The sequence below is a fragment of the Adiantum capillus-veneris genome, chromosome 11 (genome assembly GCF_014529385.1).
Source record: "Adiantum capillus-veneris isolate H3 chromosome 11, ASM1452938v2, whole genome shotgun sequence".
NCBI classification, from domain to species: domain Eukaryota; kingdom Viridiplantae; phylum Streptophyta; class Polypodiopsida; order Polypodiales; family Pteridaceae; genus Adiantum; species Adiantum capillus-veneris.
Genome location: NC_140941.1, coordinates 117404975 through 117477063, shown reverse-complemented (window position 1 = coordinate 117477063; position 72089 = coordinate 117404975). Strand labels below are relative to the sequence as shown.

Below are 72089 nucleotides of genomic sequence, written 5' to 3'. Positions count from 1 at the left end.
TTGACAAGGATATGTGCTCTCATCTTACTATGCATTGTGCGTGAGTGTTGGACTCTACGACACTCCACCAATTGTAAGTTAATTGACTTTGACTCTTATGCTCATCTCATCTAGTATGAGCGACATGACTTAGATATGCTCAATTATTCCAGCTTGATCGTAAGCATAATAACTACGACTCTTAGCACAGAGTTTAATATGACTTGAATCTTTGGCTAATGCTTTGCTCATTTTATGGCTGAGCACCCTGGCGACTTGAATTTTCACATTCTTGTGCTTACTACAAACATTTCTTCAGGTAAAAGTAAGCTTGAATCCTCAAAAAAAGGATTAGTGAAGGACCAAGTTGGCATTGAAGGTTTCTTTTGCCATACTTGTTTTATCATCTTTGAATCTGCATTCTCATTGGTTGGGTTGTCCTTCTTTGACTGTGAAGACTCCATTATCTGTTTGATTCTCCAATTAGGCCTATAGTAAGAAGTCTTTGATGTTGTAGTCCTCTCTTGACTGTCGGCATCTAGCTTTTGAAGCACTTCATTGGAAGACTTAGGAATCCAAATCTCTTGATGGCCTTTGTTTCTCCATTGTTGACTTTGCTTCGTTCTAGGTCTTGTTGATTTCTTGAGATCTTCATGTAGGTCTGGTGTAGTTGCAGTTGGCTTGTTGTTGACTGGTAGCCAAAATTTTGTATACCCTATGTAAAATCCTTGTCTAAGAGAAAGATCATTTGATATCCATCTCTGTTCTGTATCCTCTTGAGAGTTGTGGTTGACTTTAGCATCTTTCGATGTTGTTATGTTGTATACCTGCTTCTTAGGTATCTTAGGATATTGTCGAGGTTGATACCTTGTGGGCCTTCTTTCTTGAGAGGGTCTTGAATTCACTTCATATGCTCTCACCTATGGTTTTGGCACCCATATCTGTCTGTTGCCTCCATAGTACTCCTGTTCTTTTAAGCTCCATTGTGATGCTATCCATCCCATGTGTTTGTCTTTCTGTGTTGATTTCCTGTCTTTAATCCAAACCAGATCATTGACTTTGACCAAACTGCTTGAAACACACACTTGCTTGACTTTCCTTTGCTTTCTTGAGTACTTTGGCTGATATACCTTTGCTTTTCTCGGTGTCTCTTTAGAGGTTTCAATTGGGACGTCAATTGACTTGAAGTTTTGAAAGCCTGACTTGCTAGAAGAGGTTGATCCATGAGGGTTGGTTGATGTAGAGGCATATGCTGTCACACCATCTTTGCTAATCGGTGGAGGGTCCACTTTAGCTTCACCTTTGTTTGCAAGATTTGTCTTTGATTCTTGTAGCTTCTGCAACTCTAAATCTAGCATTAACAGTACCTGTAAATGTGGTTGGCTACCTCTTGGAAAAGAGAGTATTAGCATTTTATCTTCTTTGTAGGCCTTGTGTTGATCTAACCACTGATGTCCAAGGATTACATCTGCAAGCATTTTCTTTGAAGGCTTCAACTGAAACTTTACCTGCTCTTCATGATTTTGGATGCTAAGGGTAGCAACCATTTCGTTTTTACTTGTGTGCAAACCTTGCATTGTTTTGCTATCATGTTTGCATGGAGTAATCTCTAGAATGCTTTGAATGTTGTCTGCAACCATATTACAATTTTCTTCTTTATCTACTAGAGCATTGCATCTGACACATTCTCCTTTTGTAATGTTGAGAACTACAGCTATTCTCATTGCTGGTTCTATTGAAGATCTTCGTCTTGCTCTTGGCACGATCTCATCTTGATCTAAATGTGTCTCTATGGAAGGTGGCTTGAGACTCTATCTTCCAATTTGACTTGCATCGACTGATTTGACTGGCAATGAGTGATTGATCTTTGGACTTCCTATTTCTTCCTGGTTGTTTGTAACCTTGTTCTTCTTTACTTCTAGCTTTGAGGGCATTCTCTACTCAATAGCTTCTGTGGTTGCTCTTTGCTTTGTTTGATCTGCCCTTGCTATTGCCTGATTTGCTTTAAGCTCTTCCGCAATTCTGATTGATGGAGATGAATCATCTTCAATAAGATCTGCTTTTATATAAGTCTCCATTTTAACTGTGCTTGAGGACCTTGTGCTGTCGTTCGTGGGTGACCATTGTTGGTCTTCATTCTTTGTTTTCTTTGATGACTCCTCCATGTTTGAATTTTGTATCTTTGACATCTTCTGAGCCATTGGCATTCCCATTATGATGTCGTCTGGCATATCTTTTGTTATGATCTTGTGGAATTGAGCTATGATTATGTGTGAACTTACTTCAATGGTGTTGGAGATGATTCCCCAGCATTCTACTCGTTTGTTTCCTGATATGTTCACAAATTCAGGAGCATCTTCCAACTGTGGGTGGCCACATATTTTCCAAGTGCAAAAAGACATCTGGTTCTTGTCTAACTAAAAATCTAGCTTTACTTCACTTGAGAGTTTTTCTTCATTTTCACCAACAATGTTGCACTTGATCGTCTTAGGATTTCTTTCTCTAGTGATTGATTCTATTGTGGTAGTGTCCTTTGGTTGAGATTCATCTACATTTTCTTTGCTTTGACCACCTGCTTCAATCGATGTTGACTCCATTGGCTATAATATTACACTTTTCTGCAATTGTTGAGCATTGTCTACTTGCATCGGAGTAACTCTTGATCTTAATAGATCCATTGTACTTTTTTCCAGCATCTGTCTTTTCGGAGGATATTTTCGTGGTGACCTTTGTATAGCTTTCTGAAGTTTAGTTTTTGTTGATTTCAACTTTTTTGTCACCTGTTCTGGCAGCTTGAGGCTTTGCATCATCTTCAGATAGTCTTTGACTTCAGTTGGCCATCCGTATGGGTTTGTACAAGATCGTGAACTTGTTGATATTCATTGCCATGTGCATCTTGATATGCATATGTGAGCTTGATCACATGCAATTGTTTGAACACTATGGGATTTGTCAATTTTTGACTTTGACTTGTGGAGATCAGCTGAAACTTCTGTCCTTGATGATCTTCATAAGCATTTGTCTGTGGATTCTGTTGGAATCTGGGTCAACTAGAAACTTCCAACAAGCATATGATCTTTCAATGGTTTTTGCTTTGAAGGGGTTTGTTGGCTAGAGGCTCTAGGGCTTCTAACTGGTGTAGCATTTCCTGGTACATAAGCTGAGCTTGATGGATTTACAGCACCCCCCTTCCTAGGGTGATCACTATAGCCTGCTCCATTGTAAGAGTTCAGAATTGTTTGGCTCTGATTTAGTCTCACCTTTTAAGACTGTGAAGGATCACTTTGGGTAGCAGTGTTGATGTTTGGCATTTGTAAACCTTCTACATAGTTTCCTATGTATCTCCTTGAAACATGACAAATTATTCCCCAAGTTAAGTTGGAGATAGCATTATCTTTGCCCTGATATTGCCTATCCCATGGGTCTCCGACGATATGAGCTTATGTGGTTTCAGGGCCCATCATAGATGCTAGACTCCCGTCTATATCTACGACTATTTTGATCAAAGTATATGCTCGTTTGATCACAACATCGAAGCTTGATTTTTGATGGAGGAGATTTTGGCTCTGAACATATTTCTAGGTTCACTCGGGTACTATGCTTCAGTTCTAGAGAGGATGGACTATAATAGATTTTTTCCTCTGAAATGAACCATCCTTTTTTATCTATCACTGGGCGCACTTCTATGAGCTGGTATGTGGGCCGTTCAAACACAGGTTGATCTTTTTTGTACAGTTTCCCTTTTTGGTCTACATAGTGTGCATATGAATTATGTGTACCGTACAATGCTAATAGCATTCTGTCTGATGTGTCCCTTACACTCGTGAATGATTGCACACTTGTGACAGTGGATGCAAAATCATTTGCAAACCTAACATTCTTCTCAACATTCGGTGGTCTCTGGACACCTTGACCAAATTCATGTACGAATTTGTTGTTCAAAGAATCAATTTTAAGCTTTTCAGGTGCCTGTGCATGTTTATGCTCATGTTGAACTTGCAATGCTTTTACTGGTGCTTCTAATGGTAATACAGAACCATCCGATTGCATTAAAAGTGACAAGTTAAATGCACTTACATCGAGATTCGCATTTCCAATTTGTTATGCGCCTTACTTGGCGGTTGATGTGTCCTTGTTGGCTGGATTTCTTGGACAATCTTCAGAAAAATGTCCACCTTTCTGTCCACAATCTGAGAAATATGCCATGACTGGTGGTATTTCAACTGGCTCTGTTATGTCAAGCTCTTGCAAAGGAGCTATTGTTTTTGTGCTTACCAAGTTGTCAGCATCTTCTTTCAAAACACTGAGCATCAAGCTGTAGATTGCTCCATCTTGACCTTTGTACCGTCTTTGGCTTGGTTCTCCAATTAGATTGGCTTCTATTGGTTGATCTCTTGGATCTGGCAACTCTAGCTCTTGATTATAGATCTGACCCACTGTAATCCATGTACAATGACCCTGATTGCATATGCACTAAATGTATGTTTTGCTGGCTTGTGCAGATTTCCAGATAAACACTTGGGTCACTTCTTTGCACTTCTATCTGCACTTCATCTTTGAGCTTGCAATACCTGGATCCAGTGAAGTTTATGAACATCTCGGAGTTTTTTGAATCTGGCTTTACTCTGATCAATAGGATCTTGGCTTCTGAGCTGCTTTTACTACATCAAGTATCTATGGCCTTCTGTATCTATGTACAAAAATTTATCCCCATTGTAGCCATAAAGCTGCAAAATTTGCTCTGTTGCACTTGTACTTGTGTTGCCAATGCTATTGGCTTGCTTTGTTGTACTTGAACTCTCTACTCGATTTGAGTCCATGTCAGCTGGACCTTCTGTTAAAACTGTCTCCTAGCAGATTTTGGTATCGATTAGCAGAATTTTTGCTGCTCGTACTTGCCTAATCTACAATCACATATAAGTGGTGCCTCTATTCGTTTAACTGGAAGCTAATTTACATGCTTGATTTTGACAACTTTAAAACTTTATGCCGCCCACGACTTCGAGTTAGTCAATTTCAGCTGTTCTTCTGCTGATTTGGTTCGAGTTAGTCAATTTCAGCTGTTCTTCTGCTGATTTGGTTCACTTTGCACGGTGTGATTTCCTCGGCTTTGATTTTTGCTTTTCTGGTTCTTTCTGATTTTTTCTGACTATTTATGACACTTTTTGGTCCTTCCAGCACTTTCTGCGACTTTCTTTTTATTTTTCTTAATTTTTTGTGAAATTTTGAATTTTCTTAACTTTTTGGTCTTTTAATGATTTTCTTTTATAAAAAGTTTTGAATTTTAAGAATTTTTTATATAAATTTTTAATTTTTCTATGAGTTTTCTAATTGATATGGAATTTTTGATGGTTTTATGAATTCTGTGATTTATTGTGAATTTTTGATGTTTTTTTTGAATTTTTTGATTTTATGATGATTTTCAAATCAATTTTGGATTTTTAATGAATTTATGACAACTTTTTTTATTGATTTCTTTTTTTTAAATTTTTAAACCTCTTTTTTGAGCTTTTTTGAGCTTTTTTAGAATTTTTTACTTTTTTAATTTTTTTAATTTTCTAGATTTCTTTTGATTTTTTATTTTAATTTTTGGGTTTTTATTCTTTTTAATGTTTTTCAAATTGTTTTTGTTCTTTTTTTAATGTTTCTTTAAAATGATTTTTAAAGTATTTTTGTGATGATTTTTGTTTTTTTTTTTTAAAGCTTACCGACCTGCAGCCTGCTGGTGTCGGGATGGCGTTGACCCCCGATTTTGTCTGCAACATGGATTGCGGGGCTAACGCGTGCAGGTGGTCTGGTGTGGCAGCCTTGAAGGCACTAAAAGGCAGGCCCGGGGTGGCGCTATGAGAGGAGGGAGGGATACGACATGAGATTCACGGGCCTGGCGTTTATGAGAGCAAGAGAGAGAGAGAGAGAGAGAGAGAGAGAGAGAGAGAGAGAGAGAGAGAGAGAGAGGTGGGGATCACACTGGGAGTGAGGGAGGGAAGAGAGAGAGTTACGACCGGCCTCACGACGTGCTTTGTGTGTGTGAGCGTGCGACAAGGTAGAGTGTACGCGCGGTGAGAGAGAGCGTGCGACAGCGGGCGCCCACGCTTTGCCAGTGGGCAGTACGGAGTCCCAAGGCTAGAAAAATACCTTTTTCCTAACGGAAGAAACAAGCACAAACTTGAAATTCTACCGGTTTTTAGGTCAAAATTTTGAACCTTTTGTCGGTAATTACACTAAAAGTTGTGAAATTTTCCCGGTTTTCTTCAAGTCAAACTCAAAATCTAAACGGGATTTTAGGATTTCGGTCAGTTAAAATACACTGGACCCCGGCTTTTTTCTAACATTGGTCACACGTTGGCAATGAGAGAGAGGGGAAGTGTGACGGGAAGAGAGAGAAAGTGAGAGAGTTAGAGAGTGAGGGTGAGAGGGTGTTCACGCAGAGCGGAAAGAAGAAGAAGAGAATTGTAGTGTCGGCGAAATTTATCGCAAGAGATCGTAAAGATCTAGTCGACAAAAAATTTCATGCGTCGCAAGGCACAGTTTCAAAGCTGAAAATCGTCTTTTTTTTAATAAATTTTTTAATCTCCAAACATCCAAAAATGCCAAAATAGGCCAAAAATTAGCCAAAACTCCAAAAAATTGCCAGAAAAGCCCAAAAAAATTCCAAGAAATTCTAGGAATCTTAGAAAATCATCAACATTCACAACCGAACATTTTTGATAGGCAAAAGCACACCAAAAATAGCAATTTTTATCGAAAGTGTAATTTGAGACACAATCGTCAACCCGGTCCCCGAAAATAGCAAAAACCTCAAAACTCGACCACGGAGGGCACAAATGCGAACAAAAATGATGCAGTAAATACACACACACAAAATAATCGTAAAGATCGCAAAATATCAAAAAAAATTGAATTAACCAAAAATTAATGCAAAAAATAGCAAATTAATGCCAAAATTTTACAAAAATTATCCGTAAAATACCCAAAAAATTCTACAAATTCTCGACACCTAAGGAAATAGTGCAGCCAAATAAAATTACAAAAATCTTATCGATTCAATGCCAAGGAATTTAATCAATAAAATCAAGACTATGCAATTAAATCGACAAAATTACCAACAAAATTAGATTAAAAATTGACGCAATTGGAGTGTGTAAATCCCTGTTTTGAGCTCAAAAACACATCAATTAACCATTACATACATCCAATATGCAATCAAAATTTGAATCAATCATGCAAATTAAACACTTTTTAAGCACACACGCCCATTAATAAAATTGGCAGTTTTTACCAATCTTTAGGTGCGCACACAAAAGGGTAAATTTTGTCGAATTTGCAACGTGACTTCACAACTCAAATCAATCATCACAATTGAAAAATCATTAAGCACACATTGATTGTTTAGTGCACAAACATGGGCAAAATAGTGCACACACTCCTAAAATTAGGCATACACGCACTCAATTAGAATGCACACACGCTTGATTTTAGTGCACACACACTTGCAATTGACCATCCAAGCATGCAACTAATTCAATTAGGCACCCAATTAGCAACGCACATTCACCAATTAGCAATTGAAACTTGTCAAATTTATACGTCACCAAATCTTTAAAAATTCGGGATTACGATGGCGTGAAAACGAAAAATCGAAAAATTTCAATCCATATTGCACCAACATTACATTGCATCATGGTGGGATCTCTACACAATTCTACACATCTTTAGATTCTAGGGAGGTTGAGAATACCACCTTGATTACCTTTCCATTGAAAATCAATTGAATGGTCGAATGCTCCAATCCTTCATAGCACATTGGTGAGTTAGCAAAAATTAGTCAAATTAGCAAGGGGTTAGTGTGAAATTAGAGTGTGTAAACACACAATTGGCAAGATATGATGATAAATTATGGAATTATGAACACATTGCTTCATGCACACACATCCAAAATCCACAAAAACATAAACACACAAGTGAAATTGGTGAGGGAACGCACTCGATTATGCCACAATTACACCAGCGTAGGCCATCGTCCCCGACAACGGTGCCAAATGTTGGGGGTTCCATCATTGCAATAGCTCCAATGACCAACAAAATTATCAATACAGAGGGATGAGCTACCCGGTTAGGGCATGGAAACACTCACACGGTTAGTGAGCTAGTCATGGCAACACAAATGGTTAACTCTATGAGGTGAGCTTCTCGGCCTATGGAGGAGCTAAGCCACAATGAAGGGCAATCTCCACATCCACTTCTCTTCACCCCTAATCAACCCAATCACACACACTATGATTGCAATACGCACACAACACTAATCCTATCATGCAACATACTAATCGCAAGCACACACACACACATAGATCTATCGAGCACCACACTCCATTCAAACCTACATGCACACACAAGAAAAAGAGGGCAATCACACAAGATTAGAGAGGATTAGTTAAGATCTAGTTAATCTAAGCATCATAGGCAATCATAAGAAGCATGAGAGAGGCATAGTGAAAGAGAATGAATCATTGATTAGTGTTAATCAAGTCTCATGAGCAAAGAGAAGCTCAAGGACTCCATAGCCACACACCTCAAGAGCTCTCACCAAAGAGTGCTCTCAACAAATGAGCTTGAGAACCCTAATTTCTTTTGCACACTGTCTTATATACCTAGGGTAAAAATATGCAATGTCCGGGCGCCCAAGGCCTTTAGGGCTTCACCACTTACTGAATCTGCAACTTAGGCACAATAACTGACCTATTCTTTACATGTTGGAACTCCCATTGAGCCCGTAACACATTAAAAATATTACAATGGCTCGAAATAAATCGGGAATTTACAATACGTGACCATTTTGGGAAAACATAAGAAATGTGTAACTCCAATCTTTACTGCTTCTTCACTTTGATCTTCAATGTACATTCGTACGTCTTTGGTCTTTAGCAGCTTCTGTTAACTGACGTTGATTCAGTTAACAGTTAAATTGTCTAATTATTGCATAGACCCTAGGGGAGGGGATCTCTCACAATAGAGGGTTTATTATTTGAATTTTAGAATGAGAAGGGGATAAGTTAATCATAAACATGAGACAATGCTCACATATGGTTTATAATTCAATAATGATGGAGATTATGGGAGTTCATCATGCTTGATCAAGGGCCTTCCAAATTTTGGAAGGCCCTACAAATGGGAGGACAATGTGATGGTGCTTTAAGAATAAAATTTTGTGTCCCTCCCATCTATGTGTACGATAGATTTTACAGAGCTATGAGGGCTTCTTGTGTGTTTAGTACATAAAATTGCCATACTCACAAAGAAGCACATACTTGGCATGCTAAATAGTGTCCACAACACCTTAATAATGATCAAATCCTATAAAGTACCCAAATACTAATTTTTGTGAATGAAGCGCATCATTGAAGATCTCAAATTATTTAAGAATTCATGAAAAAAATCCAGGCTACTCTATCACTCCAAATATTGGTAAGAATCTGGCAAGGCATCAAGGACAGTCTGCACAAGGGAGCTGTCTTAAAATACTTCACCTGCAGAAATAAGTTGCTCATTGATATCCTTGACTCCAGCAAGGAAAGTGTCCATATCATCTTCCTCATGCATAATCTTCGACTCCAGCTGCAGCAAAGCAATTTTAGCCTCATTGCGACTTGCGTAAAGACCAGCCAAAATCATCCCAAGCATGTTTTGCAGATTTTGCTGAACGAATGTGAGGAACAATGGTACGCTTCACAGACAACGCAATCAATGCATGAGCCTGCACATCCTTTACATCCGAACGAAATTGTTCTGACGTAAGCAAAACAACTCTAATTAGCAGCAATTCTTGCAGCAAGACCTGCAACATCCTCAACATCGCCTGCATCCTCAGAACCAGGATGTACATCAATGCCCTACACAATATTCCAGACGCCCTTTGACACAAGAACATGTTGCATCATGTAAGCCCACATAGGGCAATTGTCCCCATCCAATCTGTCCTCAACAGCAAACATCTTGAACACATCTGTGTTGTTGTGAGCCATGGTAAATGTTGCCCCTGATGTGAAAACTGCCCGAAAAGAGGAGAAATGGAGTGGGTACAGCACGTGCTATATAGCACAAACCATAGAAGACTGTAAGGCACCTGTTTTGTAGAAAACGGCACTGACAAATATTCTGCACAAAATGACAAAATAGCCTGTGCAGTACTGCTTGTAGTGGAAACGGAGGCTGAAATGAGCCCGAATCAGAAATTAACACTCGCCAAAACTCACTGAAATCGAAGAAAATGAGCAGGCGTGTGCTGGAGCTGCTGGCGACTAAGCCCGGGAGGACGCAACCTGCTATGATACCAATTGTTGGGATTAGGGTTGCAAGGAAACACACACAACTTGGAGAAGATGAAGGAAGCTCAAGGCACACAATAGAGAGTGTATTACTTAGTGTACAATGGAAAGATGGATAGCCCCAGAGTGATGGTAGTATATACAATGCACGGGGGGAAAAACCTCCTAAAGAGGGAAAAAATGCCCCGGTGGTCCTAGTGTATTCACACACATCACTACCACATGTATATGGTAACAGTTCATGGCATAATGATGGCCAAATCAAGAGGTTAAGGATTTGAATGAAAGCCTAGATAGAGAGCTCTTAACACACACTTTCAAACCAAAAGAGATTAACTCATTGCACAATAGATTAGAGTGTAGGCAAATGTAGCTTGATTATTCATCATGCTAACAAGCGTTTACATGGCCTCTTATATAGGCACTACAAGTAGATATACCAACTCTCCAAGAGGCAAGATACATTTTGACCCTTTGACTCTACAAATGACCTTTTATATAGTTTATAGGGTATCACATAGGTAAAGCTTACATGACTGACACATAGGATAGGGGGAATTCTTGCAGTGCAACAAATTGCACACCTCCAAAAGCAACATCATGATGTGACATTGATTTAATTGTAGCTTGATGAAAAGAGGTGGATCACATAGGGGGTGTGCTTAAGTGGTTTACCTGATTTTGGCAAATTCTAGCTTTACAAAATCTCTCAACCACCTCTTCTTGCACTTGTTGCTTTAGTAAGTCTTAATAAAATATTTCATGGGTGTACCATCAATTGTTGTTAAGCGAGTTACACCCCCAATGATGATATTGGCTAACAAGAAAATTCATAGTTTTTTAGTAGTAAAATTTTGTTTATTCCTTTGAAGCATATAAAGAAGAACTAACTTGCCTTTTTTTGAACTTGTAAGACCGGTGATTCCTATCAAATCACGCCTTTCTCCTACATTTCTCCACGTACATAGCATCTACAACTTTGAGTCATATTTCATCAAACTTGGCTAGCCTACTAGAGAAAGCATGAGTGATCCATTCCAATGGAACCATTAAGTAGTGTTTCATCCAGTTTCTCAAACTTGGTTAGCCTACTAGAGAAAGCATGAGCGATTGAGTCCAATGGAACCATTGCTCGAAAGGTTGAGAGAAGAAATTCTATTGGAAGTACATCATGAAGCCCATAAGTGTATGCTTGTTTCTTGATATTGGAAACAAAATCCACCTATTTATTTTTTCCTACATGCAACAGCCCAAGTGTAGATAGTCAAGCCACTACTCCATACACCACCATAGATTTTGATGTTGGTATCAAAATCTTGAGGTATAGGTGCATATGTGTGCATATACAGGTGCTTGTCAAGGTGTCTATAGCATGAGTATGGTGGGTGTGTGCTTGTCGGTGTGTGATTTTGTGGGCATGTATGTGTTTATAGGTGTTTGTGTGTATGAGAGAGAAAGAGAGGGAGCATGTATGTGTAAAGAAATATGTGTGTATAGTTTGTGTGTGGAGACAAAAGAGAGATATAGAGAGAGTTTAAGTGTGTGCATTATTAAGATGGTAGAGAGAGAGAGAGAGAGAGACAAAGAGAGAGAGAGAGAGAGAGAGATTCGGGCCTATGGTAAGATCGGGCAGCCCAAGGGCCAGGACGAACATGTGGTAAATCGCAGGGCCAAGGGGCTATATAGGGCCATGGTTGGGTGGTTATTTGCATGTGCTAGTCCCCTCGATCTCATATTGGTATCAGAGCTCAAGAAGCACAACATTCATGGAGGAGGGGGAAGGAGTGTGTAGATCATCGACATGGCCTCTCTCTCTCTCTCTCTCTCTCTCTCTCTCTCTCTCTCTCTCTCTCTCTCTCTCTCTCTCTCTCTCTCTCTCTCTCTCTCTCTCTCTCTCTCTCTCTCTCTCTCTCTCTCTCTCTCTCTCTCAACCCTAACAGAGCAATGCTTGAAGCCCTAACAGAGCCTTCGCTCACTCTCATTGGCCTCCTCCTCCTGGGCAAGGGGTAGCCCCAAGGGGAGGTCTCAAACAAGCCATAGTGCCGCCCCCCCTTCTCTCTCACTAGGCAGTTCCCAAACAACCGCACCTGAGCTCGCCACTGTCTGCTATAGTTGCAACCTGCTCAAAACCCTTCTCACTAGTGAATGCCTCAAGTGCACCAAGCCCTAGCCCTAACCCTCCACGCCCATCTGCTCGCTCCAGAACCGTTTTGACTTGCATTTTAGAATCTTGCCAATTTACCCTCTCAGATTTTGAAATCCATGAAGTTTGTTTGGCCCCCATTCCCGCCTCTCGTGAAGGACTCTGAACCTCCAACTCAATTCTTCAAAACAAGATGCAACAAGGGAGGTCATCCACACCAATCAAGCCGACATGCCTCTTTGTGTCTACACCATGGGTGGATCCAATAAATCTTCTACGTGTGCAAATTCGACAACTCAAAGATGAAAACATGGAACTCAAGGTGCGTCTTGCGGCCTTGGAGACCCGTCTCACCGTTTTGGAGTCACAAAAGCAAGGTGGCACCATTCATATTCTTGTCAAAGCAAAGGAAGTTGAGCAAACGCTCACTGCAAGCGTGGAAAACCTTGCCACTCAAGTCAATGAAGTAACCGCCACCGTCTCTTCCAAGGTAGAAGAATGCATACAAGAACGTTGTTGATGGGAAGGATTGGCGTTGTCACTCCACATCAGTGGCTTGCCCTCTACCTGGTGGGGGGAGAACGATGATTACACTTCGACCTTAACCAAGCTCAACCAAGCTATTTACCCGACCGAGTTTGATCCCAACACAATCAAGAAGGTCCATCATGACCACCGCACCAACCAAGGCACCCTTGTCTTCAAAAACAAAGAGGCACGTATAACACTTTTACAACAAGCTCGACTACTCAAAAGGCTCCAAAGTGTGGATAAGCGAGGCCTTGACCCCAACTCAACTCAAAGTCAAGAAACAAGAACTTCAAAAGGTGTGAGATGCTCAAGCAGCAAGTTTGCTGAGGTGGTAGGGCCATTATTGAGGAATTTTGGGTCCCAAGAACTTCCATACCACCCTCCCCTACCCACCATCCCCCCACTCCCTAAGTGATGTACGTCACCATTTTGTTGTATCCGCATCTAGTCATGTATCAGTGTACCCTCTTGATAAGAGGCACCATGTATGCTTTCTTGGTCCCATAGGTCATATTTGACCTCCAAGGACGATAATGAAATCTATCTATCTATCTATCTATCTCTTTCTCTCTCATCTCAAGATGCCATGGCATGCGCAGCACCCCTTACGAGGGGGTGAAGTGGGTTATGCATTCTCTTTCTCTCTCAGGCTCTAAGTAAAGAAGACAATGGGTACCATCACTTAGCAAGGCAAAGAAGAAGGAGATGAGCAATGTGGGAAAGCCCCTTGGAGGCACACAGTTGGGATTGTCGACCTGCACCAGATCACACAAGGTCAGGCTTGCTTGGGGCACAAACAGGGGAGCAACGTTTTCTATGTACTGCTCTATCTCTCTCGAGCCACTTATCATTCGCAGTAATTGACAATGATCTACAGCGTTGTCGCCCATCACCATACTTGGAGCTTGTTTATTTTCCCACAAGGGTGCCCATCAAAGCCATAGGCCGCCCTCAAAAATCCCCCAAGGGAGTGTGCCTATGGCACATTCCTTGCATCTCCTCTATACTTGGAGTTTCTTTATTTTTGCACAAGGGTGCTCATCAAAGCCACTCGCCACCCTAAAAAATTCCCCAAGTACAGTATGAGCCACCATGGGAAAGTATATGCAACAAACAAGGGTGCTATCCTGTGGATTAAGCAAGCACGGCTTGTTTGCAATGATTGCAAGGATTCATGCAAGGCTTGCTTTTGTGGATGGATGCCAAGGAGATATTCTTTGGAGGTACACCTACCTTAAGCAAGGCACGATGCAAGGGCTATGAGCCATCTAATGGATTACAAGCAGCCACAAAAACATAAGGGCTATGATAGTTAGGCAGAGATTTTAGTAAGGGAATCAAGACTACGACAATATGCAAGGCATAAGATTACAATGACATGCAAGTCATTTTGCGGGGTGTTCCAATATCAACATGGTCATCATGTATCCTATTTCATTTAAGTCGACTTTTTAATCCATTTATGAAGTTATTTTATACGAACCTACGGATGGATGCCGGCAAGTTAAAATTTTGATGCAAAGGCAAGGTCTCTTGCTATTTTTGATCATGAATGCAAGGGCATGGTTCTTAGGCGCGTTTATTGAACTCGATTCAGTAAAAAATGGTCACGATCAAACCATTGTTGGCGAGACAAATCTGACCAGTTTTCAAGAGTAATTGGCAATGGGTGCATGCAAGCAACATTGAGCAACTTAGGTACACTTTGTCTATGCAATTTTTGTATGCTTAAATTATGGTATCCTACTTGACAAGGTCGACATCCGGCGAGGTTAATATTCTTTAGACTCTATCTAGTCAGTTCAATTTAAGTTATAATTTTTGTAACTTATCCCTCTTGTAGAATTTTCTACAATGCAAACTTGACAAGCAAACATTGCTTCGGTCAAGCACAGTTTGGCAGTTAGATGACATTTGATAGCTAATCTTTAGGAGCTATCTCGTTCAGTATTGGGCAATCTCACAATTCTCAATAAGTTGCACGATCCGGGAAGGCCAGTTCTCTATGAAAGCTTGACACGGTTGATTTACTTGACAACTGTGTGTCAACATGAGCCCATGTTAGCTACAAGCACTCGTGCTTTGTTCTCTCTCATCTTTTTGATGAACTTATGTGAAGCAAGGCTTCATTTTCGGCCATATTGCATGTCAGCTTCCAAAGTTTGGAATATGTTATTAGCGTACGAACTTTGTTTTTATTGGAGGTCGGTATGAACCAAGCCACGAGGGCATGCCCGACAACTCTAAATTTCTCAACATACATGGTTACGAGCCAGATTCAAGTGAAGGCAGTTGCTCTTAGAGGGGCGACCACTTACAAGGTAGACCATTTCAAGGGTTATTTGTTTTCCAGCCTTTAACTTTTCATTTGAAAAATATTTCTTTGTTATGCAAAGACAAGTGCTTTGACAGACTTACTGCGAAGCAAGGCTTTTATTTTGTGCCAAAGTACTATCCATTGACTTCTTAGGATCATGGATAATGGCACATAGGTTTCTCATAGTTTACTTTTGGCAACAATGAATTGTGATGTATCCATGCCAGTGACATGTACAAGGCACGTATGGTATTGGCTCAAACTATTGAGACCGCCATTAACGCCAAGGGCTTATCACACTATTTTTTTGATATGCATGTATGTCATGCCAATACAGTTGGATTCATTCCATTGAATCCTTGTTTACGCTTGCACTATAACATCAACTCCTCTGTTCAAGAAGAATTGAGGCTAGTAGATTGGCTTGTGATCATTGTATATGTATACAGTGATGACGGATACTTTACATCATTGGCTCTATGCACAAGGTGCAACCAATATTGATGACACTTTTTGGGGATAGCAACCAAGCATGGCCTAGCTATCAAGCACCTAATTCATGGGACGACATGAATATACTAAGAAATCCTAAAAGCAAGGGATCTCTTGTTTGAACACCCAAGAAAATTTAGTATGACTACCTTCTTTGGGGTCTAAGACATCTTTCTCTTCTATTCATGGAGAGATAAGATTCTTTCACAATTTAGTTGTGAATAACATTCCAACTTGAGAAGATCTATTGCTTAGTTGCAGCATTGATTGTATCTCTAGAAGTGGTATTTTCAAGGGTATGACCCAACTAATACACAATCACTCCATAGGTGTTGAGGATCACGATTTGATCTCATCACAATTGTACTTTCAAGGAAATAAGTCCGCAATTTTCCAAGGGATAGTAGACAAGTTCAACTTCCCGAGTTGATTCCAATCACCATTTGACATGGTTGACTGTGTTGGTCACCATTTACTGTTAGTTTGAGCAGTTTTCATAGAGAGTCTAACCAAGGGGTTTGACATTATAGACTTTAACCAAGGGGTTTGGAGTGCAAAGGCAACACCCAGGGTTCCTAGTGCAATACTACTTGATTTTTAGTAATCTCTCACTTAGTGTTACTAGGCCCTTTCAGGTAGGAGATTTGGTCATGTGTATTTGACTCTATGGGTAAGTGAACACTATGCTCAATCTCCAGATACGCATATGACTTGGTTTTATTTCATGTTTGCATATTTTTGCTTGAATTTTCCAAGTAGGATGTATAAACTTGAATGCTTTGATCCATTTTGCACTTCAGACACATGACAAGGTCATGTAGGAGCAAAGAACTTTGGGTCATGGTGTCCCAGATACATTTTTGCACTATGCAGTTATAGACCTACATGATAGGGTTTCGTTTGGCACATGTTGTCACAAGAGGAGCATCATGGTCTAGGAATTCATGGAATTTGGTTTAGCCAGTGTGGAGAACATTTTATGAGGGTCCCTCTCACTCATGTCGCTGAGTGCTTATAGTTATCTCCACACACAAGTACATCTTGTACTTGAAGGATGTCATTTTTATGGACAACCTTGCATGAAACATATTCCACATAATATGAGTCTTTGGAACTAACACTGGTGCCCATTATTTCAATTATGTATTGCGATATAGTCCCTAAGTGCTAGTCAAATCCATTTGTTAGACCATTTTGAGCACATCATATCAGGAACAATTTCAACGGCCTGAAATTGTCGGATACATAGTAAGAAATGTTCAGGTTATAAGTAGTGTTAAGCAACTCTAACGGATAAATGTTTACACATGTAGCAAGCTATGTTTTGTTGGACAAGGGGAACTAGAACCTAGGAGTCCACCACCCAACCACCCACTATATAGCATAGCCCCTGCCCCTTTGCCCTAGTTGGACTCCCTTTCCACACTGCCTGGCCCAGCCTTGCCCTTGTCTAGTCCGGCCTTGCCGGTGTCCTGACATTACTCCCCCCTTAAGAAGAGTTTTCTTCCTCAAAAACAAAAGTGGGAAACTTCTTCTTAAGAACACTAATGTTTTCCCAAGTGGCACCTTCCTCAGGTCGGTCTTTCCACTTGATTAAGGCTTGTTGACGTACATGATGATGTGTACGCAACTCATGATAATCGAGAACACGTTCAGGTTCATGCGGCAAGGTAGGAGATTCAATGAAATCAACCAAAATCTATTGGTCAATGACATTGTCGTCCCCATGTAACGGCTTACATAAACGGCTTACATGAAACACCGGATGAATACGAGAATGTGAAGGTAGTAATAATTTGTAGGCACGATCACCTACTCGCTTGAGTATTTTGAAAGGCTCACAATATCGGGGAGATAATTTAGGTGTTGGCCCAGTTTTCAGACTTTCTGAATATTTTGGCACACGTAAAAATACTTCCTCCCCTTCTTCGAAGGTAACTTGCCGACGTTTCTCATCAGCATACTTCTTATACCGATCCCGTGCTTGACGGACATTCTGATGAGCGAGTTCAGCATATCCATGTGGTTTTGGAGAAAATCCTTAACCTGTTGGAGTTTTTCGGTTGCCAACCCCACCATAATGGTGACCTAGGTTGAAACCCATACATGAGAATGAAAGGAATAAATCCAGTTGTGACATGCTTAGCACTATTGTAGGCAAGTATGCTCTTAGCATATCCTTTAGCACCTGGTTAACTCGTTCAGTCTGACCATCTGTTTCTGGATGATCGGCTGTACTGAGGTTCAATTGTGTACCCGATCGTTTAAACACAGATCTCCAAAAGTGACTGTTAAACTTGGGATCACAGTCACTGACAATGTTACTTGGCAAACCATACAATTTGTATAGATTGTCCACAAATAACTTGGCTAGTTCTTGTGTCTTAACCGTTGATTTGGTTGGAATAAACTTACATAGTTTAGTCAACCGGTCTACGACCACCCATACCGAGCCATGACCTCGTACAGTGGTTGGTAAACCCATAATAAAGTCCATAGAGATGCTTTCCCATTTTCCATTGGGAATCTCCAAAGGATGTAAGAGTCCTCCTGCTTTCAGGCGCTCTGCTTTGTTAACTTGACATTTTTGGCAATGCAAGACATAAGTTTGAACAAAGCCATGTATACTTGGCTAGTAAAACTGTCGTCGTACGAGAGCATAAGTTTTTCTAATACCCGGGTGCCCTACACTTGGACTATCATGACATTCATAAAGAATTTGGCGCCGAATGTCTGTGTCCGTCGGTACACAAATTCTCCCCTTATGGAGTAGGTACCCTTTGTCAATGGTGAAATGCTTCCATCGTTGTAGTTCATCACTCGATAGTGGAGAACTAGGTGTGGAGGTTAACGTTACACTACCATCATTGGAGTGAGAAGGATCCCTCATTTGAACATGGCTCCACACTTTGGAATATGCTTCATCATGCTCATATTTGCCTTTGAGAGAATCCAAAAATTCACTACGAAGTTCCGTGAACAAGAGAGAATTGATCTCCGGCATACGACTTAGAGCGTCAACCACCACATTGTATCGACCTTTACGATACCTTAGCTTGGCGTCATATTCCTGAAGAATCTCGGTCCACCTGGCTTTCTTACCCTTCAAATCCGTTTGTTGTGTAAACCATTTGATGCTTTCATGGTCAAACACAATCTCAAACTGAGCACCATACAGATAATGCCGCCATGTTTTTAAGGCAAACACTATTGCATAGAGTTCGTGCTCATAAGCAGAGTAGTTCTGCTAAGCTGCATCAAGATTCTTGCTTTCAAATGCAATCAGTTGTCCATCTTGTAACAGGACTGCTCCAATAGCACGGTCACTAGCACCCGTTTCCAAAACGAATGGTTTCAAAGGATCTACAATAGCCAGTATGGGAGTTGTAGCTAATGCATCCTTGAGCGTATCAAAAATGTGCTGTTGAGCGGATCCCCATTGAAAAGCTTTGCCTTTGCCTTTTAGTTAATATGTCATGGGAGCAGCAATATTAACATAGTTTTTAACGAACCTTCGATAAAAACCAGCAAATCCCAAAAAAATATGTAGCTCTTCTAGATTTTTAGGAGAAGGCCATTTCCGGATGGTATCCACTTTGGATTGATCCATATATAGCCCATTAGCTGAAATAGCATGCCCTAAACAGTGAATTTCATCTTTTAGAAAATCACACTTAGATTCCTTGGCATATAATTTGTTTGTTCGTAACAACTCAAACACCTGTCTGAGATGTTGTAAGTGTTCTTCTTCAAAAGCACTATAGACTAGAATGTCATCGAGGAAAACAATGACAAATTTGCCCAAGTACGGCTTCAAGACACTATCCATAAGTGTCATGAATGTTGCGGGCGCATTAGTTAACCCAAAGGGCATCAACAAGAACTCGTAGTGTCCAAACCGTGTTCGAAATGCAGTTTTGGGTATATCGGCAAGTCAAATACGGACTTGATGATATCCTGACCACAAGTCTATTTTCGTAAAAATGTGAGCATGAGTGAGCATGCGTGAGTTTGTCAAACAACTCATCTACTCGGGGTAATGCGTATTTGTGCTTAACCGTAACCACATTTAAGCCATGGTAGTCTACGCACATGCACATACTGCCGTCTTTTTTCTTCACTAATAGGATAGGAGAGGCCCATGGTGAAGATCTGGGTTGTATATACCCTCTGCTAAGGTAGTCAGCAAGTTGACGTTCCACCTCAGCAGCTTCAGAATAACTCATACGGTAAGGCGGTTTACTGACAGGTTTACAACCTGTAGCCGTCGATGCTATGTTGCACCGATCGTGTCGGTGGTAATCCCGGTGGCAAATCGTTAGGAAAAACATCTTGAAATTCCTTTATAATTTTTGTAACTCACTAGCAACTTTTTCTTGTTTAGGATTAGCCATTGGTGGAAGAGATGAGAGAGAAGCATGCAACGTTGAGGAATGTTCAACAGATTCGATGTTAGAAAGAAAATGAGACAGCGAGTAACACAAGAAAACTTGATCTATTTCATTATCAGAAATGAGCTGCATAAGCTCAGCGATACAAATCAATGGTGATGAAGGTATATCCTTCTCTCCTAACAAAAACACATGTGCGCCATGGGATTCAAACATCAAGCTGTTGTGCTCATAACTACGCTTCAGTGATGGCCCTAGGCTATGCAACCACTCCCTACCAAGAACCACATCTGCCCTTTCCATGTTCATAACCTAAAAATCCAAGCATGTGGAGTAACCTTGTACTTCCAACGAAACAGATCGGCATTGAGTATCCCAGATTTTGGTATCATGTCCATTCATCATTGCTACCTTGTAGCGGTGGGTACTCGGAGTTTGAGGCAATTTGAGTTTTTTCACCAATCCATAATTGATGAAATTGTGAGTAGTACCAGTCATCTATCAAGATGCGCACGTTGTGGCCTTGCAGAGATCCGTGCATACATACTAACTCATGCAGTCCAAAGGTTTGTTGCCACATGCAAGCTGTGAGACAGCATTCATGTACCACCTCTGTGTGTGTTACTTCCACTGTAGAGAAGCGTGAGGAAGTCTTAAGAGGTAGCAGTTGCATCGTGTGCACTGCTTTCTCCTTGCCATGAGCAGTAGATTTTCCCTTGGGACAATCCTTTTTGCCATGACCGCTTCCTAAACATTGAAAACATAATTTTTCTTTCTTAGCTTTATCAAAGTCCTCAAGAGAGAGAGGACCCTTGGACCCCTTGGATTTTTTAGATGCATCTGAATTGGCAACTATAAATTTCCTTTTTATTGTGCCCATACTGAGTGTGTGTATTACCATGTGTATTAGCAGGCACGTGACTATTATGTGCTTTCTTTTCATCTGGATCATCATGAATATGTGCTTTCACTATGGCTTCCTCAAGTGTTTTAGGGTCTTGGGTTTTGACATACTTCTAAAGCTCTGGTGTCAGGCCTCGTACAAACCCCCATACTTGTTGAAAGTTATCTAAGCCTTCCAATTTGAGGATAACATCCCGATAGTGAGAGATATATTCAAGCAATGATGGGTATTGGCGCATGGAACATGTGTCCCAAGCCGTCCAATTCCGATCTGCCTCATTTGTAGGCAAAAATTCTTTGCTAAACATAGCTTCAAAAGCTGCCCAACTCTGTGGTATGATGTTCTTCTCCTTGAGAGACATCCACCATTTGTAGGCCTTGCCTTCCAGAGTTAAGATCGTTTGCAAAGCTCTGACTGCATCCATAGTACACCGTAAGGCGTGAATTCCATCCCACTTGCTGAGAAACATATTCATTGCATTCTTATTGCGGTCTCGGTCTTCTCCCTTAAAAATCAGTGGTTTGGCGTTTTTCAACAATTCATCCACCTCTTTTGCAGTGAGAGTATGCAACGTATCAGCATTAGGGCCTTGCCCTAGATTAGAAGGGCCTTGCTCTTGTGTAGTAACGTGCTCATGCATGTGCGTGTCAACAGGACCCTTGGACTGTTGTTGCATTAATTGAATTACTAATGTGGATAGTTTAGTAACATTTGTATTTAAAGATTTAAAATTTTCATCCATGACTATCATGCGTGTCTGAAGTGCACGAAATTCTTGAATATCGAGCAATTCATAAGTGTCATCACGTGCCGTAGCATCATGGGTACTCTCCTTGAGAGGATCCAAACATGGGCCATCATTGGCAGGATCAGGCGTACTTTGCTCAAAATCAAATGTCATATTGATATCTGAATCCATGGCGACACAGTGCGGTATAAGGAGTAGTCAAAAAAATTACCTGAGATTGAGAGCACTCGCAAAGTGTAATTAGCCTTGCTAATTCCGTAAAAATCGATAGTATCCCGGTGGAAATCGATTCGAATTGTCTGCCGTATAGGGAATTCCGCAATTCCTTGGTTAGGCGAATCAATTATACTTGCAATCGTTGATTGATTTTGAAAGGTAATTGTACTTTGAACTCCCGTCGGATTGGTTTTCTTAAATCTCTGAGTTTCTGTCGGTAATACGCAGAGAATTTGGTGCTCGAAGTTTGTGCCGGCCGTGTCGAGATGCCGCACCTCACCGGCCCTTGCCGAATCCGCACACGAGGGAGGGGGTGGGGTACCCCACTGTGGGTACGGCCCCTTGTTGTTGAAAATAGGGTGTGGCCACTAACCCCCAAGGAGGTTGGGCGCCCGTGTAGTGGGAAATAATAAGCACACAACGGCTATGGCCACTCACAGCAGCGCGCGAGCAAGAGAAGGGGCCATGGCGGCGATTGAGGTGAGCTAGGGGCTTTAGCCCAAGGTCGTGAAATGCTCCCCCACCCGGTGCACAGTCGTAGAGCCCGCGAGGGGTGATTTTGATGCAGGTTCGCCTCAACGGCTCCCTTCTTGCAAGGGGGGTTTCACACGGACTGCCTGCCTGTCATCTTCCTCACAAGAGAGGTGTTCCACGGTTCGGTTCACATGGAAGGTATTTAGTTCTTTCCATGTGGGCTATGAGTATATTGTTAGCCATACTCATTGGCAAGTAAGGTCATCGATAGGTGGGTTCAAATCCATTTTTGCTAAATTCATGCACACTAGATGTTATGGGCCCTAGTGTTTAGCAAAGGTTAATTTGGAGCGGTATCTACGTTCATGACATCAGTAGCTTCTATCAATCACCAATAGAGGTCATGAATTGGTTTAGATGGTGATAGATAAGTTGACTACTTTGTAAAATTTTTCAATTTACTTTTTCAAACTCTAAAGTTAACCAAGTTGGTTGTTCATAGCATTGTTGATTACTCAAGTTGGTTGTTCATATCATTGTTGATTACTCATGTTGTAAGGAATTGTGATCCCACTTTACCAGTCATTTTGGAAGGCTGTCTGTAAACGGTGGGGAAACACACCTTAATACTGGCACTCATCCAGAGAGGATAGACAAATTACAAGTTTTACTTTTGTGCGAAAGGATATGCTAAGCGCGTACATTAGCACCAGTACTGCCAGTCATTCAGAGAGGATAGGTAGATTACAAGTGTTAATCTTGTGCTAAAGGATATGTTAAGCACGTATCTTAGCACAAGTTAATCTAATTAGAAAGGTTATCTCTCTAGTTGGAGTATGCTCATCACAAAGGAAAAGCATATTGTGACTCAGTTTAGTCCCTTCATGTTTAGGTCAGGTTCTGAACCTCGAACACTAGTTATGGTGGGGTTGTTTATTGGTGAGAAATGATAACAAATCAAGGACTTAATCTTGGCTAATGAGGTATGTCAGCATGTTACTTCCATGAAAAGTGAGAAGAGTTATCCTTTTAGTCACCTCCTAGTAGTGGTAACTTGTTTAATATACTCTAGTGAGTTAAAAATGGAGCTTACACATTATGTTGGATATAGGCTAGTGACACAAAATGGTTGCAAAGGGACAATAATGCGGAAAACCAAGATGTTATCCTTGATTCATTGACTCTCCTACTGAACCGTGTTCTAGTCAAAAGGATAATTGGATCCATGACACTGTGGAAAACATTAGTGTTCTTATGAAGATATCACCACTTTTTTTTCAAGGATGAAAACGTCTCTCCAAGGGGGGAGTAATGTCAAGCCTAGGGTAAGACTAGGCAGGCCAAGGGCCACGACGGACATGTGGTAAAGGGGGTCCTATAAATAGTAGGGCCAATCGCCTATATAGGGCACGTTTGGGTGGTTATTTGCATGTGCTAGTCCCTTCGATTTCACAGAGAGAGAGAGAGAGAGAGAGAGAGAGAGAGAGAGAGAGAGGTAAAAAATAGCCCTTAGTATCCCTCTCTCAAAGCTAGAGGTATTAATGCCCATAATGTAAACTGTAGTTCCTAGCGATGAGATCCAGAGGAGGCTTTGTCATCCTCTTCTACTTATTCTAGTATCGCTTTCATCATCCATGAGTCAAGCATTTGCAAGTGTAGTTTTTATTTCCATCCATTTACTATGGCCTTGTGTAGGTATCCATTTGGATCTTACATCTTACATCTACCCTTGTGCTATTTCTGTTTTATGGTAAAAGGACCCTCCCGTTCTTCATCATGGGCAAGATTTAGGAGCGAGTATTTTTTTGTAAGCAAGTGATTTGCAAAAAAATCCCAAAAAAAAACTCTCTCCATAGCTCACTTGCGAAGCTCGCTTTCAATCCTAATTTCAAGAGAACAAAGCACCAAGGTAAAGGTTGAGCGGGTCGAAGCTTGCCAAGGTTGCCAACAATTGCCTATGTGTTTGTGGAGTGCACCATGAGGTGCTATGCCAAATGAGACCAATAGACATCCGATGTTCACTATGGTTGTTTTGAAGAATGGTTTAGGAAGATAGCCAAAATGAGGGGTGCTAAAGGCCATCTGAATTATGAAAGCTAAAGAATTGCTCAGGTTACAAAGTAAGGAGTGATGCATTCCAAGAGAATATAAAGAGAGATTTTATCAAAATCCAATTGCGACACTGAGTTTTTGGTCAAGAAGATGAGATATTGTAATGCGACATCAAGTATATATCAAGACCTCCAAAAATAAGGAAATAAATTGGTTTAATAGAGTGCACTTTTTGTGGGCAAGAGTCCAAAAAAAATGATGCATCCAATCTCTACAAGGACTGTAATAGATGTTAGTGTAACAAGTAAGGTAACTTTTATGGCTTTTAAATTTAGCAAGACTAAAAGGAGACAATCCTTGGTTGTTGAAAACCTAGTTTGAAGATGAGATATTGTAATGCGACATCAAGTATATATCAAGACCTCCAAAAATAAGGAAATAAATTGGTTTAATAGAGTGCACTTTTTGTGGGCAAGAGTCCAAAAAAATGATGCATCCAATCTCTACAAGGACTGTAATAGATGTTAGTGTTAGAAAAACAAGTAACGTAACTTTGATGGCTTATAGATTTAGCAAGACTAAAAAGAAACAATCCTTGGTTGTTGAAAACCTAGTTTGTAGATGCCAGGTGCCATCTTTGGAAGTCCTTCTTTCTCGAATTTCATTGAGATGTGATGTTTCTCTTGAGCTTAATCTCTCATCACACACTTGTTGACCACAATTTTTCAAAATCTCTAATTCAATGACATCTAGCTTGAATTCCTCAACACCACAAGAGTCTTTCTACTATATACACTATTTCTCCTATTACATACATAAGCTTAAAACCTTAATTAGCTTTAGCTTGTTTAGGCATAAACTCTCCTTAGCATGGCTTACTTTTTTGGGTGCATAACCAAACATCATTTCTACATACATAATACTAACATGCTTATAGCCAAAATTAAGGAAAATATTATTAACATGCGACAGCACAAGGTTGAGGGCACAATTTCATAAGCCTGACCCCCAAAGAAAGGCTTTTCATTGCTCATGCTCTTGGATGTGAGGCCAAGGGTGGGTCGGACATGACCCAATGGGGAACCGACATCGGGGCTTGTATATAAGAATAGATAGGGATGGCTAGGAGGAGCATTTGGCTCCATGCACTGGGCCTTTCATTACTCATGCTCTTGGATGTGAGGCCAAGGGTCAGCGGGCACGACCCAATGGGGAACCAACACGGGGGACTTGTCTATAAGAATAGATAGGGATGGCTAGGAGGAGCATTTGGCTCCCTGCACTAGGCCTTTCCCTATTTATCATAGTAGTTCCAAGATTATGTGGAGGAGAGTCGTGGAGAGTTCTGCATGAGTATGCATGGTCTTGCATGCATGCACCCTTGTGGAGTTCAAGGTTAAAAAAAAAAAAACTATTGGGAGCAATGGCAGAAACCGCCCCTTGGGTGGGGGTGGGCCACGATGGAGCACCGCAGAACGATGAATAGATGGGCTCGATGTGGTCACAAGTCCGTGAGGGAAAGAGTTCAACGTTGAAGCCAAGGAGGATAAAGTCTTTGGGTTCTTCTACCTCTCCTTGTCGCTATCTAAGCACGATAACCAGGTTTTGTTTTCCCTTTTTCTCTCCCTTCACACTCAATGGAACCCCCAGGGTGCCCTAGAGGCCACTCTAAGGGGCCATCCCCATGCATGGAACAATTTCAATGTCATTGTGATGTCAAGCAAGGCTTGAGGAAGCTAGACGAAGCAATAGCCAATAAGGTCATATGCATGACATGCAAAAAGAGCATGCTTTGATTCAACGCACGATTTGCTTCGTGTTGTTTTTGAGGGGGGGCATCCATTGGAAGGCTCCAATTTGGACATGTGGAGGCTCAACATGAGAAGGGTAACATAGCTTTGATCAAGAAAAATCGGAGCACATAGGTCCAAGTCTTGTGAAGGATAGGAAGTTTAGGACCTAAAACAAAATTCAAACCAAAAAGTTTTTGGGCTCTTTGCAAGCAATGAAATACTCAAGAAGCTCAAAGCCAAGCAAGGAGTGGTTATTAGATTGGTTTGCAGTGTCAAAGCAAGGTCTATCGTGATTGAGGAAAGTTCTTGAGACAATAAGTAAGTCCAAATTAGAATTTCAAATTCTATATTTTATTCAATTTTGTAGAAATCTTCAAAGTTGAAGCATAGCAAGGCTTCAATGATGTAAAGCATTGTGCAAAACACTCGAGATAAAGTCTCCATGTCTCATCAATCGTGCTTTGTGATGCTAATGACAAGTACATTTACTTCATGATACTAATGGCCTATCAAGGCCATGCAGAACACTGAGAATGGTAATATTGACATGCTTCAACAAAGCTGACCGATGCACTGACAAGTAGGTGGATTTATTTAGGAATCTCCAATTTTATGCTAATTACCACTCGCAATCATCACCGATACAACAATGGTCATCCGGTTTGAGAATTCATGATCTATGAGGTTTTTCTTGCTCTATCTATGAGTTTCTTTTATAAGAACTCATGAAGAAGGGTTATTTTCTTATAAGAATATTACTCAAAGAGCAATTTTGTTTTCACCTCAGACATAGTGACTTTGTTTACAAGCAAGCATAAGCTGTAAATTAATGGTCTTTTTTTTTGTCAAACTTAAAGGATCAATTTTTCTCATCCAAGATATTGTAGCTGGGGCCAAGGGCCACATCTCTCCATGGGATATTTAATTAATCAATATTGTCAAAGGCACAAATAGGGAAAAGTCAACAAAGGACTTAGTGAGTAAGTAAAGCAAAAGCAAAGCAATGTTTGTTATAGTATGGCTTTGATGGATTGAGCCTTGAGAGTTTTATCATGCGTGGCATGTGAATCTCTGATGAAGAATCAAAAACCTTTGAGCGTAGAAGCTTAACCAAGTTTTATTCTTAAGATGTCACTATCTAAAGCAAGGCTTCATATTTTATGATTATGGAATTGTAGCTTCCCAAGTTTTAGATATGCTACCATCATGCGTACTTGGGGCAGCTTTGTAAGTGTATCTAACCAGATGATCCAATGGGTGTTGGCATGAACCAAGCCAAGGGGCTTACAAGAAACATAGCAAGGAAAATTATGCGTCAACACCATGCAATAAGCAAGGCTCTGTAGATGGTCAATCCAATCGGAGTTGGCACTTTCTAGTACATTCCAAGGATGCGTTAAAGGTTGGAAAATTTCAATTTTTTTATTTTTTTTAGCCTTTAATTTGGCAAGAATCATAAATTGCAAAGTAAGGTGCTTTGCATGCCATAACAAGAAGCAAGGCTTATACCCCATGCCCATGCCATAACAAGAAGCAAGGCTTATACCCCATGCCCATGCCTTGTTGGTTGAGTTAGGATCTATGGCAAGGCACCCAAGGGATGGGCAATCGACATTATTGGGATATAACTTACATTTTACGTATGACAAGGTCAAATTGTGTTGTATCAATGCTCCTTCTAGATAGTTCCGGGCAGTTCAAAGTATCAGTTAAAACCACTGAGTACATCATTGTAGCCAAGGGCTTATCAATTTATGCAAGGCATGCCAGTAAGGTGGAGTAAATTCCACCCACGTAGTTTTTACGCTTATATTTTATGATTATGGAATTGTAGCTTCCCAAGTTTTAGATATGCTACCATCATGCGGACTTGGGGCAGCTTTGTAAGTGTATCTAACCAGATGATCCAATGGGTGTTGGCATGAACCAAGCCAAGGGGCTTACAAGAAACATAGCAAGGAAAATTATGCGTCAACACCATGCAATAAGCAAGGCTCTGTAGATGGTCAATCCAATCGGAGTTGGCACTTTCTAGTACATTCCAAGGATGCGTTAAAGGTTGGAAATTTTCAATTTTTGTTGTTTTTTTAGCCTTTGATTTGGCAAGAATCATAAATTGCAAAGTAAGGTGCTTTGCATGCCATAACAAGAAGCAAGGCTTATACCCCATGCCCATGCCTTGTTGGTTGAGTTAGGATCTATGGCAAGGCACCCAAGGGATGGGGAATCGACATTATTGGGATATAACTTACATTTTACATATGACAAGGTCAAATTGTGTTGTATCAATGCTACTTCTAGATAGTGCTGGGCAGTTCAAAGTATCAGTTAAAACCACTGAGGACATCATTGTAGCCAAGGGCTTATCAATTTATGCAAGGCATGCCAGTAAGGTGGAGTAAATTTCACCCACGTAGTTTTTACGCTTTTGCTGAGATGCAAGACACTCTATCAAGGACATACTTGAGCTACATATGCATACAATCCATGTGCTACACAGGTTAGAGCTAAAGAGCTTTTCTATAGTCCACAAGCATGGTTTGGCTATCAATCAACTAGTTAATAACTCTTCTAACAGAGTCTCAACGCAGGCAAATTCTTATTTCCATTACAGTTGTGTGGATTTGCACACACACATTTATGATTGACTTATGCTAGCTAGATATTGTTGAGATTTCAAGCTCAACATGTATGGCTCCTAGATGACTATCACCGACAAGAATCATCGCTGACACGCCTTGGTGGATCACATATCTACACCAATGATACTACTATTGTACTACATCGAGTTGGTCTACCTACTAGAGTGATGATACACTTATCCATTCACCTCACTCAATAGCGATTCACACTAGACCATTGTACTAGTTTCCCTTTATAATGTTGGTTCTTTTGTATACCTCTTATCTTGAGTTAGTGAAGAAGAAGTCTTGGAATCCTTGAGAGCCATCGTCAACAAGCGATATCCAATTGAGGTGCTTCTTTCTGGATATTGTACATCTCATGTTTCTATATAGTCTTTTGGACTCCTTTTAGACTGAAACTGTTCAACCATATTTCCATTTGGGGCATATCTCGGTCCTCATTTTGGAGTTAGAGTGCATTTGCATGCAAAAATGCTAAGGTTAAGGATTTTGTAGATCTACATTTTGGTGGTGCAGAAAGCTCCAATTTGGTTATAGTGTTCACAAATATTGTTTGGTATTGTGAAACATGTGTATGTATGCATGTTGTGGTTATAAGTGGTAACTGACTACTTTTAGTAGGCTGCTCAAAACTTGGTGAAGCGTTGAAAGCATGTCGTCCAACAATGATGGACTTAACCGGATTGTTAGTGAGAAGCTGGACAAGAACAAATTCTATGCTTGGAAGTTTAGAATAACCAATTTCCTCATGGGAAAAGGTTATTGGGACTACATTGATAGAGAGCATGAGACAACACCAACATTACCAAAGGAATTTGCAAGTGCTGTTTTAAAGATTGGAACCAGGTAGCTCAGAAGTCATGTCCTGGATTTTTGTGAGTGTGCAAGACACTATGATTAGGCACATACAAGATGCCCACACCCCTAAGGAGTTTTGGGACACCTTACTATCGTTGTTGGTGCATGTACCAACACAAAAGCAAGGAAGCTACAATTGAAGACTGAGTTGAATACAATGCAAAAGAAATACTTGTCTATCAATGGCTATTCATTGAAAATAAAGAATATATATTAGTCACTTGCATCAATTGGTGTTAGAGTTGATGGTGATGATAAAGTGAAAGTATGTATGTGAGGTTTGGGTCTAGTATACAAATAGTTTAAGTTTGGTATCCATCTTCAAGCAAACATTCCCACATTTACAGATTTGGTGTCATTAATGATTATGGAAGAAAAAGAACCTGAGGAAGACTCCTCTACACAAGATAGAAATGATTCTGAACAGGTCCTCTTCAACAATAGAGGAAGATGAAGAGGACATGGTACATGTCATGGAGGAGGTCAAGGAAGAGGCAACCACCACGCACAACAATCGAAGACAAAACACAGGTGGTCGAGAAAACTTTTGAGGTAGGGGGAGTCCAAGAGGTCATGGAAATGCACAGCGTAACAATACAAGTCAACATGGAAATGTTGTATGCTAGAATTGTGGGAGACATGGTCACTTTGAACGTGACTTTCTAGAAAAGAGACAACAAAATAGTTATGCAACCACAAGCAAGATTGTAGACGAGCCTAAGATGCTATTTGTAGTGCAACACATGCTAAATACTATGTCTGCAGATGTGGAAAAATCTAGTGATAATATTTGGTATGTGGATTTTGGTGCATCAAATCAATGACCAGTCACGGTGAGTGGTTCATGGAAATCCAAACTTTGCAAAGTCTTGTTATGTAGAGACTGGGGATGATACTGCATACATAAAATGTACCATTGTCTATGGTAGATGGTAAAGTAAAGTACATGGCTGATGTACTACATGAATCCAATATCACAAAGAATTTGGGTTATGTCGGTCAGATGGTTGAGCAGGACTTGCCGGTCAGATTTAACTTTGATGGTCTCTTTGTGGAAGAGCATAAGAAGAACGGAAGGTTGGTTGTGTAAGGAAATAAAGTGGACAAAATGTTTACTTTGGATGTAAATGTGCTCGAGGTGAATGCTGTCATTTTTGCACAAGGTGCAGCAGTTGTTGCAAATCTTAAGATTTGACAGAAACGAATGGTCATGTGAATTTGCAGAGGCTAAAGACGATGCAAACTAAATAGATGGCTATAGGTTTCCCAACATGTAAAGTTGCTCAAATGTAGAACTTTTGGAAGCTTGTCAGTTTGGAAAGCAGACAAAAGTATCATTTCCTTATGATAAGCATGTAAGCATAAATGCATTGGATTTACTACATACAGATGTATGGGGCTTGGCAAAGACTACATCTATGGGTGGATGTAGATATTATGCGAGCTTCATTGATGACCATACGAGGAAGGTATGGGACTATTTCATGTAGCAAAAACTTAAGGTGTTCATGCACTTTCAGAACTTCAAGGTTATGGTTGAAAAGCAGATGGGGAAACATGTAAAGTGTCTGAGGTCAGATGGAGGGAGAGAATATTTCTCCAATGAATTCAATGGTTTTCTGAAAAAGCATAGAATTTAGAGGAAATTTTCATGCATGTATACTCCACAACAAAATGGTTTTGTTGAGGAAAAGAACAGGCACATTGTAGAAGTTGCTAGAGCATTGATGACCGAGAAGAACATGCCTCATTGTTATTGGGTTGAGGCTATTGCTTGTTTACATTATGAACAAAGCCCGTACTACTACAATACATGATATGACACTAGAAGAAAAGTTTTGTGGTGAGAGATCGGATGTATTAGATCTTAAAGTGTTCATATGTATTGCTTATGCGCATGTGCTAGATGAGCTAAGAAGTAAGCTTGACCCAAAAGTTTAAAAATGTGTGCTCATTAGCTATTTTCTTGAGTAGAAAGGGTACAAGTGTTACAATCTTGTCACAGGCAAAGTGAAGGTAAGCAAAGATTTTGTTTTTTATGAAATGGCAAGTTGGTATGCTCATGTGAAAGATGATTTAGGGGCTGATGTAAGAGAGAATGAGGTTGCAAAAAGTATAGGCACACAATTGTAGATTTTGAGTGGGCCACAAGGGTCACCTAATGCAAGTCATGGTGAGAAGCCATGGAGTGGTAGGTTGTGTGAAAGAGTGAGTCCTGCTAACTCTTCAAATGTATCAAGAAAGGGAAGGAAAAGGTTGATAATGCCCCTAAGCTGCCAAATTTGAGTATTGGTCATGAGGATGATGATAATAGTGGTTCTGAGCAGAGTTTAGATGAGAAGTTTACACACCCTCTCTCAAGACTCCGGGTGCAAGAGAGATGTAAGTAGTAAACAAGTGTTGGGGTAAATGCATTACACCTCTACCCGTGGTCGGGCGATCGATTGGCCACCCACTGACCACACTAACCTTATTCTTCATATACCAAAAGAATAAGGGGCTCCTCTACTATTTAGAGGTTGCTACGTCCACACAGCATGGTCTCTTCTGCTCTTCCCTCTCCTACACCACACACATGCATCTGTGCACTCTCAATTGGTATCAGAGCCCATGCCAATCACAGAGAGAATGGAAGTGTCGAGAGCTTTGAGGTAATAGCTTGCTTGCTCTCAGTGGTAGAGAGATAAAGAAAGCTTGAAAGCTTTATGAGAATGAAACACGAGCTTATGAGCTCAGCTGAGAGTGATATATGCTCTTGTGGAAGCTCAAAAGGGTGGGAGATAGTGTGTATGTGAAGGTGTTGCCCATAAACTGTGCACACTGCAGCACTGTTTTGCAAATCATTGCTAAGTTACTTGGGTCCTGAAGATTTTAGACTCCATGATCCTATGTATACTCAAGTTTCTCTTTGTTGTAAAGAGCGAAAGGCCTAGTGCTAGGGAACCAAATGCTCCTCCCAACCATCCATGTCTATTCTTATAGATAGGCCCTTGCCCTGGTTTCCCTATAGGCCGTGCCCGACTCTTTGCCTCACATTACTCCCCCCTTGGAGAAGTGCCTTTGTCCTTGAAAACAAAAGTGGGTATTTCTTCTTAAGAATGCTAATGTTTTTCCAAGTGGCACCTTCTTCAAGTTGACGGTCTTTCCACTTAACTAATGCTTGACAATGAACATGATGACGAGTTCATAAATCGTGATAGTTTAAAATATACTTGGGTTCATGGGACTGGGTTGGAGGTTCAATGAAATTGACAAAACTTGATGATCAATTACATTGTCGTCCCTATGTAAGTGTTTACATAAACGACTTTCATAAAAGATCGGATGAATACAAGAGTGTGCAGGTAAAGGAAGTTTGTAGGCCATATCTCGAACTTGCTTGAGTATTTTGAATGGACCACAATACCTAGGAGTAACTTAGGCATAGATTCAATTTTTACACTTTCCAAATGATCTGGAATATCTCTTCACCTTCCATGAAAGTGATTTGCTGACGTTTCTCATCAGCATACTTCTTGCACCTCTCTTGTGCTTGTCAACATTTTGACAAGCAATATTCAGCGTATCCATTTGATCTTGGATAAATTCCTTGACTTGTTGAATTTTCTTAAAAGCCAACCCCACCATAACTCGTGATTTACTTAAAAAACCATGTATAAGCATGAAGGGACTAAACCTAGTCATGGATAAATTCCTTGACTTGTTGAATTTTCTTAAAAGCCAACCCCACCATAACTCGTGATTTACTTAAAAAACCATGCATAAGCATGAAGGGACTAAACCTAGTCATAACCTGTTTTGCACTATTATAAACAAACTCCAAAATAGGAAGATAATAATCTAAATCGGATTGCTTCTTGCTAACGTACTTTCTTTTCTCTAACACTTGATTAGCACATTCAGTCTGCCCATCCATCTTTTGGTGATTTGCAGTAGTAATATTGAGATGTGATCCCAACCATTTAATCACATCGCTCTAGAAATGACTATTAAACTTGGGATCACGATTACTCACAATGTTGTTGGGAAATTCATATAACCTCTAGAGATTATCAACAAACAACTTGGCTATCTACAATCACCCATGCCGAGTCATGGCCTCGTTGGTGGTTAGTAAACTTACAAAAATCCACGTAGATATTGCACTTGTTGTGAGTGAAAAGCTTCATAAGCTGTCAAATGCATGACTTTGCATACCTTGTAGTGCTAAACACTAGGGCATATTCCTTGCTCCTCGATAGACATGAATAAATTGCCCTTCTAAAGTCACAAACTCTCGGGTAGATTTCAAGCCTGTCTTAAAAATAAATGGCAAAATTTTCTGCCTGCGGGTTAATTAGGAAGGCTTAAAAGCTCCGAGTGCTGTTCCTGGCGGGCTGAACAAGCTCTAGGCTAGTGTTCGAATCTTGTCCGACCCGTCATCAAATTCTCTCTCTCTCTCTCTCTCTCTCTCTAAGCTATGGCAACTTCCCCGTCTGAGCGAAGGGGCATCCCAGCAGCTCCTTTTGTACACGACGTGCAGACGTACCTCTCTCAATCGGGACTCGAGACAAACGTGGCCCTCACAACCCTCCAAGAAAGGTATTTTTTTCCCATGTTCTTTAGTCATTGGGTTCATGACATTCTGATATCCCTGAAGCTTCACTCTTCAGCTCTTGAAGCTGCAGATCCCCATTTTCATAGATTCCTACGTCAATGTTGCACATAAATTTTGCCCCTGACTTTTACACATCAAGAAGATACAGACAACAATGCAATGACCCTGCGAGTCCAAAACTATTGAATGATCATGACTGTCGAATAAGTATAAAGTTCAAGTTTTTGTCTTGTCCCCACAAGTTAATCTGGACAAAAGACTGTTTTGGAATAAAAATACTTCAATGATATCGTCTGCTGGCGCATCATGCCAAGGTCGGCGTTAAATAGATATGCCATGAAAAGGTGTAATGGTCATTCATCTGGAGTGGGGCAAATGTTGATTAGCGTTGTGTATCTTGCTTTGTTTCTAGCCTCAATAACGACCCATTATCGCATTATCTGTGATTGTGCTAGTTGTTTTGCAATGCAGAATTGTTTGTTTGTGTACAGTCTATCTAACGGCCTTCTAGAGCCCCTCGTTCTTCTCTTGCATAGTTTGGGAGCAGGTTCTCTTGGTCTGGCTGTATCACCTGCAGTCACAGTATTGATGTGTGAACTTTTTTGCTGGATGTATATTCCCAATTGACTCTAAGAGTGCGGTGATATTTTCTTGGGAGGTGTTCAAGACAAAGGAAGATCAATAGTGGTTGTCACTCTTAGCTCCGATGGAGATCCTTCAGATGTTGTTGGTTCACTCATGACACATTAGCATCTCTCTTTGGATCCTTGTCATTGGACATTTGATATCTCTGTAGCGGCTTGGAGATTCTTGCCTGTAGTATTTGATGGAGCTGCAGCTTTTTGACTCTTTCTTGAAGGATGGAGTATTTGTGAGTTGGAAAATCATCCTAAAACCCACAATTTATGCCATTACTCTCAATTTTGATGCTATCTCTTGGAGCAGTTAGCAATTGTACCTTCTATAGATGCCGGTGTGACAAGTGGTGAGTCAGTTTAGTTGAGGAAATTTCTCGATAGAGTTGAGTTCACCCTTAAAACAAAGGACGACCCATATACGCACAAAGAAAGACTTGCGCCAATATTGATGACACGGCAACCGTACGATCAAATTCCGGAAATTGCACTGACATGATGACGTGGTAGGTTGTACGGATTTCCGCGTTTTGTGCTGACTGTTGTACGGAATTCCGCAATTTACGCTGACAGCTTTTTGGCTTTGCTTTTGGATTAGATGCTTTTGAGTTTGAAGGCTTTTTACTGTAAACTGCTTTTGGGGCCTATGGCCTTTAAATATGAGGTTAGGGCTCATTCTCTGGCATGCTTCCTGGAGTAGGTGCAGAGTCTGGAGTACCAGCTTGTACTGTGTTGATTCAATATAAAGAAATACCGAAAGGGGCGTTAAGGTTTGGGGCCAATACTCTCTGGGGTGGAATTCCGCCTCCGTGTCGCGTGTCGTCTCTCTCTTTTAGTTTAGTTGTTATTAAAGTGCTAAAAGTCTATTCAGTCTGTTCTTTTCTATTTACACGTGGTGCCTGCCTTGTGACAGTGGTATCAGAGCATCAGGCGTGTGCTTTTTTGAAGCATACCGGTCCTACCAAAGAGCAGATAGAGCAAGTTCGCACTTCCAAAGCTCATTGGAAATTTTAGCTTCGTGCTCCGACCCCGAACTTATTAGCCACTCCCGCCCTTACTTCAGGGATCCTCGTGCTTCAGCAGGATCGACTTGAAAAGTGGATATCATCAGATCCGAATCACGCCGAGAGACGTCTACAAGACAGTCTTTCGGACGACTTTTGGGTTATTTGAGTTTTTGGTGATGCCTTTTGGCTTAATCAATGCTCCTGCGACATTTAACGGGATGATGGACATGATTTTTCGAGAGTACAGACTATTTGTTGGCACTTTCTTTGACGACATCATTGTTTTCTCCAAGGATGAGGCAGAACATAGAGACCATGTGCTTCAAGTTTTTCAAGCATTACGAGATCACAAGTTAGTGATTAATACGAAGAAAAGTGATTTTTTCCTACCAGAGATACACTTTTTGGGACACATTGTGTCAGCAGCAGGAGTGCAGATGGATCCGGCCAAGATAGAGACTATTCGTGATTGGCCCGGTTTGAAGAATGTCCATGAAGTTAAAAGCTTCTTGGGATTATGTTCGTACTACAAGCTTCATTAGAAAGTTTGCAGAGGTTGCTTTCCCTTTGCATGTTTTGACACAGAAAGGAGTCCCTTTCTTGTGGGGACCTACATAGGTGACTGTCTTTTAGACATTGAAAGAGAAATTGACTACGGGACTAGTTTTGACTTTGTCGGACTTGCAGAAGTCATTTGAAGTATATTGTGATGCTTGTGGTTGTAGTCTGGGTGCGGTCTTAATGCAAGAAGGCCATGTCATTGCTTACAAGAGCCGATTGTTCTCAAGGCCAGAATTGACAACACAGATTTTTGGCGGTTATCCATGCTCTTACTCAGTGGCGGCATTACCTACTCGGAGCGGATTTTATTGTCTTTACAGACCATCAGAGTTTACGCTACTTGTCACAGAAGCAGCTATCGGAAAAGCAGATGCGGTGGGCGAACATCTCGTCACAGTTTCACTTCCAGATTGTCCATGTTCAGGGACAAAAGAATTTGGTGGCAGATGCTTTGTCTCGGAAGTCGTTGATTCTTGCTATTTCCGTGATACACCAATAGGAGCTTCGAGGATATGGTTGATCAGTATGCCACGGATACAGATTTTGTAGACATTTTTATACGGATACGGGATGGGGAAACAATAGCGGGATATTCCATTCGGGATGGCTACTTGATGAGGAAAACCATGTTGTGCGTTACACAGCCGTTGAGGGAAAAGGTTATGACCGAATGCCACTATCCACCTTTTATGGGTCACGGCGGCATTGCTACCACCTTGAAAGGGGTAGAGAAATACTTCTTTTGGCCGAGACTTAAGAAGGATGTGGACGAGTTTGTGCGCAGTTGCTTGGTATGCCAGAAGGTCAAGTTTTGACAGGCATAAAGCACAGGGATTGTTACAGCCTTTACCCATAGAAAATATTGCAATGGATTTTATTTTTGATGTCCCGAGAACACAGAGTAGTCACGATGGTATGTGGACTGTTATTGACAGATTTAGCAAGCAAGCTCGTTTCATTCGAGTGAAGAAAACAGTCAAGCCGGATCATTTAGCGAGACTGTTTGTGGCCCAGATTTTCAGATTACATGGCATGCCCAAGACGATTGTCTCCGACAAGGACCCCAGATTCACGAGTTTGTTTTGGAAGGCAATTTGGGAGAACATTGGCACGCGGTTGCAGTTCTCGTCATCTTTCCACCTGCAGACTGACGGACAATCTGAGATTGCTAATTCAATGGTTTTAGATTTATTGAGTCTTACATCTCAGATCAGCAGACTCAATGGGAAAAGTATCTACCTTTGGTGGAATTTGCCTACAACAACACGGTACACTCTTCGACGGGGAAGACGCCATTTAAGATTATTGAAGGTGCTGCGAAGGTTCCACCCTTCCTAAGCACGAAAGATAAGATTTTTAAAGCCGATGAGTACACGCGCGGCTTGGACACGGCTTGTGCCAAGGTCCGCGAGGCTTTGTAGAAATCTAAGGAAAGACGGACAAAGGCAACAGATAGCCATTGTCGCGATTTGAAATTGAAGGAGGATGATTGGGTGCTCTTACGTTTTAAGAAGGCACGCTTGAGAAAGAAGGGAAAGGAGAGGCTTTTTCCAAAGCTTAGTATGCGATACTACGGACCTTTCCAGATCTCCGAAAAGATCAATGATGTCTCCTTCCGACTGAAACTGCCTGACACTTAGAGGATTCACAATGCATTTCATGTGAGTCTCTTGAAACCTTTTAAAGGTGATGTGCCCGAAGATTGGGAGCTTGATGAGCAACCCGAAGTGGAAGAAAACGAGGAGATCCTTGTTCCTGAACAGATTTTGGCACATAAGGACAGAAAGAATAAGGGTAAAGTGAGAAGGCGGTTCTTGGTTAAATTCAAGAACTATCCTGCATTGGATGCGAAGTGGATGCAGGAGGAGGACCTAGCAGATACTCCCGAGATTGTGAAACTTTACCTTGAAGCTTTTGGTTTAGCATAGTCTACTCCAAATGGAACCCCGAATTCAACTTTGCCGGAGATCTGGTGCAGTGGGTTGCATAAGAGGGGAGTTACTCCGCTCCTTTGTCAACAGATGCCTCGATTTTTTTTTGAATACTAGAGTCACTGATGTCTCTTTGAGCTTCAGGGATACTGAGAGGTGACAGTATTCTGCTGTATGACTTTATGAAATGGAATTCCGGATTATATGAAACTGATTTGTTCTTGACTTGTTTAAGTGCAGGAACTAATAGACGAAATGACTGCAGCATTTTGGTCTGAATGATCTCGGTAGACATGGTTGCAATAGGGATTAGTCAATTGGGAATCTATGAGGTCTTGAGTGGATCTAGATGCGGTTGCTAATTGCATTGCCGATAAATCATGGTCTGAGATCCGAATGAATGTTGAATGTGATTTGTCATGTGATGTCCTGTGATGTCGTGTGATGTGACTGTCGATTGGTACATGTGCTAGATGTGTGTTCCTAGTGCGTCGGGACTAAGAGTCAGTGTCTGCTAAGGCAGTCTATGGCTTCTGTCTGTTTTGCAGGCATAATCGAGGGCGATTACAATGCTTTCAAGTGGGGGGTATGTCACAAACTGGTGATGTGGTTGCTGGCTGCCCGATACACTCATACACCCTCTCCGATGGGGACTCTCGGAAATGCTTGCAGTGACGTGGCGGGCCTGTACGGACTTGTCCGGAAATTGCGGCGCCATTCACGGAATGCTGACATGGCAGCAAAGTACTGTAAAAAGCAGAAAAGCGTGGGCTGTTTTGGCTGCGCAATTGGGCTGCTTTTTCCTATGCAAATTCTGGCCCAGCTTTTTGGCTACGCAATTGACGAGAGAGAGAGAGAGAGAGAGAGAGAGAGAGAGAGAGAGAGAGAGAGAGAGAGAGAGAGAGCTAGCTAAAAGCTCTACTTTATTTAAGAAAGAGGGCTTGTGAGAGAGAAATAGCCTTGCTTTATTTTTTGAAGAGCTTTTGATTTTCAGCTTTTGGGGCTCTGCTTTTGGCATCCCTTGTAATCTTTACATATGTGGGTAGGGCCTCACAACTCAGAGCATCTGGACGCAGAGTCTGAGAGTGAGCGCCTGCCTACACTCTTGTACTTTGAACACATATTAATACAAAAAGAAATACCGAAAGGGGCGCCAGTTTTTGGGGCCAATATCTCTAGGCACGGAACTCCGCCGGGCCAGTGTCGAATCATTTGTGAACTGTGAATCGTTTTGAAGTGATTATTTGTGGTATCGCGGTAGATTCTCGACTTGGAGTGTCCAAGTCTGTTACACGAGGCACTTCCGGGGCTGATTTGATGCACTTTTGGATCCTTCTCGATGTGGGATTGCGGATGGCCAAGATTTGGGGCTGAATTGCGCTCCTGATGTGAGAGGAATGAAGGGCTTAAAGCTGGTTGCAAAAACGTAGATCTGTGAGCATAGAGCAGGGCTGAAAACGCAGAACTCGATGACGGCGATGATGGACCACAATGGAGCACACGATGCTGGCGAGGGAATGGCCAAGGGGAGGCTCGATGGGCTGCCAAAGTATCGGATCACAACGAGGAAACACGCGAAGCCAGATCCGAGCCACTTTCTGGCGAGGGAGATGGGCTGAAATCTGAAAACACTAGCTTCTGTGCTGGGAATTGCAGCGTTGGGCTGAAAACCAAAAACACTGGTTGATGCTGTCCATGAACGCTAGCTAGTCTGGAGGGCGGAAAACGCTAGGCTGATCTTGAGCAAAACGTTGGGTGGATCTACTCCTTGTGCTAGCGCTTTCTACATCTGATTGAAAACGCTATCTGGATGGTCTCCTCTATAGGCTGAAAATTGAGTTATAAACTTTCTTTAGGGCAAACTGTCCACCAGACCCAACAAATAAATCATAAAAATGATTTATTAATAAGTTTGGCCAGGGCGGTTAGTTTTGGGTGAAACTGTTGCACATCTGCCCACTTGGGAATCCGATCGATGCGATGTCACATGCGCACTTCACTTGCGCTCGTGGATAAGCTTCTGCTACAGTCTAGCGTCAGTCATTGTTAGCATAGGACCTAGCTTGCCACTTTGTGAGCCTCTAGAGGATGTGCATGCCCAAGCAAGCCATAGTTGCATACCCTCACTTTGCACAGTTAAGTATCTTAAGCATATAGACATATGAACAGTCACTTAGGTCATTTATTAATAAGTAACTTTGACATGACATTTATTAAAAGTAGGTAGGGCAAATGGCTAAAAGACCTATAAACGAAGCCCTTTGGGTGCTAGAGAAGGCAGAAGAGGCAGAAGACGAAGTAGTATCTGCAACACCCTCTTCTTAGCAGAACCCAGTAGCCATCAGCGTTTTCAGCCAGCCTTTGCATTTTCCTGCTGCCTCTCCCACCAACGTTTTTCAGCCCTAAGCACCCTGAAACCAGCAATCGGCCTTGCGGATTAGCAACGTTTTCAGGTCAGCCAGTAGGACTGTAGGACGAGCGTTTTCAGTTTTTTAGCCATCGCCCAACGATAGTAGATCAGCCCACAGCCTCGTCGTCGTCGTCGTCGCAGTAGTAAGCATCTCTAGCAGTACCCATTAGTACCTAAGCAACACCGAAGCACAAGACCCCTCATCGTCGTCGTTGCAATACCCCAACATCCCTTGTGTGTTGGCGTGGCTCTTGCCTAGCTTAGCGTAGGGATCATCAAGATCTCCGTGTCCTTAGCACCCAAGTACCTTCATTACCCAAGGGCCAAAATACCCTGCAGTACCAAGTACCAAGCATCCACAACAGTACCCCTCAGCACCTACCGTAGTAACCATCAACACCTCAACAATACCCAATATCAGTCGCATCAAATACCCATTAGCATCTCAACATCTCATCATTTAGCATCATTGTATTAGCATTTTGTGCAAGTAATAAAGCAAGTACTTGCTCTGGCAACAAAGCAAGGGGCCCTTGAATGTGGTTGGACGACAAGCGGTGTCGTCTCTCTTTCTCTCTCTCAGTCTCTCTCATTCATTGTTTTTAGTTCAATTCTCTTTTTCAAGTGAAGTAAAGTAACCTTTTGTGTAATGTGCAGTAGAAGTGAATGATGGTGTGTGGCTTAGGATGAGTGATTAGTAGGTGCTCATGGTTCCTTTTACTGATGGGAAGGAGAGAGAGAGAGAGAGAGAGAGAGAGAGAGAGAGATGGGGTCCCAAACCCCCCTCCAAGGGCCCCCCTCTCTATTGCTAGACAGGTATTTGCTTGAGATTTCACAAAGTTTGGTACAATGCTTCTAGATGCAGTGGTACTTGACGGCGACAATGGTGATGTCGACGACGACGATGACGACGTTGTCTACACGATGGTGTCGACGACGATGACAAGGTCAATGCTGAAATCTGAAAATGCTAGATGTCTTGCTGGAAATCTGTTATCGTGGCGGTATTGCGGCACTGATTTGCAACCGCAGGAGTGTGCTAGGGCTGAGAATGCAAAACACTGGCTGATCTAGGCTGGAATTGCAAAACGTTGGCTGTCTTGACTGAAAACTGAAAACGCCAAGCTGACCTACTATTGGTTGGTCGATGCGACGAGGATCTGCAACGAGGAGTTGTGGTCTTGCGAGGCTAAGGGTTGAAAACTGAAAACGCTGGTGTGCTGATGCAAAAACGCTAGGGGATTGGTCTTGAGAAAACGTTGGAGAGGCCTTAGCGTGCCTGCCGATTTGCGGGTGCCTGCCCTCCTTGTGCTCTCTGCTTCTTCGGCGGCTTTTAAGCGCGAAGGCTGTCCTTTTATATGTGCCAGATGCTAGGTCGAGCAATCTTCCCAATAGCCCACGATCTCATAATAAAAATGCATAAATTCACTTAATAATTTAAGTGGCTTATAAGAGGTGGTTCACATGTAATCTGTCAATTGGGTGTTCATGCGGTCAAGTGTTCATGCTGATCCTGGGTTGTGGAATCAAAGGGTATGCAACTACTCTAAGTGCCTGAACATGCAGGACTTGTGCACAGGTTGACAAGGTTGCCATAATTCTTCCTAGGCTTCCTAAACCCTAGAAGTAGAAACAACTTGTCACATAGGGTTAGATGTGCACGTGACATTGTGTTTGTGCGGAGTACTAGATCCGAGCTAAATCTGTAAACACTTCCGCCGCACCTGACATTGATATCAGAGCTCTATGCGTGCTTCAGCTTCGCGAACTGAAGGGAAGAACCACCAAGAACCCAAGCAGAACCAAGCACCCAAAGAACCTCTCTCATTTTTATTTCTCAAAAAATCTTCATGTCCCTATCTCGGACTTATTAGTCACTCCCACACGTGGTCCATCGTGCATCGGGCGCGCTCCCGGCGTCATCACTATGTCTTTGAACAAAGATCGACAACGGATCCACGAAAACTTAGATCTTGAGTACCAAGATCTACTTGCCTCCTATGCGGATATGAAAGGAGTTGGTGCAAGGATCCTTAACCCTCTTTTGCATTCACATTCACATGTAGCGTGCATCCACTTCCGTCGACATGGAACCATTGGAATACCTCCAAGCACCCTTACCTTTCATCTTCACCCGCAATGTTTTCACGACAGGACTTTTCGAGTGGTCGTACTTGCTTGCAAGGCAGAGTCAACACCAAGGCTGGTATTCTGCGAGAGTAGCAAGGCTACCTAGTAACTCGGTTGGTCAGTGTTTACATCGCAACAGTACCTACATCCACAATATCCACCAATTTGGAGGAGTTTTCATCGGCTTATGCATCCACAAGCATCAGAAGCAATCAACATCAGAAGTCCAGAAAGCATCCACAGGTAGAAGTTCAGCAATTGTGCCTCACCTTTAAGAGGAGGGGATGTCACTTGTGCAGTTTACTTGGGCTACGTGGACAAGCTTTTGCTACAGTCTAGCGTCAATCTTAGTTAGCATAGGACCTAGCTTGGCACTTTGTGAGTCTCTAGTAGGACGTGCATGCCCAGGGAGGTCATAGTTGCATACCCTCACTTGCACAGTAAGTCACTTAAGCATATAGGCATATGAACAATCACTTAAGTCATTTATTAATAAGTGACTTTCACATGACATTTATGAAAAGTAGGTAGGGCAAATGGCTAAAAGACCTATAAAAGAAGCCCTTTGGGCGCTAGAGAAGACAGAAGACGAAGTAGTATCTGCAGCACCCTCTTCTTAGCAGTACCCAACAGCCATGAGCGTTTCCAGCCAGCCTTCGCGTTTTCTCGTAGCCTCTCCCACCAACGTTTTTTAGCCCTAAGCACCCTGAAATCAACGATTGGCCTTGTGGATCAATAGCGTTTTCAGGTCAGCCAGCAGGTCGAGCGTCGTCGTCGTCGCAAAGCATCTCCAACAACACCCATTAGTACCTCAGCAGCACCGCAGCACAAGTACCCCTCATCGTCGTCGCAGTACCCCAGCATCTCTTGCGTTTTGGGGTGACTCTTGCCTAGCTCAACGTCCGGATCATCATGACCTTCGTGTCCTTAGCACCCAAGTACCTTCAGTACCCAAAGTACCCCGCAATACCAAGTACCAAGTATCAAGCATCCATAGCAGTACCCCTCAGCACCTACCGCAGTAACCATTAGCACCTCAGCAGTACCCAGCATCAGTCGCATCAAGTACCCATCAGCATCTTAGCATCTCATCACTTAGCATCATTGTATCAACATTTTGTGCAAGTAATAAAGCAAGTACTTCATAGTCACAGGGGACAGGGACGGGTCTTGGGGACGTGACGGGTCTTGAGGATAGGGACGTGGCAAAACAGGGGACATGGGATGCGACAGGGATGTGCTTTAAAAAACACTAGATCTTTGTAGATTTAATACTTGACATATACTAGACAACACTAAGAGCACAAGATTGCAAAGAAAAAGTGGGTTTTACACTCATATTACATAATACCAAAATATAACATGTGGTAAGGGCGTGCGCGACACCGCGCATGTTGGTGTGGTGATCAATCATCCTCGTCAAGACTCAAAAGGGCAAAAAGTAATGATGTGCACGTGAAGAGTGAATAAGTAGAGTTTAACATATATCAGACAATGTCAAATGACATTGAGTACAAAATATGACTCAGAAAGGGAAGAACTCAAGAGTCAAGACTCAAGACTCAAGAGGTCTACTTGTTGACCCATGGTGCCAACTGAATGACAACTGGCTCTGCAAAGTCCATTTGCTCCAACAAAAGATCGTCCTCAAGGGGTGTTGTCTCAATCTCTCCCTCTGCATCTATCCCCGTCTCCGGGAAAGGATCATCCTCTGTAAGTGCCCACTCCGCGAAATCATCACTTTGGTCTGACTTGGAAAGCATCTTCAAATTTGATGAGACATATATGAGATCATCGGCTCTCTGCACATAAGACGATTCCTCTTCTTTGAGGCAACATGAGCATACACACTCTAAAGTTGCTCCAAGCAACTCGTAGTGCATGCTTGGCTACGAATGCGAATAGCCAAATCCTGTAAACCGCCCAATCTCGCCCCCAAACTCTCCCACCAAAGAGCACTCCCCATCTCAAAGCAAGCGGCTTGTGCATCGGGCATGTGACAAATTTCTCCCTATCCATTCCTGTAGACATTGATTTGTCTCCGAATCTCGGTCCTTTCCTTTGGGTCGGGCACAAGGCGCGTAAGGATGGTTTGCCAACCATTCATCACCTCTTTGTCCTTCCATTGGTTCCCTTGTTGGGATTGCGGATCCACTACATAAGCCGCTGCATGAAGAGGAGAATGGTAAGCATTCCACCTTGACACACACAATTCTTGGATCTCCTCGTACCTACATTATACATAGTATATGACACATGCACAAGGCTTGAATCAAGATTCAAAACAAACTCAAGAGAGTAAACTTGTAAAGCATAAGGAAAACTTAAAAGTGACTCGGGACTCACCTATCAGGGTCAGTCAAGAGAGGCAATCATGGTGTCCATGGTCTCATATATCTTGCCGATGCAAGGTTTGAATCCAACACTCGCAGGAGGTGGATGATAGGCTTCACCATTTTGGAGATTGTCTTTACTTCCTCCCGCCATTCTGGCATGTCGGCCCGTGCTCAGCATGCCACTCCATTGACACTTTTAGACTTGGGCATTGCTATGAACTCATCACTAATGAAGAGTCCCCTCAATGCCCCACTACACACACTCAAGCGATGGAGCATATTGAAGTTGAAGGCGAAGCGAGTCTCCAAGTATTTGAGAAGAGCTAGCTTTGACCTCTTTGAAAATTCAGCCCTCACCTATTTAGAAAATTCAACATTCAAAATGAGAATTGGCCTTCCATTCTGATATTATATTTGATTTGAAACAAGATTGGTTAACACTTAATGGTTACCTTTTGGTGATTATTGACAAAAGTCACCATTGTATATGCATGCTCAATGACGGGGGGAATCCATTCCAAGGCGCCTATATCTTTGAGAAGATTGTTGAGGCAATGAGCCATGCAATATGTGACCGTGGTTTTTTGATAAAGGGATTCGATGATGGCTCCGGCGGCATGATTGCTATTTTCTCCATCGGTGATGACGGCAATGACATCATGCTTTCCCACCTTTTCAATGGTAAGCGCCCACTCCAATGCAAGTACTTGCACACTCTTCCCGATCCCCGATGCATCATGGGAGTCAATGAAATACATCTTCCCCCGGGAATATGCCACCACGCCATGAATGGAGCGACGACGGGTATCATTCCACCCATCCACAATGAGGGATACCCCATTCTTCTTCCATAAAGCCCTTGTGGATGCACATGCCTCCACCATCATCTTCTCCCTATCAAGAAGAGTGGTGCGCAAGCTCTCCGAAGAGGGAGGAACATATGTGGGTCCAAACTCTCCGATCTTCCTTGCCATTTCTTTAAAATATGGAGACCTTTTGTCAAAAAAAAGGTGTATATTAGTGATATACATTGTACAAACTAAAGATCAAAGCTCAAGTCTTATAAGTTATAGTCTATAGAGCTTACCGTGCCGCATTGAAAGCAATATGGTCGTGGTCGAAAAATCTTGCCACGCCCACATCTACCTCCTCTTTCAAGGCCGGTTTCCAACTCTCTCCAAGAGTTGCTTGCCGCTTGGGTGGACGAGAATGAGGGAAAGATGATGATGAAGGGTTGGTAGAGAGTGGAGGTGGGCGGTTGCCGTCGGTGCCAGCTGATGCACAAAATGATGCCGAAGAAGGGGATACCGATGCTCGGATGAAAGCCGCCGTGGCCATCTCCCTCGGATTCACAGTGCGATGCTTGGTGCAATTCTTCTTGGCCTCTTTGACATCCTCAAGAGTCTTCTCTAGGTGTATGAGCTTTTGCTTCTTCTCTTCTAAGACAGTTTGCGAGCAAAATTGAACTTGATGCCCTTTTTTGTGAAGGAAGTGGGCGCGCACCTTCCTTACGGAACCATTGCGTTCGTAGCCACAACGGCGGCACTTCCATGGCTTGCTTCCACCTCCAACACCGGACTTAGGAGCAATCACCCCATTCCACCATGTCCATGTGAAGTTGGCGGAGGAAGGGGGTTGAGAAGCCGCGGCGGGGCCGGAGGAAAGAGAAGGAAGAGGGCTTAGAGAAGCTTCGGATCCATCTTGAGATGCCATAGATGATAGATATTAGAGTCTAGAGAAAGCTCAAAGAGAAGGAAAGAGGGGTAGGCTTCAAGGCTCAAGCCTTCAAGGAATCAAGCCTCAAGGTTCCAAAGTTTTGACTTGGAGAGGAGGAGAGAGAGAGAGAGAGAGAGAGAGAGAGAGAGAGAGAGAGAGAGAGAGAGAGAGAGAGAGAGAGAGAGGAGAAGGAGACTCAAGGGGGAGGGCAACTTGGCACTTGCAAGGCTTGGGAAGTTGTCTTGAGGCTTGGGTATGAGGCTTGAAGTTGAGCCACTTGAGCCTTGGGTGCTCTTAAATAGAAAGCGCCCCCCCCCCCCCCCCCCCCCCCCCCCCCCCAAAAAAAAAAGAGTGAAACGCCCTATGAGCCTAAACGGCCTCATGAAGTTTGAATTTCAAATTTTAAATTTCCCGTCGCTGCCCGCGCGCCCGATGCCCGCGTCCCATTCGGATTTGTCACTGGGGACGTGCGTCCTGGGACGCGTCCCGCCCCCGCCCTGTGTGATGAACGCGTCTGCGTCCCAAAATTGCGTCCCGTCCGGGCGTCCCCCGCCTCGTTCCCATAGTTAAGAGCCGCGTCGCCCCGTTCCCTGTTTCTATGAAGTACTTGCTCTGGCAACAAAGCAAGGGGGCCCTTGAGGGTGGTTGGTACTCAACAAGCAATGTCGTCTCTCTTTCTCTCTCTTAGTCTCTTTCATTCATTGTCTTCAGTTCAGCTCTCTTTTTCAAGTGAAGTAAAGTAACCTTGTGTTTTTGCGGAGTACTAGATCCGAGCTAACTCCTTAAACACTTCCGCTGCACCTGACACGCGAGGAATGGTTCATTGGATTCCTCCAACCTAGAACTACATGCACGTCATGCCAGATGCCCACCGTAGTGTAATAACATCTGTCAAAACGCGTGTACAACCATTTATGCAAGAGGGTTCCAAAATTGAAAAACCTAACCTAATGAACTCGTCTGGACATGCAGGTCTTGCGAACAGGCTCACCAAATTGCCGGTACTAATCCTCCTAGGATTCTAAACACTCCTATCTAGGAAGAAGCGGAAAATTCGCTCTTGAAGTCGATGAAACATGTCCATGTGGCACACAGAGCCATGTGCACATGACATCAAAACTAGATCTCATCCTTTTTGAACTCTTGAAGCACTATATCTATATATATTGAGAGAGAGAGAGAGAGAGAGAGAGAGAGAGAGAGAGAGAGAGAGAGAGAGAGAGAGAGAGAGAGAGAGAGAGAGAGAGAGAGAGAGAGAAAAAAAGAAAGAAAGATTTTTAACGTCTATGTCAGGCCGAAATCGGCCTATGAGACAAATCAAATGTACATGGTGTGTATGTCATCCGTCTATCGGAAAGACAAATGAAACAAAACTGATACAAAACTGAACTGAATGTAGGTAGTGGAGTATCTGAGGAGGGATGGAGCTCTATCTCTAGGGGTATATGCATGTCTATATGCTCAAGGTAGTACAATCATGAGAATGCATCAAGCTATCTAGCTCCATCCTGTACTAATGGGGGGATGTAAGATGTGGTACATGGGCGGGGTTGGTGCCAAGGCTACCCGGATGAAAGCTGTCGGGTCGGCCCTCATCTGAGCTACTCGCTCCTCAGTGGCACGGCGCTCCCGGGCTCGGATCTCCTCGATCTGTCGGTGGTGGGAGCTCGCGCCCCTGTAGCCTGTGACTCGTGGTCGTCGTCTAGCTCGGCTCACCTCCGCCTGTGGGAGTGTCACTCCCCTCTGAGTGTCTGGTGAGGGAGGGGCGGCAATCCTCTGAAAGAAGTCTGTGAGCTGCGACTGTCTCCCCTCTGTCTGTGTAGCTGTGTGTGGCTGTAGTAGTGTGTCCCGATGGCTCTGTATCTCTAGTAAGAAATGTCCGAGCTGTCTCTGATCTCGAGAGTCCATGATCTTTCGGAGAGTGGGCTGTCCTCTGAATAAGGCCTCATACCTGCCTCTGATCTCAGTGTATGCTTTGCATCTACATACAAAGTGCTCCTCACTCTCCACCTCCTCTGTGCAGGCTCTGCAGACTCGCTCCTCCCTGGGAACACCAGTATGTCTCCCGATCTCAATCTCTAACCTGTGTGAAGCCACTCTCAGCTGACCAATCGCCACCCGTGAGCTATGTGGCATATATGTGTCCATATAACGTGGTCTCTGTATGAACCCCCCAGACAATATGGTGAGAAACTGGTCTCTGTAATCTGACATCCTCGTCCCCAAGCCAAGTGACTCCCAGACTCTCCTAGTGTATAGCTGCCACAGATCCTGTCTCAATACCAAGTTCCTCTCACTGCGAGAGAAGTGAACATATGGTGAGTGGGGGTCGTACTGGAATGGTGGTAGGCTCTCCATGTCAAGACCGTGTCCCTCAAACCATGCTCTGACCTGTGAGTACCATGCTCTCTCATGCCCACTCTCTGATAGCTGTATAGCTGCCTCAAATGCTCTACGAGTAAGTCTGTCAGGAGGTAGCTCTCTCATCCTCTGGATGAAGCAGACTGTCTGGAATAGTGCCTCTACAACCATAGGTGGTGTGGCGAGCTCGGCTCTAATAATGTCATGTGGCACTGTCTTCTTGCTGCGGAGCAAGCGTGAGATCATACATACCTGTGGCCTCTCAAGCTGTGTCCACTGGTCAGCTGTCAATCCTGGTGCCCATACTGCCGCCGAGTACATCCGGGCCGGGGTGACTAAGGTGTCGAAAAGCCACCCCTTCGTGCGGGGCTCCTGAAAGTGTGCCTGGTGGCATCTCCGCTCTAGCATGGTCAGAGCTGCATATCCTCGGGTGAGCCTGTCAGCAGCAGCCTGCCTCATAGTGAAGGGTCCTGGTAGGCTGGTGAATGTGATGCCAAGGTAGACATAGGAGGTGACTACATCAACCTGTCCTCCTGCTGCTGTGAAGGTGGCAGCGCTCCTCACTGCACTGGATGTGTGAAAGATCATAACCTTGGTTTTGCCAAGGTTCATAGTCAACCCCCTGTGTGTGCTGAATTCGTCCAAGGCCTCAAGATGGCGTTGCAAGCCCTTGGGTGACTCTGAAATCAACACAATATCATCAGCATATAACATGATGTGGACCGGAGTACCTGCCAAGTCGCTCCCCTCTCCCCCTGCTCGCAGTATGTAGTCGGAGATCTCGTCGATGTAGAGCCCAAAGAGTGTCGGGGAGAGTGGGCATCCTTGCTTAACACCAATGGTGCTAGCAATGGTCTCTGAAAAACCGCCTGGGCAACGAACTCGACCCGTCACCGTCTCGTAGAGAGCATATATGGCCCAAATCATCTCTGTTGGTACCCCAATGCTGTGAAGGCGCTGGAAGAGTCTCTCGCGTGGGACTGTGTCAAAGGCCTTGCGGAAATCCACAAAGCAGCAGTAAAGCCTCTTCTTCCGCGCCTTTGCCCCATCAATGAGGCAGCGCAGAACGAAGATGTGATCAGTGGTGGAGAAAGCTCGTCTGAAACCTGCCTGGCCTGGAGCTCGTAAACCCTCGGTCTCTGCGTAGCAGCTGAGCTGTGCCTCAAGTACTGCTCCATATAGCTTGGCCGTCGTGTGGCCAATCATGATAGTCCTGTAGTTCCCTGGGTCCAGGGTGTCGCCAGATTTGTGGATAGGCACTATGGTGTGCTGTGTCCACTCCTCTGGGAAGCCCTCCCCTATAGCCCGGTTGAAGACATGTGCAATCAACGGGGCTATAGTGGAGGCCGCATAAATGATGTGCTCACTCTGTAATCCAGTATGGTCAGCTGATCGTCTTTGCTGCATGCGGCGTATGGCCCTCTCTACCATCTCTGTTGTAAAGAAGGAGGAGCACGTGAGGCGTGGCCCGTGTGGCTGTGGGATAGGAGGCTGCCCTGGCACCTCATAAAGTCGCTCTGCATAATCATGCCATATCTGTGGATCCTCAATAGCTGTAGTCGGACGTGGCTCGCGCAGGGTGCGCCATGCCGTCGCGCTATCCATGCTCATGAATAGGCGGTATAGCTCAAGCTCCTGTGCCTCTTCGAATGCTCGCCGCTTTTGGCGTGTCAGCGTCTTCATATGCCGTCTGGCCTCTCTCTCTGTGATCTCTCCTAAGGCTCGCCGTGCACGGAGGCGTCGGTATAGCTCTCTGCACTCATCATCATACCAGCGGTTCTGAGGCATAGTCCCGGGGGGGGAGTGCGTCCTGTGTGAGTGGTGTGTGGAAAAGAGCTAATAGCTGAAGTGTGGAGAACGGAAGAGATATGTGATGTGAGAACTGAGAGTGGTGTGGATGGGTGGAGGAGGCATAGGCCATGCTCGACCTCGGCCGAGTAAAGAGAGGCTAGCTCATGTGTGAAATGGATGGTGGTGTGTGGAGTGTGTGCTGTGGAGCTGTGTGGGATGGTATCTCCGGCGATGGAGAAAGAGAGGTATGTGTGGTCGGCTCCGATGGGTATGGGTGGAATGGTGAAGGATGTGATAAGGTGTGTAGCCTCCCTGGGTCCCAGAATATAGTCGACTGTACTCCCCCCTCCCTCTGTAACTCCATGTGGCATACAAGTCAGGCCCCCTGAGGTGGGCCACTGGGCCATCCCGTTATAAATAACGAGACGGTGCTGGGAGCCAAGTCGAAGTAGATGTCGTCCGTAGGCTGTGACTGGAGCTCTGTCTGCTGTATCTCTCATAGTAGCCTCCTCATCTAGAGTGTGTAGTGCCTCTGGGTCCTACGAGGAGATTCATGTCACGGTTTGGAATTGCAATGGAGACCTATGGACACACCCAGAGAGACTTGAGGAGGTGATGAGAGGTCGAGACATCATTCTACTTAGAGAGACACACAAGAGCCCAGAGAGAGGGTTACCACGGATACATGGATTCCAGTGGGAGTCTCTACATCGGGGATGTATGCGCCAGCACACCACTCGCGGTTCAGGAGGAGTGGCCATACTCTTTAGACAGGGGCTTCACAACAGACTACAGATTGTTGCCCGGGACCCACAGGCCCGCTACATGTGGATTCGCCTCGAGCTCTCACGAGACAGATCGTCTACATTGCCCTTTGCTACTTTGCTCCCACAGGCTCCAGATTCGCCCCTATTGAGCAGGAGTCACCGTACGCATGCCTCACGGAGGACCCGATGGGGTGCCAACCAACCCTCCCAAGGGGCCCCACATTTTTGCCGATATAGTATTTGCTTTAGGACTCTATTGACTCAAATGGAGAATGTCACCTTGATAACTCTTCAAGATGAAGCACCTCCCGGGTTGATTTGATACACCTTTGGGTCCGTCTTGATGTGGGATTGTAGATGGCCACGTTATGGGTGTACTTGGGACACTCAAGTTGGAACCTTCATCGAGAGGCCAAGTCACCGCAACTTGAGCGTGTAGGCTTGGAAGGCTCGGGTTCTGCAACTTGAGTCCCCTTTGTTGCGGTTCGTGGAGGGTCTGTTCAGTAAAAGGGCCCGTCGTTACTTCTGACTCGATGCCATAGTTACACGGAACGGGAACGGGGAACAAGAACGGGGGCCTCTAGAATGTTCCCGAAACGGGGGGGCCAGGAACAGCAGAATGGGAACGGCGGCCAGAACGATGAACCTAAAATATGCCATGGGAAGGCTTGTTTTTGACTCTTGAGAGCTTGAGGGTTTGGATTATCTAGGAGAGGATGGGAAGGATACCCACCTTCCCCCCCAATGAAGCTTGTAAGTTGTGCCATATTGATGGCGCTTGAGACTTGAGCCATATTGATGGCTGCCCGTTCCGCTTGAACCATATTGATAGCTTTTAAAGAAAAAAGTCCCCCCCCCCCCCCCCCCCCCCCCCCCCCCCCCCCCTTGTGTGAGTCTTGAGAGGTTTGAAATCTCTCCCAAACTGCCACTTCTCTCACTTTCTCTGTCTATCTTTTTCAATTTTGCTGCACGTTCCGCCAGGCCGTTCCGGATGCCCGTTCCGTTGTTATGTTCCAGATCCGGAACGTTTTTCCGTTCCCGACACCGTTTTGGCGCACAGAACCGGCCGGAACGCCGCTTCGGTATGATTACCCCCTGCTTTGCCCGTTCCGTGTTACTATGCTTGATGCACGCGAGAGCCGTAGCGGTTCCACACGGTGAAGGCTGACTTTGAGTGCGGAAGGGTCATTTAGGATCAAGTTGGGCGATGATGCTATTTGTTCCGCAAGCGCATGTCCAAGAGGTCCCTCTGGAACCTTCTTAGCCAACTTTGGACAATATTGAAAATTTGCAGAAAATGCCTCGGGCTCTGGGGCATGTCGGACCAGGCCCGGGCCGAAAATCTATTGATAGCCGTTGCTCATGAGTTAACGACGAGCGCCTCGAGCGTGCATTCGTGAATGTGCATAGCTGATCCCGAAGATGAAGTCAAGACCTCCGTGTGGAGTGTCTAAACGTCAAATTTGAACAAGCGGTTCATGAGTAGCGAGCCGCCAAATTCCGTTGATGAAACGCGCCGACGTGCCGACTGATGGCCCCACAGAGCCTCGCATGCGAGCTGCCGGGTGCCCCGTTCATCGAGGGTCTAGTTGCCTTGGAGTCCTCGTAAGAGGCGGACTCCCCGTTTACCTTTGCGTTGAGAAATGGAGGGGGAAAGTTGAAACTCCCGTTGCTGGGTCCTTTCATACCCAACCATGCACCCGCAATTGCCAAGACGGTGGATTGAGGAGAAATTATCGAGGCATTTTGGGCAAATTTTCAATATTGTCCAAAGCTGCCTGAGAGGGTTTTAGAGGGACCTCTTTGACATGCGTTTGAGGCCCAAATAGCCTCGTTGCCCAACTTGATCCTAAATGATGCTTCCGCACCCAAACTCAACTTTCACTGCACGGAGCCGTAGCAAAGGGGACTCAAGTTGGCAGAACGCTAGCCTTCCCATCTTGCATGCTCAAGTTGCAAGCCGTTATTTGAACGGACCCTCCACGAGCCGCAGCAAAGGGGACTCAAGTTAGCAGAACGCAAGCCTTCCAAGCCTGCGTGCTCAAGTTCAGGGGACTCGGCCTCCTGGTGAAGGTTCCACCTTGAGTGTCTCAAGCACCCCTGTAACACCAAGGGGTAGATCTGGGGCTGAATTGCGTTCGCGATGTGAGAGGAAGGGCTGAAAATGCAGATCTTGATGATGCCGATGATGGACAGCAATGGGAGCACTCCATGCGTCTAGGGAATAGCAAATGCTGAGGCTGGTCTGCTGAAAATTGAGATCGCTGTGGCTGATCTGCCGTCGTGGAGCAAAACGCCAAGGCTGCTGAAAACGCTGGTTGCTCCTTTGCAAAACGCTAGGGCTGATCTGGGCGATAGCTGCAATATGAGGAAATGCTAGATTATCGGTTCCCTTTACAGGTGAGTTTCAGTGGTTATTATCTCCTTAAGGTCTAGATAGGGCAAAACCTCTGTCAAATTCCTAAAAATAAATCATGCTGTCCCACATCTGCCCACCCAGGAATCTGATTGACGTGGGGAATGGCTCGTTGGATTCCTCTAACCTGAAACTATATGCACATCATGCCAGGTGCCTACCGTAGTGTAATAACATCCGTCAAAATGCGTGTATAGACCATTTATGCAAGAGGGTTCCAAAATTGGAAAACTTAATCTAATGGACTCGTCCAGACATGCAGGTCTTGCAAATGGGCTCACAAAATGCAAATGGGCTCACAAAATTGCTGGTACTAATCCTCCTAGGATTCTAGGCACTCCTATCTAGGGATAGGTAGAAAACTGGCTTTGGAAGTCGATGAAGCAAGTCCACCTGGCACAGAGAGCCATGTGCATGTGACATTGGGACAGGAGACTTGCTGCATCACTCGCTCAATGGACACACTATCATTCTGTGGATGCACAACTTATGCTGAGGAGTTGTCTATGTGTAGAGAAATTGATGCCAAAATTGTAGAGATTGAGGATGCGGTCCCACTTGCTTGGAGAGAGGTGATACAGGGCTGTGCGGACCTTCCTGAGTTTGTTGTGATTTGAGAGAAACTTAACACACAAACCTCTGTAGGAATATATGCGAGCACACAGACCTTTGTTTATGTTTTTGAAGGATAGATAGAAACATGGACTTTTTGCATATTTAATTTTGTTTCATAGGCCATTTTGGGCATTGGTTGAGGTCAAAACAATTTATCTTTTGTACTTTTCTCCCTCTTTCATGCCCTGTCCTCTTGCAATGTTTTCAGGAGTCACTAATACTTCTTTGCAAACATGTAGCATTGTTTTGACTGAATTTAAGAACTCAATAATTTGTTTATTTGTCCTTCAACACTCCGGTATGTTTTTATATTTTACTGCAGATTACAACAGTACAAGCTTGCAGAGATGAAACTTTTAGCACAAAGAAGAGATCTACAGGTTTTCCCTTCGCCTTTGGAATTCTTGCTTCGCTAGACTTTACCTGGTTGTGAAATGCGTGATTGCTTAAATTTTGCTGCAGGCCAAGGTTCCTGACATCAAAAAGTGTCTGGCAATTGTGCAATCATTGATATCAAAACAGGGAACGGGCGAGGTTTGTCTTGTTTGAACTTTCTCTACTCCCTCTGTTAGTTTCCAGTTACTGCTACATTGCTTCTTTATCATCTGATGAACAATCTTTTCAGTTCTTGGTCCTTGATTTCCTGTCCTTTTAATTTGTATGCACATAGTAGTGAATGCTATAGTAGGGCATGATGCCGTTGGTGGCCATTGGCAGCTCACATTCAGATGGAGCGTTTCCCTTTAAAAGCAGCTCCAGAAGAGGCTTCACGTAGGAGCCACCGCGGCTGGTTGCAAACCAAGTAGCCATTTATCTTCATCTCCGCAGGTCTTGCTCTTGCCAATTTTCCCACTTTGGGGCTGGTTACCTTGATTGACATCAGTGTTGGTGTAGCCGTTCATCCACTGTACGTGTCTGTAATGTATAGGCCCAGGCCCCAGGGGCCCAAAAACATTAATAAGCGTCTACTATTTACAAGAATCCCATGTAGGGAAACTGCAAAAAGCTTGCGTAGAAAAATTACCGTGTCAGCATGGCCCATACCGAGTCCACGTCTTAGGCTGTACGGCTGTCCATACAACGTGCCACATCATCAGTGCGTATGTGCTGCCACATCAACATGCCACATCAACAGTCAACAATCTCTCCTCTTGGGTCTTTGCTCTCGGGTTCTTTTCCATATGGTGAGTGCCTTGTCACTATTCTGTGACACCTTGATCCAAATTGCTACATTGATGATAATAGTGGTGTGGATAAGTTTCCACGTTGGCTATATTTCTTTATATTTCTTATGCAGATTGCAATAGCCATGGTATCTACTCATCTCAATGAGAAACGGAAGCTCATTGGGCGAACAATCATCTCATGTGTTAGTTTGTAATGATGAGGCTCTACGGTTTGAACAGAACTGAAAAATAAATTACACTTTAAGTTTTGAGACAACACGGAATAGGCAGAGTTTCCCTTCAACGAGTGTGGGCTCCTCAACTAGGTGCCCCTGACACTATTTGTTTATTGTATTGATTAACTGTCTGATCTAGTGCCAATGGCACCGTGTCCTCTCTTTTATGGGTACTTGGTCCCAAAAGCACTTAAAAGTACTGGCTATTAAAGGATAGCCCGAAAACAACTTAGACTATCTGCCATCTACGACTGTGCACCAAAAGCACATTAACATTATCTGCGTTTACAATAGCCATGTCCAAAAATATCCCAGCGTAAAAAAGAGGTAACATCTGCATGCCATGTCGTCAGCGTGAATCTCACCGTGAAATCCACCATGAAACACGGCAAGATGCTCCAGTTGAATTTGGCCTCTTTGGTTCTTTTCTGGTATGTGTGCATATGGTGGGCACTGTCACAACAGCATTTTGTCCCCCCCCCCCCCACACACACACACACACACACACACACAAAATGTATGTGTGTGTGTTTGTAATGTATATAGATGTGTATACAGTTTGCACTTAATAACTTGCAATCAAAGACAACTTTTTAGATTTAAAGAGGGGGATGTGATGGATTTTAGGGTTAGGATTTCTAGGTGCTAAATGTTCTAATGGGTTTCAATTCATACTGTGGTTACAGGAAATTACATTAGATTTTGAACTTGCTGAAGGTCTTTATGCACAGGCTCTTATTCCAGAGACACAGTCTGTGTGTTTATGGTTGGGAGCCAATGTGATGCTGGAGTATGGCTGTGATGAGGTGACTTACGTTTCATTCATTTGTTCCCAAGCATGTATTCACCTAATTTTTTTGAATTGCTTACTCCTGTCCATGTTCACATCGTAAATGTGTAAAGTGTATTTTTTTCCGATAATCAGGCAGAGGCCCTCCTGAGGAAAAACCTGGAGAATGCCCACATCAGTTTGCAGGCTATACTTGAGGACCTGCAGTTTTTGAGGGATCAAGTAACCATCACAGAGGTACATACCACCTGTTCAGATCTCCCGTATAGTAGATGGAGAATCTTCTCTCCATCCCTAAATCCAAGGAAGATGAGAAGATAAACAAGAAATGTTATCTTTTTATCTTCCTTGATCTAGTTTTGTTTCTAATGTGCCTTGCTTTTTTGATTTTGTGAGTTTTGTAGCCTTTCTTATAATTTGTATGCTCAAGACTTTTTTAAATTTACGAAGATGCATATATAAGAAATGTGTCTTTTGAAGTGGATGAAGGCACACTTCCTGGGAGATCTATTTTGTAATGCCTTACGCATCTGACAGGTAACCATTGCCAGAGTATTTAACTGGGACGTACATCAACGTCGGAAAAAGCGTCAAGCTAGTGGAGAAAGCTCAGCATAATTCAAGCCAATACAAGAATGAAACAATCCCTTCAAGAGTGCTTTCAGAATGAAGAACCCCTTTTGTGTTGGGTTACTGCCTCTTGTCGTGTCTTTACAGGAAATCATGGAGGTCCGCAAATATTTTGACTTCCCGAAGTCCCCTTCTGTACCATCGTGATTAGGCATTTGCACGCAGCAATTGGCAAGTTTGCAGGAAGTAATTGACTGGTTGGTAAACACTTTTTGTAACAAGCTTAATGTGAGTAGCAGGTTGCATTGTAAGCAGTGGAGAGCAGCATGAATTTTTTATTTCCACTGTATCAAGGGGCACTACAAACCTTTTGTATTGATCTGTTAGAGAAATACATGAGAGGCCTTTTATTAATTCAAAGAGGTAGTACAAGCAATATTAGCGTAATATTCTTCCTTGGGAGTGTTCTGTTTTGGATTGATGAAGTTGGTAGCCTGATGTTAATTAAAGCAAAAATTGTCTCTCTCCTGTCGATGATTAATGAACTACGAGTAAAGTGCGATTTTGCTCATAAATATTCTAGTCTCCCTGCCTAGCAGAGTAGCTGTAGGACGTGGTACTTAAACAACGAAAGGACTAAATTGCACACTATACACACTGCAATGGATCTGTGTGAAGAAGTGTATGCATTAAGCTGTGTTCATTAGTCTTATGTTTGACTAGCAATGTCAATGCCCTCCGGTATGCTAGGACTACTGTAAACAAAGTGCGCAATTTTGGTTAAAGTCCTATTTGATGGGCCAAATTTAGAGACTTGCACCTCTGTTGTAGGTTTTGTGCAGATTTTTGTTTTTTTTTGGTTTGTAACTTCGTAGATATGTCTAACAATGATGGAATCAATGAAAAGCTCGGTTGTTAGTGAGAAGCTAGATAAGAACAACTTCCATGCTTGGAAGTTTGGAATAACCAATTTGTGGTGTGACTAACAAGGGGACATGGAATAAATGACATGGCATGAAAAGACTTTTTACTCCCGAGGGGGAACTTGCCTTTTGCCCCTGTTTGCTTGCCTACTCTAGCTTGAAAGAGGAAAAAATAGAGTACATTGAAGGTGAGCACTAAGATGGAGGAGAAGCTTACTTCTCAACAAGTGAAGGCATTCAAAGAGTGGAACCAGATGTAGTTGGTAGCTAGCTTTTGATCTTACTGTAGCCAAGTACCAGAACCAAGGAATACTATTACGAGAATTTAAAAGACTAATTAAATGCAATTACTTACACAAAATGTCTTCTCAATCAGTATTTCAAAGGTTTAATGCAAGAGCGTGTTCTATGCATTGTCAATCAAGAAAGACTAGGATGAATTATTGAAAGGAATTATATAATACTTAAGAGAAAGTTACGAGTAGAGATTAAGATATGCTAATCTTATACAACCTTTTTACCACTTGTTAGGTAGGGTGGAGACATGTTCATGAAGAAAGAAAAAACAATATTACTAGGGGGTGGTCACATGACGCATAGTTATCAGTTATTGTTTGTGATAACTTTGCCTTCAACATGGTCACACTGATGCAAAGGAAAAAGCAAAGTGCAACTATGCATCGGCTTTATACCAAAATAATTCTAAGTATGCCAATTATGGCATAATTGCCAAGTTATTGGGCATGATGTAATGGCACTACTAGCAAATGTGGGTTCATGGAAATGATTAATTTTTCAAGATAACTATGATCTCATAACCACCACCTTAAATTTGAAGTTGTGCACACAATGAAATTTCATTAAATAAGCAGTGAGAGAGGTATCTTGTGACGTAGTTGTTCACACAAACTAGTCTTTTGACTCTACACTTGACTATCACATAGTTATATATGGGCTATATAGATGGCCATGCCAACATGGTAGTCTATCTTGGATGATTGCATGTAACTGCATGGGAGGGAATTGAACAAAGCCCTCTTTTTCAAGTATCAAAGTACGTTTTTGCAAGTAGCAAAGTGCGCTTCCGCAAGTATACAAATAAATTTCAAGCTTGGCATAGTTTTTGCAAGAAGTTGCAAGACGGTTGCCGATGTTTGCATGCGAGACATAGACATGATGTCGCTTATGATGTGAAGCACTAAAGGCACACACAGATGTTTTAGTGCACCAAATTACTGCATAAATGAGAATCTGATGCATCTCACACACCTCATAGTCAATTTCATGAGCTAGGAAGCAACAATATCTATGTACAAAGATAGAGAAGGAGAGATTTTGAGCTCTTGCAAGCGTGTGTGCGCGCCACACACACACACACACACACACACACATAGAGCTAATATTTAAACCCAGTTAAAGAAAACCTCTTTTTGTTGGGTTTAGGACTTCTTTACCACAACCCCTCAAATATATAATTAAAAAAGTTCCCCCCCCCCCCCCCCCCCCCCAAAAAAAAAAAACAATGATGGAATCAATAAAAAGCTCGGTTGTTAGTGAGAAGCTAGATAAGAACACTTCCATGCTTGGAAGTTTGGAATAACCAATTTGTGGTGTGACTAACAAGGGAACATGGAATAAATGACATGGCATGAAAAGACTTTTTACTCCCTGAGGGGGAACTTGCTTTTTGCCCTTGTTTGCTTGCCTACTCTAGCTTGAAAGAGCAAAAAGTAATATAACCAATTATCTTATGAGTAAAGGTTATTGAGAGTACATTGAAGGTGAGCACTAAGATGGGGGAGAAGCTTACTTCTCAACAAGTGAAGGCATTCAAAGAGTGGAACCAGATGTAGTTGGTAGCTAGCTTTTGATCTTACTCTAGCCAAGAACCAGAACCAAGGAATACTATTACGAGAATTTAAAAGACTAATTAAATGCAATTACTTACACAAAATGTCTTCTCAATTAGTATTTAAAAGGTTTAATGCGAGAGCGTGTTCTATGCATTGTCAATCAAGAAAGATCAGGATGAATTATTGAAAGGAATTATATAATACTTAAGAGAAAGTTACGAGTAGAGATTAAGATATGCTAATCTTATAAAGCCTTTTTACCATTTGTTAGGTAGGGTGGAGACATGTTCATGAAGAAAGAAAAACAATATTACTAGGGGGTGGTCACATGACGCATAGTTATCAGTTATTTTCTGTGATAATTATGCCTTCAACATGGTCACACTGATACAAAGGAAAAAGAAAAGTACAACTATGCATGGGCTTTATACCAAAATAATTCTAAATATGCCAATTGTGGCATAATTGCCAAGTTATTGGGCATGATGTAATGGCACTACTAGCAAATGTGGGTTCATGGAAATGAGTTATCTTTTCAGATAACTATGCTCGCATAACCACCACCTCAAAATTTGAAGTTGTGCACACAATGAAATTTCATTAAACAAGCAGTGAGAGAGGTATCTTGTGATGTAGTTGTTCACACAAACTAGTCTTTTGACTCTTCACTTGACTATCACATGGTTATATATGGGCTATACAGATGGCCATGCCAACATGGTAGTCTATCTTGGATGATTGCATGTAACTGCATGGGAGGGAATTGAACAAAGCCCTCTTTTTCAAGTATCAAAGTACGCTTTTGCAAGTAGCAAATTGCGCTTCCGCAAGTATACAAATAAATTTCAAGCTCGGCATAGTTTTTGCAAGACGGTTGCCGATGTTTGCATGCGAGACATAGACATGATGTCGCTTATGATGTGAAGCACTAAGGCACACACAGATGCTTTAGTGCACCAAATTACTGCATTAAATGAGAATCTGATGCATCTCACACACCTCATAGTCAATTTCATGAGCTAGGAAGCAACAATATCTATGTATAAAGATAGAGAAGGAGAGATTTTGAGCTCTTGCAAGCGCGCCCGCGCGCGCACACACACACACACACACACACACACACACACAGAGCTAATATTTAAACCCAGTTAAAAAAAAACTCTTTTTGTTGGGTTTAGGACTTCTTTACCATAACCCCTCAAATATATAATTAAAAAAGTTCCCCCCCGCCCCCCTTATATGGGAGTGGCCCTTTAAAGCATAACTTTGTTAAATGCCTTTTAAAGGCGCATTGAAAATAGTACAGTACCCCATAATAAACTGGTGGGCACCTTTGGTTATTGTGTTGAATGATCTTTGTCATATCGAGTTGGTCATGCCTGTCGCTTACAGTGTATACCACACATAGGATCTCTATGCACCCGCACGCTGCATGATGATGTGGTTCATCTCCTCTCTCCCACTCAGTCCCCCTATGGGACCAAGGCAGCTACCGCTTGAAGCCATACACTTTGGGAATGGAGCCGATTTCAATACCGCTGGTTTGCATCATCATCAAAACACTATATAAAGGTGAGGATGGCCCTAAGCCCCTCACTTAGTCTCTTTGCGTGGTGTTTGTGTTGGTATAAAGAGAGATTGAGGGTTTGTTTTGGAAGCTTTCCTACTGTCTAACCATGGAGCTTGTGACAAAAGAGGGCGCTTCTCAGGTCCGCATTTTGTACAAATTTTTTTTTACTAGTTTTTCTGCATTTGGATTTTTGGTTTTCATATGTTGTATAGGAGAACGAAGTGGCTTGATGTTTAGCGACCATGTGTATTACAAAACCAGTCTGTATTTTTGAAGCAAGTGGTTTTTTTACAGTAGTCGACATAATTTCTCTTAATTTGTTTTGACTTTAGGCTTAAAGGGCACTTGAACTGAGCAAATTAAAAAGGTTTGTATAGATTTATGATGGGCTGTTTTCACATGCCATATTTATTTTATGACTGCACGGGTATAGGTTTCCCTACACCAAGGCTTGGACTGGCATTCACTCGAAAATAAATGGAATTTTTTCCAGCTCTTTGATGATCAGGGGTGTTTGGCATTAGGTAGTACCTATGTACATCACGTACAAGCATGGAAATATGCCCGAGGCCTTGGTTTTGCTATTGTTATTCTGTGTTCTGACCCAATATGATTGGGAAATTGCTACGGGGTTGCCAGTATAAGGCAATATACACCTAGGGTATAGCTACATACTACTTGGGACTGTTGTAATAACTGTAAAAAAGAGGGACTGAGCCCAGCGAGCCTCTGATTTCATTTGATGAGTGGTTTTTTTTGAGGAGATGCTAGCGTAATATGGTGTCACATTGATAATAAAGTGCGCTATATAATCTGGGTTACATTGCATACCATGATGACAATGCCGTGACTAAATAGTCTAGATTTCATGGTTTTTTTTCACTTAAGGCATAGCTTATCTACACTCGTTTGTACAAATTTCAATTTTTTTTGGTTCCTCTTTCTCAAACATAATGTAAAGGATTTAATATGCTTTGCTAAGTGATTTTTTGCCTAAGCCAGGCAAGTGAGAAACTATTTGTTACCATATACATGTGGTAGTGATGTGTGTGAACACACTAGGACCGCCGGGGCATTTTTCCCTCTTTAGGAGGTTTTTCCCCCCCGAGCATTGTATATACGCCCATCACTCTAGGGCTATCTATCTTTCCATTGCATACTAAGTAACACACTCTCTATTGTGTGCCTTGAGCTTCCTTCGTCTTCTCCAAGCTGTGTGTGTTTCTCTGCAACCCTAATTCCAACAATTGGTATCATAGCAGGTTACATCCTCTCGGGCTTAGTCGCCAGCTGCTCCAACACACGCCTGCTCACTTTTTTTGATTACAGTGAGGTTTGGTGAGCGTTCGCAGATCTACAAATATTTCGAGAGAGCTCAAAGAGCGTAGTCTGCTCAGATTTCTGATTCGGGCTCATTTCGGCCTCCATTTCCACTACAGGCAGGCCTGCACATGTAATTTTGTCATTTTGTGAATAATTTCAATCAGTGCCATTTTCTGCATAACAGGTGCATTACAGTCTTCTACAGTTTGTGCTATATAGCACGTGTTGTTCCCGTTCCATTTCTCCTATTTTCGGGCCGTTTTCACATCAAGTGCAGCATTTACCATGGCTGACAACAACACAGATGTCTTCAAGATGTTTGCTACTGAGGACAGGTTGGATGGGGACAATTACCCTATGTGGGCTTATACGATGCAACACGTTCTTGTGTCAAAGAGTGTCTGGAATATTGTGCAGGGCATTGATGTACGTCCTGGTTCTGAGGATGTAGGCGATGTTCAGGATGTTGTAGGTCTTCCTGCAAGGATTGTTGCTATTAGAGTTGTTTTGCCTACGGTAGAACAAGCTCGTTGGGATGTAAAGGATGCGTAGGCTCATGCATTGATTGCGTTGTCTGTGAAGCGCACAATTGTTCCTCACACCCGTTCAGCAAAATCTGCAAAACAGGCTTGGGATATTTTGGCTGGTCTTTATGCAATTCGCAATGAGGCTAAAATTGCTTTGCTACGTAAAGAGCTGGAGTCAAAGATTATGCATGAGGAAGATGATATAAACACTTTCCTTGCTGGTGTCAAGGATATCAATGAGAAACTTATTTCTGTAGGTGAAGTCATTTCAGACAGTTCCCTTGTGCAGACTGTTCTTGATGCCTTACCAGATTCCTACTAGACTTTTGCTAGTACTTGGAGACTGATGACCCAAGGAAATCCTGAAGTTGTCAAGTTTGATGATCTGTGCACATTGCTGTTGCAAGAGTCACTTTCCAGAAAAAACAGAACTAGACAGCGTGAACAGGCTTTTATTGCTTCTCAAAGGAAGGGTGGTAACAGCAATGCAACCACTTCTTATGGTTTTGTTGAGAGTGGCAAAACTTCCGTTCCCAATGCTTCTGTTGGCAACACTTCGTCTGGCAATTCTGGTGACAAGGGCAAAAAGAAAATGCATTGCCATTATTGTAAAGCTAATGATCACTTAATCAAGTCGTGTCCCAAGTTGAAGGCCAAAGAGGCTAAGAAGAAAGAGGGTGGTTCCACTGCAAATGAAGGTTCCACTACAAATGTAGCCATTGTTGAGTCTTTGTAAAAGGAGACTGTAATGCTAATGTTGATGTAGAATGGGCTTTTAGCGCAGAGTGCACTTACAATCCTGCTGTCCATGATGCATGCTTGTCAGTTGCTGCAGATTCACATGTGTCGTATTTCGACAGTGGTGCTACAAAGCACATTACCTCACATCGTGAATTGTTTAACTCTTTCGAGTCTGTCCCTCATGGGAATTCAGTCAGTTGTGCCAACAATGCCTCTCATCCGGTTCAGGGAGTTGGAAAGATTGTGCTTCTGCTGCAAATGGCAGTTCCTTCACACTTGTTGATGCTTTTTATGTACCTAGGATCAAGAAGAATCTCTTGTCTATATCCGCACTTGCTAGACTTGGACTTGTAGTCAAATTTATGGATGACAGATGTACAGTTCATGATCTCAATTTTGGTGATGAAATTGTTGCATCTGGCCTTTTGTGCCGTGGGCTGTATAAGCTCACTTTGTATGAAAAGTGTGGACAAAATTTTGCAAATGCTACTGTAGATTCAAGGGCTATTTCAGATGCAAAACTTTGGCATGCACGTTTTGGTCATCTGAATTTTGCCAGTTTGCTGCGTTTGCAGATATCTGATATGGTTGCTTCTTTGCCGCCTCTTGAAGCACCTGTCAAACATGTTTGTGAAGGCTGTATTTTGGGTAAGATGTAGCATTCTAAGTTTCCAAAGGATGGTTCAGTTCGGGCCACATGCAGGTTGCAGCTTATGCATAGTGATGTTTGTGGGCCCGTGCAAACTCCGTCCTTGGGCAATTACCTTTATTTCGCGACTTTCATTGATGATTACTTCAGGCATGCATGGGTATTTTTGCTTAAAGTGAAGTCCGAAGTTTTTATGTGCTTCAAACAATTTCTGGCTATGGCTGAAAATGTCTCGAAATGTACTATGGGCACCCTCCCTTCTGATCGAGGGGGGGAGTATATGTCTCATGAATTTAATGCATTTTTGGCTAGTCGTGGGATAAAACACCAATGTACAGTGCCTTATACACCTCAGCAAAATGGTGTTGCTGAGAGGAAAAACAGGTCACTGACACAAATGGCACGATGTATGGTCAAAAGTCAAGCTTTGCCGCATTCTTTTTGGCTTGAGGCCATAATGTGTGCCACTTATGTACTTAACATGTGTCCTACGAAAGCTTTGCAGTCTATTACTCCATATGAAGCATGGCATGATAGAAAGCCTTCTATTGAGCACATGCGTGCTTTGGGATGTTTGGCATATGATTTGGTGCCACAAACACAACGCAGAAAATTGGATGATAAGGTTGTCAAATGTACTTTTGTTGGTTATAGTGTTGAAAGCAAAGGTTACAGGTTGCATCATCCGCAAACAAAACGTATTCTAGTTTCACGGGATGTAGTGTTTGTGGAAGATTCTGTTCAGCCCTTGCTGTCATGTACTAGAGACAGTAATGTAAGCTCACAGGACATTTATGACACTTTGTTGCCTCTTTTCAGTGGTGGAAATACGAATGTAAGTTACAATGAGGCAAATGTACAGCCTATAGGGGTTTCTGAAATGTTACAGATCAGCCTATTACTGATGCAGATGTACATGATGTACTTGATGAGGAAAGGGCTAAAAATGAGCAAGCTAGAGGTATGCGAAAATGGATGGTGCACACTTTGTGTGACAGTAAATTGGATGCATCTTTGTCTAGTCGTACTCGTTCAGGCTCTCGCGATGCATCTTATGCATTAGATTGTTATGCTTTGGCTGTGTCTAGCTTACATGATGTTGAGGAGCCTCTGTCTTTTGAAATGACGCACATAATTCAAAAAATTGGATGGCTGCCATGCAATCAGACTATGATGCACTTATAGAAAATGACACATGGACTTTATGTGATTTGCCTCCTGGAAAAAAGGCCATTGGTACAAAGTGGGTTTACAAGTTGAAACACAAGCCGCATGGTGAGATCGATGGCCATAAGGCTCGACTTGTTGCAAAGGGTTATGCATAGCAAAAAGGCATAGATTATGAAGAGACTTTTGCTCCCACTTGTGTATGACTACTGTGCGTTTTCTATGTGCATTGGCAGCTCATTTTGGTTGGGATGTACATCAATCAGACATTGTTACTGCTTTCTTGAATGGTGATATATTTGAGGAAGTTTATGTAACGCAACCTCGTGGTTTTGTCAGATGTAAGAAGGCTTTGTATGGGTTGAAGCAATCTCCTCGTGCTTGGTATGAGAAAGCTGACACTCATTTGGTTAAACGAGGCTTTCGTAATAGTCCAACAGAAAGCACATTGTATGTAAAGCGTGAGGGTGATGTACTTCTCATTGTGGTTCTTTATGTCGATGATTTGCTAATCATTGGACCAAATGAGAGACATATTGCTGAATTTAAGGCTGATTTGAACAATTTCAAGATGAAAGATTTGGGGCTGTTGCATCATTACTTGGGTATACAGTTTAACCAATGTGATGGTGGTATTACCTTGTGTCAGAAAAGTTACATAGAGACATTGCTATGTAAGTTTGGACTTGAGGATTGCAAACCTATTGCCACTCCCATGGAAACAGGTTTGAAGTTGAGTCTACATGATGCTGGCGATCATGCTGATGTCTCTCTTTATGAAACTGCTATTGGCTGCCTCATTTATGTATGCAACACGAGGTCGAATATTCAGTTTGCAATCTCACAGGTTAGCAGATTTAGGCATAGCCCCGGGTCTAAGCATTGGCAGGCTGTTAAGAGGGTTTTCCACTACCTTAGTGGCACTTTACATCTTGACTTGTTTTATCCCAAGGGGGGATCGTTGCCGCCAGACTTACATGCTTTTTCGGACTCAGATTGGGCTGGTTGTTTTGACACGCAAGTGTCCACAAGTGGTTTTTGTTTCATGCTTGGCAGTTCATGTATATCATGGTTGAGCAAGAAGCAACCTACTGTGGCCACTTCGAGTTGTGAGGCTTACAGGGCAGTCTTCACAGCTACGGTTGAGTGTGTATGGCTCAAACACCTTATGGCTGATTTGGGTGTTGGACATGACACTGCCAACACTATCTACACTGACACTGCCAACCCAGTTTTTCATGCTCGCACAAAGCACATTGAGGTGCATTACCACTATGTCAGGGAGAGGCTCTTAGCAGGAGAGATGAGCTTGGCTTATGTGCCAACATAGGACAACCTTGTAGATCTTTTCACAAAGGCATTGTCTCGTGAGAAGCTTGAAGCTTTCCGCAAAGCTTTGGGCTTACTCCCCTTTGTAGACTGATCATGTCCTTAGGGCATGGCACTTCCCTTTACTCATGTGCCAGCTTTCGTTCACCGCGGGGGGATTTGTTACCATATGCATGTGTTGGTGATGTGTGTGAACACACTAGGTCCGCCGGGGCATTTTTCCTCTCTTTAGGAGGTTTTTTCCCCCGAGCATTGTATATACGCCCATCACTCTAGGGCTATCTATCTTTCCATTGCATACTAAGTAATACACTCTTTATTGTGTGCCTTGAGCTTCCTTCATCTTCTCCAAGCTGTTTGCGTTTCTCTGCAACCCTAATTCCAACAGTATTTGAGGTATAGAACGATGTTTTTTTTTTAGGGATTTAGCTAAAGCTGAGGACAAAAGTTACTATGTTTTAACTTATGGTTTTAAAGATGGAAGTGGAAAGAGATGTACCGCATTTAGTTGATTAGTTTAGGAGAGTTGTTTTATATTTTACCACACTAAGTAAAAGAATGACATAATTGCTATGTAAAATCTTGATGGAAAATGATTGAGAAGTAGGCACAAGATAAACTTTGAACTAATGGTGGTATTAAGTCACTTGGATCAGAAGGGGTGGTGGCCTTCTGATCGAAATGATACATATCTATTAAGGTCTATTAAAAATTGGGTTATAAAAACCATACATATATAGCTACCATAATTCCAAGGGTTTATGGGCTTTTTTACAAGCTTTAAAGATTTTTTTACCAAATTGGAATACTTTTACACTTTGGACGTTTGTTTAAAGTAAAAAAAGTTGTAAGTTGGACATGGATAACAATTGATATAGTCTGCTGACATCTGTAAAACACATTCAAGACTAATGTATCTGTTGTCTTGATTGAATGGATGCAGGTGACGACTCTATCCTTTCTTAGAATTTTTTTAGCTTGAAGCAAATGTCTATCCATGATTACACTGGCGCATACTACTTGGGAAGTACTTCTTTAATGGGTTACTATCATTGTATACTAAAATGAGGCCTCATTCTTATATGCCATGTACAAAGATAATTCTAAGACTGAGTTGTTTTTGTACTAATCATTGCCTTTCTCTAAAGCCAACTGTCTTTTGGATGTTAAAGTTCATTTATGTCTTATTATTTAAGTAAAAACAACTACACACATGTCCTATACATAAGGTTTTTTCATTCTTTTTGGAAAAACCAGGATGTTGGCTTTGGAAACTAGTTTGAATCTTAGTTCTAGGTTGGACCCACTGTCTATAAATCCTTTTTTGGTTGGCAGTGTTAGGTGGTCCTTCATAGGCTAATGTTATCGATGTCTGCTCATGGCTATTATAGTCTCTGACTTTGTCGGTTTAAAGATTGCAGGCCCAACCTACATGACTAATTGTATATTTTCTTTCAGGATCACAAACATTTCAAATTGACATCTCACATAAGCGTAAACCACGACCTCGAAGAAGCATACAAGGATTTCAGAACAAAGTAGGTTTTACCTAAAGGAACATTCTCCAAAAAAGCCTCGAGGAGTGCACTATGGAATCATGTTAATGTATAACGTGAGTTTAAAAGGAGGGGTTTTTTAATGCAAAAAATTTATTCAATCTAACAGAGATACATTAAAATAAGGGGTTTTTATATTCAATTTTGCAAAAAAATCCTACAATAAGGGGTCATTTTATTCATTCAAACATGTTAAAAGAGGGGTTTTTTTAATACCTTGCGAATGCACGTTATATAGGGGGGTACTGAACGGTGAACCCCTCGAGAAAAAAGCCTTGGATATTAGAACTAGATCTTTTCTGGCTCGACGGGCCAAATGCTGTGTTACATATTACCATAAGTAAAATTTCATTACTAATACTTTTGTCTATTGCAGACCCTTGCCCTCCTTACAAGAATTGGAACTATCTTCTGAGCCCCTCTCTCTGGCTACCTCTCTTGTCCTAAGATGTATTGGCAGTCTGGATGCTTCTCAATTAATATATGATTGGCCCCAAATAAACAGCTATCTATCTTACACATGCTGTCTTTTAATGATTGGGTCAAGATTCTGGCTACTTTGGACAAGGACTCCAAAGATGGGGTTAATATGATTTCCCACTACATAGCCCAACTACCTGTACTTTCGGTACAGTATTAGCAAGAGTTGGCCTTATTTTCTTCTTTTGGGGTTGAAGTATCTAGCTTTCTGAAAAAATTATGTGGCCTCAATCCTTCTTTTATCAATACCACTGCCACTCCAATAGTCACTCAAACCTGTGGTATCTTTTGCAGAGATAGTGCAGCACTTGAAGCCGTCAAGTAATTTCAAAACAATCTTTGCTCCCTTAGTGACTCTAATCTCTTGGAAATGATACCCAAAGTGTCCAAGGTTTTTCCTTTCCTACCAGTTAGACAAATTGAAATTGAATCTGTTGGTGTAGACCATCAACTCTAGGTTTTACTTAACAAAGCCTTTCTGACACCAATTCTTAGTGAAACCGAGGCTTTCTAATCAGCAAGCAAAGAAAATCGAGCTAAGCCAATTTCCGAGCAAATATGAGCAACACCCTTGACTAATTCATGAGAGCACAAGGTATATGAAGAAACGTGTGGTTGTCCTCCTCCAATATCTCCATAGCATTCACTAATATTGGTCTAGATCTTCGAACACTTTTACCCGGCACCAGACCTTTAAATAAGTCACCACTTCCAATATCTCCTCATCAGTCACTAATATTGGTCTAGATCTTCGAACATGATCAAGACCATAAACATGCTCTCCTATATTATTTTTTCTACGCTCAAGCTTAACATGATCTTCGTCATCAATGTCAAATGATTCTTAATAGTGTCAACTTTGATCTCATGCACGTGACTATGAAGGTAGTCGCCTTCTGGCCAAGAGTAAGAAAAGAAAAGCATCACGATCACTAGATGTAGACCGCTAGGTTGGCGCGGGGGGAATGAATGGGGTTGGAGAGGGTGTTGGTGGAAACCGAGAGGATAGTGATGGTGCCGCAGATGTTTCGAAGGAGGTGGAAGAGGTTAGCAAGGGAGGTGGAGATATTGGATCAGAGGTTACAGAGGACGTGGAGTTGGAGATGGTGTTAGAAAGGCTACCAAGTAGATGGGATCAATATCTGAGGTTGAGGTGGCACACACTGTCCATCTATTCTCGGTGGCTAGAACTCAACATCTACGGTCCGTAGCGTTGCTCTTGTAGCTGTACCATGGGAAAATAGAGCAGCTATTTTAGCAATATGGGAAAATGAGGAAAGGGCCACTTGCAAGTTGGCAGGCTCCATGGCCATGGATTACCTCAACTTGTGAGTATTTATCGAAGCTACTCTAGGAAAACTTACATTACATGTTAAAGATCAACGAGCATTGCCAGTTTTGATTAATAATCTCACCTTTTTCTTTAAAAGCCTTGGCTTTGGTTGAATATTAGGGAGCTTGACATCATGGCAGCCAGCTAACAGCCAGGGTCTCGAGTCACCCATAAGAGGTTACATTTGGTTGACCAAAAATCCAGTCAATGCGTACTAGAGTAGAACCCTACATCGATGCTGCAGCAGAACGCACCTACTTGCTTGCAAAGTGCGAGGATATGATCATAGCTTTACGCCGTATGGCTCAGCCGGTCACCTCTACCGACACGGGGCAACCACCCCTATTAGCTTTGTGACTAATTGTAATAGTACAGCTGACAGAGCAGCGCGTCAGCCTGTTAGCGAAAGCAATTACATAGTTATTCGCTCCTCCAAATGTACAGATACCTTTCTGTTTGGTGTGCACGTCGATGGGGTGGCTATTGTTGTGCCTTTTGAAATTCCAACCAACTGCAAAATCCGCTTCTACAATATTACCTACTTCCATAAGTACTATTGCATGGGAGCTCGAAGCGATCTCTGGATCAGAAATTGGCAAGCATAAGAGGAGGTGGAGTCGTGAGGTGATAGCAGAGCGCGAGGGGCTGCACATCAATGGCCACATCAAGAGAGGAAGGCTTGGCCGAGGTTGAGGATCAGTCTACCTGCAAAAGCGCAGGCTTTCGTCTGCTATATCA

At 42.7% G+C, this 72089-nt stretch overlaps 1 protein-coding gene and 1 pseudogene across 1 annotated transcript; one reads left to right on the top strand and one right to left on the bottom strand.

Moving 5' to 3' along the window:
• Window positions 1-34182: 34182 nt before the first annotated feature.
• On the top strand, window positions 34183-58347 carry PFD3 (prefoldin 3). Its single transcript, XM_086523797.1, has 6 exons — window positions 34183-34446; window positions 55461-55518; window positions 55601-55672; window positions 57227-57346; window positions 57466-57567; window positions 57868-58347. The coding sequence occupies exons 1-6, from the start codon at window positions 34325-34327 to the stop codon at window positions 57946-57948; spliced, it is 555 nt and encodes a 184-aa protein (XP_086379923.1). The 5' UTR covers window positions 34183-34324; the 3' UTR covers window positions 57949-58347.
• On the bottom strand, window positions 44388-47227 carry LOC147447896 (uncharacterized; annotated as a pseudogene).
• Window positions 58348-72089: the final 13742 nt, after the last annotated feature.

Bases quoted from the DNA above. Each gene is read 5' to 3' on its own strand.
- PFD3 (XM_086523797.1), top strand. From the start codon at position 34,325: ATGGCAACTTCCCCGTCTGAGCGAAGGGGCATCCCAGCAGCTCCTTTT. The intron at 34,447-55,460 runs GTATTTTTTTCC...ATTTTACTGCAG, and splicing joins CTCACAACCCTCCAAGAAAG to ATTACAACAGTACAAGCTTG. The intron at 57,347-57,465 runs GTGACTTACGTT...TCCGATAATCAG, and splicing joins TGGAGTATGGCTGTGATGAG to GCAGAGGCCCTCCTGAGGAA.